The sequence below is a fragment of the Castanea sativa genome, chromosome 12, assembly GCF_040712315.1.
Source record: "Castanea sativa cultivar Marrone di Chiusa Pesio chromosome 12, ASM4071231v1".
NCBI classification, from domain to species: domain Eukaryota; kingdom Viridiplantae; phylum Streptophyta; class Magnoliopsida; order Fagales; family Fagaceae; genus Castanea; species Castanea sativa.
Genome location: NC_134024.1, coordinates 45,528,213 through 45,591,187, shown reverse-complemented (window position 1 = coordinate 45,591,187; position 62,975 = coordinate 45,528,213). Strand labels below are relative to the sequence as shown.

The 62,975-nt window shown below is 34.5% G+C and overlaps 2 protein-coding genes and 2 pseudogenes across 2 annotated transcripts; 2 read left to right on the top strand and 2 right to left on the bottom strand.

Moving 5' to 3' along the window:
- Positions 1–24,010: 24,010 nt before the first annotated feature.
- On the bottom strand, positions 24,011–24,745 carry LOC142620766 (receptor-like protein 34). The gene has a single exon (XM_075794078.1). It carries the CDS (start codon positions 24,743–24,745, stop codon positions 24,011–24,013), a length of 735 nt encoding a protein of 244 aa, XP_075650193.1.
- A 2,728-nt stretch (positions 24,746–27,473) lies between these two features.
- LOC142618622 (uncharacterized) lies at positions 27,474–37,659 on the bottom strand (annotated as a pseudogene).
- A 1,361-nt stretch (positions 37,660–39,020) lies between these two features.
- Positions 39,021–49,828, top strand: LOC142621152 (uncharacterized). Its single transcript, XM_075794460.1, has 6 exons — positions 39,021–39,279; positions 40,111–40,172; positions 40,271–40,420; positions 40,865–41,041; positions 47,403–47,615; positions 48,193–49,828. Exons 1-6 carry the CDS (start codon positions 39,270–39,272, stop codon positions 49,129–49,131), a joined length of 1,551 nt encoding a protein of 516 aa, XP_075650575.1. The 5' UTR covers positions 39,021–39,269; the 3' UTR covers positions 49,132–49,828.
- A 2,542-nt stretch (positions 49,829–52,370) lies between these two features.
- On the top strand, positions 52,371–55,343 carry LOC142620765 (receptor-like protein 7; annotated as a pseudogene).
- The last annotated feature ends 7,632 nt before the right edge of the window (positions 55,344–62,975 follow it).

Sequence of the window (62,975 nt, the reverse complement as noted above, 5' to 3'; positions counted from 1 at the left end):
TTGCTACACTTTATTCCATTTGGTCCATTTAGACTATTTCAATTCATTTTGATCTACTTCAGTCCATTTTTGTGCACTTGCATATAAGGAAAAGACATGTTTAGGTTGAGAGTACCTATTCTAAATCCAAATTTATTTTATATATATATATATATATATATATATATATATATATATATATATATATATATATATCTCAAACTCGTAATATCTAAAATCTTAAGCATAGCATTTATCGTTGCTACACTTTTATTGAGCCACATTAACATTGCATTTCAATCCACTTTGGTTCGGCTAAATTTGAGTGAAAGTCTTTCTAAACATTAAGGTTATGAATATACAAATCTAATATTTATGGGATTCAGATCCTCTAGAGTTCTTAGGGTACTCTACCAGTAGAGTTTATTAAATCCTAACCACTCTTTAATGATTTAATGGTTTAGATTCTGCCATGTCAGCATTTCATTAATAATATTCTTGAAATAATAAAATAATGTTGTAAACAAAACAATTAAGATGATTGTTAATGAAATGCTGATATGGTAAAATCTAGACCATTAAATCATTAAAGAATGGTTAGGATTTAATGAACTCTACTTGGTAGAGTACCCTAGGAACTCTAGAGGATCTGAATCCATATTTATGGTAGTTACTCATTTATTTTAATATCATTACTTTTAAATGAATTGCATGGGATTGATTATACATTCAAGCATAAAATAATAAAATAAATAAATAAACAAATATATATATATATATATATATATATATGTGTAACTGGACTGAATTGACCGTAGAGACCAAATTGGATCGAATAGACCTAACTGGACTGAATTTACCAAATCGGACCAAATAGATAGAAGTAGACTGAATGGACCGTATGGACCGGATTGGACTAAATAGGACTGAATTGACCAAAGTAGACCAAATGGACTGAATTGGACTAAATGGTAGGAATAGACCTAACTGGATCGAATTGGCCAAGTGGATCGTATGGACCCAATAGACCTAATTGGACCGAATTGGCCAAATTGGATCGAATAGACTTAGGTAGATCGAATGGACCTAAGTGGATTGTATGGACCAAATAGACCTAAGTGGGCTGTATGGACCGAATAGACCTAATTGGACATATTGGACAATATAGGCCTAGGTGGACCATGTGGACCAAATTGGACAGAATAGATCAAAGTGGACAGAATGGACCGAATTGACCAAAGTGGACCGAAAGGACCGAACTAGACCGAATAAAGCTAATTGGACCGAATTGGCCAAGTGGACCGTATGGACCAAATAGAATGGAATAGACCTAACTGAACTGAATCAGCCAAAGTGGACTAAATAGACCTAGGTGGACCGAATGGACGATATTGGACTGAATATACCTAAATAGATGGAATGGACCAAATTGGACCAAATAGACCTAAGTGGAGCGTATGGACCTAACTGGACTGAATTTGTCAAATTGGACCGAATAGACCTAGGTTGACCGTATGGACCAAATTGGACAGAATAGATCGAAGTGGATTGAATGGATCGAAAGGACTGAACAGGACCGAATTGACCAAAGTAGACAGAATGGACCAAACTGGATAGAATAGAGCGAATTGGACTGAATTGACCGAAATAGACGGAATGGACCTAATTCAATTGAAGTGGACTGAAGTAGACCGAATTGGACCAAAATTGACCAAAGTGGACTACAGTATACTGAATCGGACCGAATTGATGAAGTGGACTGAATGCTAATCTGTTATTAGCATAGCGAAGATTGTATTTTGATATAAATTCAAATTCTTCCAAAATAATCAAGTATTAACTCAAACAACAATCAAACCAAAACTATAAGAGGGAAAAATATGCTACTTGTAATGGGAAACTAAAAAATACAACACCAAAATGTATGAACCCAAAATAGAGTTTTAAAAATCACAATGATTCATCAATATAAAGAAGAGTTGTAAGAAAGAATATAAAAAAATGAAGAGAGAGAGAATGTGAGAGAACAATAAGAAATTTATAAAAAATAATATGAGAAGAAAAAAAGTAAAAATAAAAAATATTTTAATAAACACCAAATTATCCAAGTCATGTTATGTCATGTAATAAAATGACATTATATTCTTATATACTATCTTTATATATAATGCAATAGGATAATATCTATGAAATTAAATTGAAGAAAAAAGATAACTACTTAAAAACATAACTTAATCACATCAACCCAAAGTAGAGTTTCAAATAATACAAAAACTTGTCAACTTAAAGTAGAGATGTAAGAAAAATAATAATAAAATCCACCAAAATTTTTTTAAAGAATTTTGAGAGAGAGAAATAAGCTTATTTGTGTGGGAAAACTATGTATAGAATGAAATTGAGAATTGTAAATTTATAATAAGAGGGGCAATAAGAAAAGCCAAAAATAAAGGAAGATAAAGGGATTGAGGAAAAGTGATATTAAGATAGATAGTTGTAGGGAGATGAAAAGATAAAAGGGAGAGGAAAAGTTGGTGAAAGTATACCATTAAGTTGAGAAATTAATAAGAGAAAAAAAAAGAGTTAAAAAGAAGAAGAAGAGAGAGAACGTTGGAAATGGGTGAATGATGTGGCTATTGACGTGGCTCAACAGGAGCATAGTAACAATAAATGCTACATTTCAGCTTTTATATATATATATATATATATATATATATATATATATATAGATTACACAAAACCATTTTATCATTTATGAAAAAACCAAGCCTCCAAAAAAAAACGGTGTAGTAAGAGAAGTACCACACATCACATGGTTGTCAAAATTGCGATTTGGATCGTAGAATCGCACGATTTTATGATCTCACCTCACCAAAATGTTTAAAATCGCACTAGGATCGTAAAAATGGTAGGATCGTGTAGGATCGTATGTAGGATCGTGTAGGATCATATAGGATTGTAGAATCGTATGGGATCCTACCGATTCTACCGATCCTACCAAAACATTAGTTTTTGATTTTTTTTTTTTTAAGGGATAAATTTTTGGTTTTGATGAAGCTTTAAGAGTTTTTATTTTTCTATGTTGTGAAGGTATGGCTTTTTATTTTTATTTTTTTTATAAAATTATGTTAACCTAAGCAAATGTTTTCTAGTTTTTAGTTTACTTGTAATAAAAATGAAGGAATGCTTCATCATATTTAAATGAAAATTTTGTATTGGCTTTGCTACATTTTAAGCTATAATGTTGTTAAATTTGTTTGATCAATATACTAATTTGTGTTATAATATTACTAAAATGTTTTTCTTATATATAATTCTATTAGTATGCTTGTATTGGTATATTAATTGATTAATTTTTTTGAGCACTCTCTGTAATTGTTGCTAAGCAGTATAACTTGAATAGTTGAGTGTGAAGTTATATCTTGATCTCTTTTGCAACTCTAATATACAAATATATAATGTCTACATAGATGATAAAATGGTTGATAATGATTAGGACGGTGGTCATAAGAACCCTATAATGAGAATAATTAAATATTCACTTCACCTTGATATTAATCTTACTTTTGAATTTTATATTTTAGTTAGCTAGTTTCCATTTGATAACTTATTTTGGATTTTAAACTTGGAACTTGGAATTTAAAACTTGGAAAATATTTCCATATTGTTGATAAATATTTTGATATTTGGTTGCTAATTAAACATTTATTGAACTTTTTAGATACATTGGGTCAAAACGTAAATATATTTGTTTCATTAGTATAGACATAGCGATGTAAGACATGCAAATTATATCATATAATGCAAATCTTTGTTTTTTTATGGATAAATTCACAATTTAGGTGATTATTCAACATACAAAATCATTATTATATAATAGAAATATTTGCTTTTTATGGATAAATTCCCAATTTTCGTGATTATTCAACATACAAAGCCATTATTAATATGTTTTTTACTTTAAATATGAAAATATGTTAGATCTTACGATCTATGATCCAACCCTGTGGCCTACGATCCCACTTACTTCTCACGATCCTACGTAAGATTCCAATTTTGACAACCTGACATACTGCTTTAAATCTAGGTGGAAGAGATTGTTCTCCCTTTGGACCAGGTTGTGACTAAGGCAAAGAGATTCTTATCTTTGCACAGAAAAATCGAAAGGACTCCAGGGAAGAAATCTCGGCCTGCAAGAGTTAATAAGTGGAAGCCTCCGGATCATAATGGGTTCAAGACGAATTTTGATGAAGCCATGTTTCATGATTCGGCTAAAGCTAGTTTAGGTGTTGTGATAAGAAATCATGAAGGTGAAGTGATGGTTGCACTGTCCGAAATTTTGTGTGTATATATATATATATATATATATGTGTGTGTATATATATATTAAACAAGTTTATTTGTGATTATATATTATACAAGTTTATTTGTGATTATATTTACTTGTATTATTAATTAAATAATTTATGATGTCCCCAAGTTGGCTAGAAAATTGAACCGCTTTCTTTTTAGGTCTTATGTCCAGTCAAGTTTTTAATCCCAAGGTCTTGTTTTGAGTAAGAAAAAGGAAGATATATCTATACATTTAGTTGATAAAATTTTCATTGAATTTAATATTTTAGTAAATAGTAAGTTATGGTAAGAAAGTTTGAATGAGCTTCAAATGGCTAGTTGTTCCGGAAGGAATTTTAGTTTTAAATGGAGTTAATTAGTTTTAAACTGGTGGGGGCACATTGTAGAAATTTTAATGCATTCGTTGTTGGTCCTTTGCAAATGCACTCTGTGAGCACTGTACATCTTTCTTAGATGAGAACACGCAGACATAATGTCTCAACTTATAAGCAGAGTGAAACAATAAAAACAAGCGTGTTCCTATTGTACGATTATTTTGTATCTCAATTGAAATTCGTGAAATAAAATTAGAGTGGAATAGTGGATTAACTTTTTTTTTTTTTTTTATGGGGAATAGTGGATTAACTTATCCTTTGTCGTGCTTTGTTTAAATATATCATATATAGTTATTTAAACTTATTTACAACATTTCTTGGTTATATGCAGAGGTGTGCATCAGACCCACCAAACAGAATATAATTAGTTTCCGTATTTTGAAAATTGTAATATAAATGAAAGAATATTATATGAATTGTAATAAATTATTAATTTTAAATAATTGATGAAAACTCTATTTTTCACAAGGAAAAAAAAGTATAAACATAATACACTAACTCAGCCCGATTCATGTGAAATTAGGTTAAGTTAGTTTCTACACATGTAATGGGTTGGATTGTGCTTAGAATTTCTTAATCACATAAGGTTTGTTGGGTTGAAAAATATAACCCAATTCATGCACGCCCTTAGCAGCAATGCTACAATTTTCCTTTGTGTTTGAAAATAATCTATTAAGGCAAACATAGGCTTTAGCCTTCAAACATAGAAAGCACCCCCAATAATCCAAGACAAAAAGAAAAGGCCTAACGAACAGAACCATATTCCATTTTCTTAAGCATAAAACAAAAAATAAAATGGTCCTAATTTGTATTTGCCTTTGCATTTGGCTCTGTCTTCAAAATTAATATCTGAGCTCTTGCTCGTTCGCCAAATCCTTCCCGTTCTCGTAGTGCTCTACAAGACTCTTGCTTTTTCTCCGTTCAACTTGTAACTCCATCTTCCTCATTTTCGAGCTTTCATTTTTATGCTTTTCTAGGATCTTGGCTCGACCAAAAAATGGGCAAACTTGCCGAACATGTAAATTCTATGGACTCTGGACAGAACGGTTTAGTTTAGGACCTTTAGGTAGGTCTATCACATTGCGACAAATGTATATAGGTCTTAGATATGAAAGTTGGGATAGGGACATGTCACATATGGTCGTTAACTCGTTATCCCTCTGGTCATCTTAGTAGAGGGTGAGCTGAGAATTTTGGCCTATAAAATTCCTACATGGTGCATGAAGTCATTTCATGGTTGATTCCTTAAGATAAAATTTTTTCATGCTACTTTATTCATTCATTCTAATGCTAGCTGTTTTTTGGATTTCTGACGAAAGCCTTACGTTATCATGCGATGTGAAGAACATGCATGAACCTAATCGACATGACATGTAAATAGCATGCAACAAAAAAATCAAATTTCATTTTTGGTTTTCTCATTATTTTATGTGATGCAAAACAAAATCAATATGCTATAATTTTCATTAATATGAATGAATGACATAATTACATGTGATTATTTTCAAACAATATACTTCATTTGCATCTTACGCAAATTAATTTATTTATCTTTGAGGATTAATGACGTCATATCTTGAGATAATGTATTAGAAAAATAGAATCAAAGATTAAAAAAAAAAAAAATCCTACCCTACAACTACGACTACGTTTGATTCCACACAATCATTATTTTTAGGCGTCTGAGGCCAGGGGCAGAGCTACATGTTAGGGTGGAGGCCCAAATTTTTTGAAAATATCATTATAGTATATAAAAATATTTAATATTTTTATAATTATCACCCAAAAATGGCCCTCCTCCCTTCCAAATATTTGAGTTAGTTTAACAATGTTCTTAAAAAAATTGTCCAATTGGTCTAGTAGTTATAGAGAGTATTGTTTCTCAAATTCATTTTTTTATATCGTAAAATGTGCTCTTGTATCTCTTAAAGTTTTGGATCGTTCATGTTTTTGAAAACTTTATTAGTTCAATTTAAATTTTAATGATAGACAATTTGGTAACTTATATTGAAAATAAAATTTTCAAGGATTTCACTATAGAAGATAGTGAAATATGAATTTAATTCTATGAAACATTTAACTTTAATGATTTCACTATATTAACTTGAGTTTGTGTATATGTATGGAAGTTTTTATAAACTAATAAATTAGTAACACAAATCGGCTCCCCTAAACAAAAATTTCTGACTCCTCTCCTGTTTGGGTGACATAGGCTTTTGGTCCAACAAAACATATTTTTTGTTTGACAAAAAAATAAGGTAAGACAGAGCATAAAAATCCTCTCCCCGATTCTCAAAACAAAAAAAAAAAACAAAACAAAAAAATCCCCCCTCCTCGTGCATGCCACGACAACCCATCACCCCATCCTCGATGAGCGATTCATTGATCCACTCTACCCTTCTACGATGGTCCATCAACTTAAGCCATCCAACACTACCCAACAACACCTCTCTTTAACTCTACATCTTTCTTGGTCACCAATTTGGCCAATGCCTTCGCCGCCCCACATGATCCATGCGCGGCCATGCATTAATCTCTCTTTGTCTCTCTCGTCAACGCCTCCAATTTTTTTCCCCCACCTCAACCCATCTCTATTGTAGGGATTGGTTGATCCCTGTTATGCTCTCTCTCTTTCTCTCTCTCTCTCTCTGCCTTGAAATATTTTTGTTAATTTTGTGTGAATTTTATCATTAATCAATTTAATCTATGTTGAAAATTTTTGTGATATTCAGTTGCATGCTCTAATTGATACGTGGTTGCAATTACTGAACAATTGGCAAGGATTTTTGAAGAGAGGGTGATTATGTGGCAAAAAATTGTGATTTTCAATACAAGATAAACATCAAAAAATTCTTTCCAAAAAATTTTCAAGAACAACCTAACACTGGAAAATAAGTAATTCCCTTAAAAATATTTTCAACTGAAGAAAGTTCAATCAAGAAAATGTTTTACATCAAAACAAATGCAAACAACACATTCTAATGTGTTATTTATCTATGATTTAATTCACTATATATAATGCTTTCTATGACGAATAAACATATTAAAAAGCAAGACAAATACAGAATTCATATTTGCTAAAAAGATTTCTATTTTGGCCACAATCACAATTGCTTCCCTCACCTAACATTCCATGGCACAATGCTTTATGAAAATATTATCTTAGGAATAAATTTTGGTTATAAACTTTGTACGGGCATCAGGTTAGGGTCCAGCAATATCATATGGGAGCTGGGCTGAGACCGGTCCGTTAACCTCGGTTAGGCTGGGGACCAAATTGAAGGGTTTGAACTTACTTTACTTACCGGCCATTTGAGCATAGTTAGTGCCTTGGAGGAATCCTTAGAGGGGCCCACTTAACTAGGAATCTTGGGCAGTGTTGGGGACCATGTGAAAAAGAGATGAAACATCATCATTGGGACCCCACTAAAGATGCACTATAAAAGGGGAAGGAGGCTAGAAGAAAAGGGGTTGGCAAAAATTGGGAAAGAGAGATACACAAGAGAAGGGAGAAATACACAAAGGGGGACAGAGGGATTAAGTTGAGCATTACTCTTTCCCTTTCAGGAAACACTTAAACTAGGGAAAGAATTGTTTATAGGGCCTGAATATTTCATTTTGGGTTGTCTGATTAGTTCTTGAGGCCTCCCATTGTAGGAATTCCCCTACCCATTTGAACAAGTAAATTGGGAGCTTGACCCAACATAAGCGAGTATTTTTGGGTTTGGGCACTACAAACTTAGTTGTAGCCAATGGCTACAACTCTACCTAATAGCTTTTTATTAGATAAAAATTTGGACAAATTAGCCATTGGATTTTTTTTTTTCTTATATTCTTTATGTTTACAAAATTTCTAAAGATCAAAGATCAATAGATGTCAAATGTTTAAATTTCAAGTTATTATAGTCTAATTTCATGCATAAAAAATAAGTTTATATATCAAATAGTAAATAAAATCTGATGGACATGAAACTAAGAACATAAAAAATATGTAATCCAACAATAATATTTTTAAAATATATAGAAATTTTTTAGTGAGAGTTATAACAATTGACTGCAACCAAGTTTGTAATTAAATTTTGTCATTCTCTGACAAACTCAAAATTTAGCCATTGAACTTTGAAGTTACCCATATAACCCAGTCAATGCCTAAAGCGAAGGCCTAGTTTTTATTTAATTTCTTTTTTACTGAATAATTTCATTTTCACTTAGTCAAAAAACATTATAGAAAGTTATCTCACTTTTCATTTTCCTTGGTGGTTGGCATTGCCTCCAAAATTGCTAGAATATTAATTAAGCCATTAAATTCATTGATTTAATTACTTCGTCTTAGTCAATATTTCCACTAGCATGACCTTAATTTTATTCTCCATAACAAAAATTGTAGGCTATCAAAGCAAGAAAGCCATCTCTCTCTCTCTCTCTCAATAATAATTTAATATATTGATGTAGCAAATTCGATTTTTCTGAAGAGAACATGCAAAGTACGAATGAGCTGTAAAATTGAATCATTATCAAGGACTGATAGCCTCCTTCACAATGATTCAAAATTTGTTCTTGCTCTATATAAGTTAAGAAGTGCATTTAGGTATAGAGGAAGGGGTAAGCTTTAAAAATCTATCTTTGTTAGTCACTGTATGAATTATGATGGCTTAGAAGTGCTAGGTAGGGTCTAGTGGGCCTTCAATCTTCACATACCTTTTTCTATTCGTTACATCTAAATTGTAAGTTTTTACTTCTTACTTATTTTGACCCCATTTTTATTTCATCATTTGCTCATAGCTACTCCAATTTATTGTAACTACCCCTTTGGTTGCAACAAAAGTTGTCAAGTTCGTTCTCAAAACCAAGAATAGAGAATCAAACCTATATGTAAGATAGCACGTAGTATTCCATGTTGGATTTTTTGCTATTAAGTATAAAAGGTTCATTATAAATAAGCAAATGTGTACAAAAACAATACGCACAGTAAAGAAGCCCAAGTAGGCAAGGAGTTGCCATGCATTCTGTTTTTCTTGTTAGTTGTGTCATTCTTTTTTCTTTTTGATCTTTTAATTGCGCCTATTTATAAATAATAAAAAATCCATTTAAGAGAATTTATCGAAAAAATAATTATAAGAAGACATCTAATTTCACAACTTACTAACTTATGCGACTATTAGTAGTGGGCACTCTTACACTTTCTGCTCATTATTAATTTCATGAATCCACCACTTTTTATCGACCGCTTACAAACACACAAGTTAATAAATTATGAAATTGAGTGCATTCGTAGGTGGACTATTATAAAAATAGGTTTTAGGATTAGTTCTACCTAGTAACCTATCGAATAATGTCAAGGCCGTGGTTTTGTTCATATTTCATATACAGCCACCTAATTCACTAAAATTGGACCAAGTCTATTTGTTCTTACGCCATTCTATGAGAATCATATATTGTTAAAGATATATAGAAGGACCACGTCCTTTCGATTAAGTTTCTTAATCGAAAGAGGAAAAAAGAGATAATTAGAAAAATATCAGCTGCACAAGAAAATCAAGAGATGGTTAAATGAGAGCTTTGAGCTAATCAAATTATTTGGATTCTCGAATCAATACAAAATGCTTGGATTTGAATTCTTACATTGCAGGCATATAGATAGGCTTAAAATAAAAATCATCACCGTGCAACTGTCAAAAGCACAACTTACAAGAAAGAATTAATAATTACAAGTCACACATAAGAATGCATACTCCCTCTGTCCTACTTTGTGTGTCCTGTTAGAAAAGTTAAATTTTTTAAAGAAACATCATTTATTGTCTTGTTTACCTTTTAAAAATGTATAAGTTTTCAAAATTACTCTTAAATAAATTTATCATTAATTTATCAAAAATAGGGGTATAATAGTTTTCTTTTCAAATAGTTTGAAAATAAAACAGGGGTATAATAGAAACATTAATAAATTAATGACTTCTATTTTTAGAAACAGGACAATATTTTGGAACATCCTAAAATGAAATAGAGGACAAACAAAGTGGGACGAAGGGAGTAATAAAAACTAAACTTATCTATTTTGGAGGCATATCTCATACAGCATCTTTGTCCTAAATATGTCAATGGTAGAATGCAATATGATATATGAAAAACGATAAAGGTTTTAAGACAAATAGTCAATGCTTAATTGCTACAAGGTCAACTTTTTACCTTATTTATTGAATCAAGCTGAGTCTATTATCAATAATAAATGGCTGCTCCAAATAGTTAATCAATAATACTGGAAATTTCCTTAACAGCAAAAGGTTCATCTCAGCTCCTCTAGTTTTGTTTCTAAAGGACTCGGAGGAACTCACGTATCATGTTTACATAATTTCAAAATTCAATAAAATTTCTGAATTTGAATACTTGGTATTATAATTGATGATTACTAGATTTAAAATAACTAGGCTAGCCTATTAAATCTTTAGATAGCATTTCAAAGCACTAATTTCTTCGGAAGGATAATATACCATGTATGGTAAAGGACTTTTTCACACCTAACCAAAAGAAGGAAGAGTTTCTTTCACTCAAAACACGTTTTTTTTTCTAAAAAAAAAAGAAGTATTTTTTTGCAGATGCTCGACACCCCATCAACAACCATAATGACATCACCACCACCGCCTACACCATGAATCTGATGAAACTGCCACCACTATGAAAAAATTATGCTAGGAAGTAACCACATAAGCATCAACTACATCACCTCTACCATCACCGATCAATCATTGCAACCATTAACAACCAACACAACCATATATGTCATCAACAACAACCAAGACTTAGTCCCATATTTTTTGAGGTTGGCTATGAATCCTCAACAAAATTTATGTACCTCCCCTTCTGAAGATATCACAGGCATTTCCTTTAGAATGACTACTACCACTATTGCCTCCATTTGTGCAAACTATGCCTTTGCCACTCCACTGCTGCCACCACCATCACCGTCATCACCAAATTGACACATTCTATTATGGTTTTCATTTTTAACAAAAATCTTCACACTTTTCATTATTGCAAAAAGAGTTTTACCCAGCACACAAAAAGTTTTACTCATGCCTAGCTACAATTGATTCAGTGTTTCTCCTTTCCATTATATTGACATCTAATTGGCAAAATTGAGTTGATTTTATCACATATCATCAACTAGCTTAGCCACTTCCCACTAAGTATGGTGTGAAGGGTGAGGTCATGGGTTCAAGAGCATCGTAATTCACCAATATCTATGTACGAATGTGTGTGTCTAACCAATCAAAATAAAAAAATGTGTGCTAATATATAAAGACCTAGTGTCACTCTTTGCAGTGTTATAATACTCCATCAACAATGTTAGGATTACATTGCCTTGCTATACTCATGCTTGCAGAATATCAAGATGATTGGAGATTAGTTCATCTAATCATAAAATGTTAAATTTAAAGTATTTTTAACTTTAAAATAACAATAAGATAGTAAATAAAACCCAATAAACAGGAAATTTGGTGAGCTTATGAAGAACAAAAAAATACGGAATTCTTCAATCTAATAAAAATTTATGAAATGGTGTAACATTGCAAATAATTACCAAGTGTAACTTGATCCTAATCTTATACTAGTGAAAAGCCTAGATCTTCCATTCAACGCCTAGAGAGTAATCAGTACAAAATCTAAGCAACATAGCTAGTGAATTAGAAACTAGAACCAATCAAAACATAAGAAATCCTCAATTTTCATCTCTTCTCCCTTCCATTTTCCTAGCATACAAACAGTTCAGAAATAGAAGATTTATACACCATATACACATTGACATTGATTCTTACGCACTTCTTATTGTAAATCTTCTGTACACATTACTTATTTCACATTTTAAATGTTGACATCAATAAAAACTATGGAAATCATACTTATAATTATGGACATTTTGTGTACAATTCACATTTTAAAACACTCAATAACAGTAACAACAAGGTTGTCAAAATCGAGATCCTACGTAGGATCGTTGAAGGTAGGTAGGATCGTAAATCGTAGAATCAAATTAGATTGTAAGATCCTACATATTTTCAGATTTAAAGCAAAAAACACATTGATAATGACTTTGTATGTTGAATAATCACGTAAATTATAAATTCATCCTTAAAAAAAACTAAGATTTGCATCATATAATGTAATTGCATGTCATACATCACTAAGTCTATACCAATGAAACAAATATATTTAAGTTTTGACCCAATGTATCCAAAAAGTTCAATAAATGTTTAATTAGCAACCAAATACCAAAATATATATCAAAACATATAGAAAATATTTTCCAATTTCTAAGTTCCAAGTTTGATTCTCGACGTTGTGAATCCAAAGCATTTAATGTTGGATTCTCGAAAGTCGAACTCTGCAATTTTGGATCCTCAGACCCAGGATTCTCGCGAAAGTAGTTTTGGGAAGGTGAATGCTTTAATAGGGGCAAAGGTCTTATCAGATGGTACTGAAGGTAAAGGTGGGGTGAATTTGGACCTTTTTATCAAGTTGGTTCGTGGGCCTAATGGTAAGTAGGGGATCAGCTGGTCCAAAGTTTCTGAGGTGGACCTTGCATTGGGCCAAGCATTTAACACAAAGCCCTCTATTTATATTAAGCCCAATGCCCCTTCAGTTGGCCAAATTCCAAACCCAAAGCCCTTCCAAGCTTTTAACCCAAAGCCCATTCCAAACCCAAAGCCCATTCCAAACCCAAAGCCCTCTCAATCCTATAACCCAAAGCCCATCCCAAACCCAAACCCAAAGCCTTTCCAAGCCTATAACCCAAAGCCCATCCCAAACCCAAAGCCCACTCAAACAAACCAAAACAGAAACCTTTTTATATATGGAAGCCCAAACCCTCCTAGCCTTGTTTGACACAATTTTTGACCCATTAACACTCTTTGCACCCTTCGCAAGCCCCTCCCTCTCACCTAAGATCTTCGGCACCATCAGAAGTTGGTAGCGATGGGTTCGACGCTGAGCTAACGCTGTCCTATATGAAACCGAAGTGCACCGAGAAGCTTCTCTCTGAGATCGACAACTCCGATGCCTCTATGTCTGAGTCTAGGTCTTCCGATGCTTCGGCGGATGAGTCCTGGTGCTCTGAGAGTGAAGTGGCCTGGCAACGTGACATCCAACGACTCATCCATGAGCACACAGACAATGTTATCAGGAAATGAGGAAATTCTAAGCAGTGGGTTCTTGAATTACATGATGGGAAGAGGGTGGCAGTCCCGATTCAAATTTCTTTGCCACCAAAAGTTGTAGATGTTGAAATGGATGACTCGAATCAGTTGGCGATGGTACCGGGGGAGCCATCAGAATCTATGGAGATAAATTTAGAAATGGAAAAAGGGGTTGATGTTATTGTGGAGGATTGGGTGTCAGATATTTGTTTTGAGGATGCTTCTCAGTTTACTGATTTTTCGTCTCCTCTAAATGTCGAACCTCTGGCTTTCTCTTTGCCTATGGGCGACAAGGATTTTTCTGATGGGTTAGCATCTTTGGTTGTGGAGAGTTTCCTGGGAGAGGACAAGTACTCAGAATGGTTTTAGGAAAAATTTAGTGGCTTTGATGATTTTCTTGGGACATCTCTCAAACGTTTGGAAGAACCAGCAACCAAATTCCTGTTGGCTGTTGAAGCTGAGTTACAGCAGAGGAATGTTAAGGAAAAATTTGAAAAACCCGTGAAGAGCTCAGGGAGGAAAGGGATAATGGAATTGAGGGGTTTATTTAGCTTTGTCAATTATGGTTCAGCTTCTTCTAGGCGCATTGATAATGGTAAGGACAGGGCTCTTTTAATTTCCCAATGAATTTAAAGATTTTATCTTGGAATGGTAGAGGTCTGAATGACAAGGAAAAACGGCTCAAGGTTCGTAATTTGTTACGCTCTTGGAGGGTCGATATCGTTTGTTTGTAAGAGACAAAATTGGGATGGGTTACAAGAGGTCTTGTTAGAAGTATTTGGAGCTGTCCTTACATTGATTGGATATATTTGGCTTCTGCGGTGCTTCTGGTGGAATTCTGCTCTTGTGGGACAGAAGGGTGGTTGAAAAAATAGAGGAAGCAGTGGGGAATTTTTCGATTTCGTGTAGATTCAAAAACGTTAGTGACCAATTTGAGTGGGCCTTCACAGGTATCTATGGTCCAAATCTGAACAAGATGCATCAATTTATGTGGGAGGAATTGGCTGGCTTGAATAGTTGATGGAATTTACCTTGGTGTTTGGGAGGTGATTTTAATGTCATCCGCTTTCCTTCGGAGAGGTTAGGGGTGGGAAGATTTTCTCACTGCATGAATGATTTTTCAGATTTTATTTCTCATCATGGGCTTATGGATAACCCTTTGGAGGGAGGTCCTTTCACATGGTCTAACTATTCCTCAGCATCTAGAATAGATCGGTTTCTCTTCTCTCCGGCTTTGGCAGATTACTTCACTCACTTCTCCCAAAGCAGGCTGCCTAGAGTGTTATCCGATCACTTCCCAATTCTGTTGGAGAGTGGGAGTCATCGAAAATGGCGAATTCCTTTTCGTTTTAAGAATATGTGGTTGAAGGCGAAGGGGTTTCTAGATAAGGTGAAGTTTTGATGGGAGAATTACCATTTTCATAGGACTCCTAGTTTCATTCTAGCCAAGAAGTTGACTGCTCTAAAATCGGACCTAAAGAAGTGGAATGAAACAAATTTTGGCAATATCACAGTCAAGAAACAGAAATTATGGAGTAAGTTGAATGCTTTAGATGTAAAAGAGGACAATCAACCTCTATCAGAGGAGGAAAAGTTGGAAAAGCATCCCTTCGCGCCAATCTTGAGAAGGCTACCTTGTTAGAGGAGATTAGCTAGAGGCAAAAGTCCAAAGTGTTGTTCTTAAAGGAGGGTGACTCCAACACGAGGTTTTTTCGTAGGTTGGCTAATTCTAATAGAAGAAGTAATTTTATTGAAAACCTCATGATTGATGGGGCTTTGTCTTCCAACCAGGATAGGATCGCTGACCATATTGAACAATTCTATAAGAACCTATACTCTGAGCAGCAAGAGCAGCACCCTCTCCCGGATGTTTTGGATTTTCCAAGGATTTCTGGGGATAATGTGGATTGGTTAGAGAGACTTTTTGAGGACTCTGAGATTTTTGAAGTTATCAAGGAGTTTAATGGAGATAAATCTCTTGGGCCTGACGGTTTTTTTATGGCTTTTTTTCGAGCTTGCTGGGGGATTCTCAAATCAGACATTATGGCTGTGTTCCACCATTTCCATGATTCTGGTCAGTTTGAAAAAAGTTTGAATGCAACTTTCATTGCTCTCATTTCTAAAAAAGCTGTAGCAGTGGAAGTTAAGGACTTTCGGCCTATCAACCTTGGTAGGGGGGTTTATAAAACTCTTGCCAAAGTTTTGGCTATTCATCTTCACTTGGTTTTAGGAGAGATCATCTCTGCTCCTTAGAAAGCCTTTGTTCTAAATAGGTAGATTCTTGATTCCGTTCTTATTGCTAGTGAATGTCTTGATAGTAGATTGAAGTCTGGTCAATCGGGGTTGTTATGTAAATTGGACATTGAGAAAGCCTTTGATCATGTGAACTGGCATTTTCTTTCTTATTTGCTTGAGCGTTGTGGTTTTTCTGATAAGTGGAGACGATGGATTTCTTTTTGTGTTTCAATAGTTCGTTTCTCTATCCTTATTAATGGTACTCCCCATGGGTTTTTTGGAAGTTCAAGGGGGTTGCAGCAAGGTGATCCTTTGTCCCCTTTGTTATTTGTGTTGGTTATGGAAGCAGTTGGTAGAATGTTGGATAAGGCTGTCCATGAAGGTCGTTTATCAAGCTTTAGTGTAGGTGTTTCTGCTGGAAGACCCTTGATGGTTTCCCATCTCCTTTTCGCTGATGACACTCTAATTTTTTATGATGTTGATATTGATCATATGTTGATTTTTCGTATGGTGCTCATTTGGTTTGAGGCTGTGTTAGGTCTGAAGGTAAATTTGGGTAAGTCTGAGCTGGTGGTTGTGGGGACAGTTCATGACATGGATCTTTTGGTGGCTGTCTTAGGCTGCAAGCAAAGGTCCCTCCCAATGAAATACTTGGGTCTTCCTTTGGGGGCAAAATTTAAGGACAAGTCAATATGGAATCCTATTCTTGAGAGGATGGAAAGAAAATTAGCAGGTTGGAAAAAATTATATTTATCCAAGGGAGGTAGAGTCACTTTAATTAAAAGCTCTCTCTCTAATCTTCCTACTTATTTTCTTTCCTTATTCCCTATTCCTGCTTTTGTGGCCAATCGTATTGCTAGACTTCAGCGGGACTTTCTGTGGGGTGGTCTAGGAGACGAGCCCAAGTTTCACCTGGTTGATTGGTCTACGGTGTGTACTCCGCTTTCTTCAGGTGGGTTGGGGATTAGAAACTTGAGATCTTTCAATGCAGCTTTATTAGGGAAGTGGTTATGGAGATTTGGGCAAGAAAGGGACGCCCTTTGGCGACAAGTGATAGAGGCGAAGTATGGTTGTGATTAGGGTGGTTGGTGTTCTAGCTCTTGCTCTAGTCCATATGGTGTCAGTTTGTGGAAAAATATTAGACGGGGGTGGCACTCTTTATCTCGTTTTATTATGTTTGAAATTGGAGATGGATTAAAAGTGCAATTTTGGCTTGATCGTTGGTGTGGAACTTCTTCTCTCGCAGACCGCTATCCTGAATTATATAGGATTTGCCGTAGCAAAGAGGCAAGTGTGGCGGATCTAATGAGGCACACCAATGGAATCCTCCATTGGGAGTTACAATTTTGTAAGGAGGTGCATAATCGTGAATTGGAAGCTGTCAGGAGCTTAATCGATACCATTTATAGCACTCCTGTAAAGGGGACTGGGGAGGATAAGAGTTGTTGGCTGCCTTGTAAAAGTAAGGGGTTCACAGTTAGTGCATACTACCATCTCCTAGTTGGCCATAGTGAGTAGTTTTTCCCTTGGAAAAGAATTTAGAAGTAGAAGATTCCCTCTAGAGTGACTCTCCTTGTATGGACCGCAACTTTGGGGAAATGTCTGACAATTGACAACTTAAGGAAAAGAATGGTTTGCATTTTGAATTGGTGTTCTATGTGCAAGTGCAATAGTGAAAGTGTTGACCATATTTTCCTCCATTGCCCGGTTACTTTGGAGTTGTGGGATATGGTTTTCAGTTTATTTGGAGTTTGTTGGGTTATGCCTAGGTCTGTTGTTGGGCTTTTGGTTTGCTGGTAAGGTCGTTTTGGTCGCCATCGTAATGGAGATATTTGGAAGTCCGTTCCTCATTGTTTGATGTGGTGTATTTGGAAGGAGAGAAATAGTAGATGTTTTGAAGACAATGAGAGTTCCATGCCTGATCTCAAGCTTCTATTTTTCCGAACATTACTTGAATGGTTCTCTGTGTGGAGAAATCAACCTTTTTCTTCTACTTTTGGATTTACTTGACTTTTGTAATGTTCGTTTTTGATTTGTTCCCTCCTGTATACTTCCTGTGTACTTGGGTGTAATGTCCCTCTCTTTTTATTATCAATGAATCTTTATTACTTATCAAAAAAAAAACAAAGTTAGCAATAGAACCCCCAACTGGTCTTCTTGTGACATCAAGGTAACTTAATAGCTGGCTTCTTGCCCTTTGTGCTTGAGCATTACATATGTGATCTCCTTATGCCTGTATCACTTTGCCATGAAATACCAGGTTATTTTCTGCATTGGCATGCGTTATCAGTTGTCTTCACATGAAGCAAGATATCCTCTTGTTCATTGAGGTAGTGCACCAGCCAGGTTTTTGCATCAAACTTTATAATTAGATCATGCTTTTAGTTAAAAGTGAAGCAATTTTATATACTGTTACTAGAGTGAAACCCATGATCTCTAATAATTCATTGAAGTTACATATGAACAGTGGCTAAAGTAAGCATGTACCATTCTCTTTTATTTATTTTTTCCCTTAAGTTGAACCATATGTTGAGGGTGTATGCTTTTAAAGTCTTACTCCTGCTTTTAATTTTCCCTCTCTCAATTTTCTTTCTCTTTTTTGGGAAGGGGGGTCTGTATAGAAAACATGTTTGCATAAAAGAAAGTGGAGTGGACATTTGGAGTAATCTTCCTTGAAAGTTTCTTTTGAACATTTCCAATGGAGTTGGTGATCAGGATCTTGAAGTTTCCTTCTTTTGTTTCATATTTTCACACACACATTCTATTTCTTGAAAACTGCAATCCTGTTTGACTAGCATATGATCTTTTCATGTATTTGCAGATAATATCTTGTCCACTGCTCCAATGGGTGTCACATATAGAGATATGGGATGAAAGTACCATATATCAACTTCAACTCTTGTGGACTGAAATCCTTAATTATTTGCAAAGTAGTCAGCCTCCTATAATCTTTGATTCTGTACTCCTCAAATTGCAGGCACCCCTTCTTGGAAAAACTCTTGAACACACAAATCCATCCATTTCAGAGCCTACCATCACCTTCTGGAATGCCACTTATGGTGAGCAAATCAAGTTGGATTACCCTCAAAGCTTGCTTCATGTCTTAGACAAGCTCTCGAGAAATGGAAAAATAAACCTCCGCAAGAAGCTTACCATATCTTGAAAAATGTCGCTCTAGACTAGTAGGAGTCAACACTGCTTTACAAAGATACAGGGTGACTGCAACCCATAACATGAGCTCCAAAAGAGTAGAGTTTGTGGAGGATACAGTGAATCAACTTCAGCACAAGGAGAAGCTGTCTCCAAGTTTAAAAAGAAAAAGTTTGGAACTAACTGAGCATCAAAAGGAAGTAAGACGAGCACAGCAAGGAAGGGAGAGGGATTGTAGTGGACATGGCCCGGGGATCCGGACTTACACTAGTGTTGATTTTTCACAGGGGAATGAGGATTCACAAGAAAGCCAGGAAATCCGGGATCCAGAATCCATTATGGAGATGTTAAAAAGAGCTACTTAATTGTTTTTATCTGCGTACCTTGCTTTGAAACATGGAATTCTGGTTGGGCACCCAACTTAACCAGGCATGCTAGATGGTCCTGGTCACCCAGTTATTTCTTTGGTCTTGTATGTCACCTATTTTATCAGCCTTGTTATTTTGATGATTTTGTGAGTTGTATCAATTAGTTTAGAAGTCCCCAAATGGATGTATTGTATATAATATTTATATTGATCTTCTGTACAGAATGTACAACGGTATTTCATTAGCATTGTGCCATTGTATAGCGTGTATGCTATTTTGAATTATAGAGACTTTTATTCCTAGCTTTGAAACTTACTGTTGTTTTAAAGGAGCAAAGCAATACCAAGCGTTCAAGCTCCCACAAGAGAAGAAAAGAAAAACGTTTAAGTTGCTAGAAATCTATTTGGTTCCCAGAGCTTGCTATTGCAGAACAATCAATTGATACAGAATGAAGTAATTGGTCACTGTGGTTTCTTCTTCTTTTCTCACAATATTTTGCTCTTCACAATCCCCGCATTGCGGCAACACCTTTTTTCTGTTCTTCACTTCACAACATGAATCAAAGCCTCACAATTTTTCCTTGATTTGTGTGCTTTACAAAAGCTTTGTAGAGAAAACTCAAACCTTGTTGTTTCTCTTCTTGGGGTATCTCTTAAGCAAAAATCTCATTTTTCTCTTTTGGTTTCATGCTCAATTCTATTATTTTTCTCATCTTTCATAGGGAAGGACCATTGGGCCAAAACCATCAAATTCTTTTTAACACCGTCTATTTATAAGATTTCAAATCAAATTCCTTGATACACAAGGAATGCATTACTTCTTTGATAAAGAATAGACTTTCCTTAAATTTCAAGGAATAATATTTCCTTCCATACCAAGGAAATTCAAGAAAACAACCAAATTTAATTTTTTCCTTCTTCAATAAGAAAATCTAATTAGCTTTCCAAGTCACAATAGGAATTTGAGACAATTTCTCAACAGAGTAGTGTTCCTCCTTAAAAGGAGGCATTACTTATGTCTTGTTTTTAGGGACAACAACATGGCTAACTAATCACCCTAAAAACTGCTTCCTTAAGGGGAAGACCCCAATTTGAACTTGATCAAATCAAGGGTTGCAGCAGCTTTGCATTAATGATAATTGGCCCTTGTTTTTATGGAGGTAAATATGACATTGGCTGAAACTTTGTGTGTTTGGGAATAGATTATAAGCTAGTTTTTTTATTATTTTATTTTATTTATATTTTATATATAACTTTTTAAAACCTCATTTTTTTTCTTAATTATTTTTTTCGTTTTTTCAAAATACAAATATATTTTAGCACACTTCTAACAAAAAAATTTCCATAAAAAAGCTCTATACCCAAATGCAGACAAATCTTTAACACAATAGATGCATTATTGCTTTAATGAATTCTTTTACTTACATATGGCATCAAACTATAGACCCAATGGTCTTGCAAGTGCTCCAAGCTTATTTGTCAAATTTTGGGTGGGCCCAAATTGACACGAAACAGCCATTTTGCCCTTCAACCCATTGCTCTTCTATTCCCCTTATCTGGCTGTTTCTCTACTTAGTGATGTAATGAAATTCTTGTACTTAGGTTTGTCTGAGATCCGCTTATTTTGCTAAAATTAAAATTTTTTGGCTGAAAGTACTGTAAATAAAGGTAAAAGTTAGCTGAAATAGTACAGTGAGACTTATGAATAGTACCAAAAAGTGCAGTAAAACCTATATATAGTACCAAAAATAAGTTAAATAGTAAAAGAAGTTGGCAAAAATAATTTTTGCCAAACATTCACTTGAGCTTATTTTAGTTATTTGTTACAGCTGCGGGCTTTCATAGGCTGTTGCTAATTTATGGGCTTCAATTGGTTGATTCCATGGAATGGCTTTAGAACTTTGTCGCCCATATGGATGGGCTTTGAAGTTGATGTCAAGGGGCTTGTTATGGACCCATCTTGAATTAATTTTGGATGGCTATTTTAAGTGTGTGGGCTGTACTTGCGGCCTGTGGGCTTGGATGGCTCATGAGTTAATAATAATGGGCTTTAGGCTGATTGTATGGGTTTCATCTTCTCACAGATTCAAAATTCATAAGTTTCCTCCTTGAAAATTTGGTTTTAGAGTCTAGACTACCCATCTCAATTAATTAGAATTTATATGTTACAAAATATTATTTCATGTCACCATCTAAGGAATAATGCAATTTCAATGCTCAATTACCTTTAACAATATAGAAATAAGTTTAATTAGAAAACAACGATTATCTCTAAAAAAAATTTTGACGTTTTCTGTAGACCCACTTATTTGTTGGAATTTTTTTACAAGAATTTGATCTAGATTCAATTTAAGATAGAGAAGATTAAATAACTTTATTTTCTAGTTACAATTATAGTATAAGTTGGGAAAAGTGAGTTATGCTAGGATAGTGTATTTGAGGATCCCAAATCCAAATTCATTTTGTTGGAACAGTATGATTTATGGATACTTCAAATTGTATTGGGTGGGAATGGGTTTTGAAATGTTCAACTAGATGCCTGAACGTGACTCTATGTCTTGGAACACAATGTTATTGATCTTCTTTCAACGTGACTTTTGGGTTCAGAGCCTTAGTACTTTTGTTGAGATGTGGAGTCAAGGTCTTAGACTAAATTCCATGACCTATGCCATTAAACACAGTATAGTTTTGTATGTATATGATGTTGAATATATGGGGGTATTAATTTGCATGAACGGATTGTTCAAATGGAACTACTCTTGATGTTCTAGTTGGTAGTAGTCTTGTTGATAGCTTCACAGAACACAATACAGTTTCGTAAACTTATTTAGTCAGTGGACTTGCATATTTTGAGTTCGAGGAAGAAGCTTTGGAACGGTTTAATCAAATGACCATTGTCTTGGATGAGATTTCTCTTGCAACAATTCTTTAGCGTTAGTTCAGGTGAGAAGTATGCTTCAATTGGGGAACAACTACATGGATGTACAATCAAGACTGTAATGGGTTCCTCTGTTGCTATAAGAAATTAGTCGCTAACATGCACTATGCAGAGGAAAGTCTTAAAGTATATATATATATATATATATATATATATATAATCTCTATTGTACCAAAATGAAAATAGTATAATATTTCTCAAAAATTCAAAAGGTAAGTTTGTGAAAATATTCATTTTTTAATAAAAATTACTAAGGGCAAATTACAATTTACCTACATGTGGTTTGGTTGAAATTTAAGTTGCCTATCTGTAATTTGAATTTTGACATTGTACCCACCTGAGGTTAGCTCACTTAGATTTCTGTAACCCACCTCTGTTAAAAACTAGATTAGATATGTAATTTTGCTCCACCTTTATATCTCTTTCTTTCAAAACATAAAAATACATAAAAATACAAGATTGGATAAGGTAAAAATAAACAATCCAACAAAACACTTACATCATGGGATTTCAAACCACAGGTAAACAACTTAAATTTCGGTCAAACCTCATGTAGGTAAAGTTGTAATTTGCCCAATTATTTATAACAATTTGTATATCATTAAAAAGTATATAGAATTTGGAAATTATTCTCTAAGTTTTAAACAAACTTTCTCAAACCCAATTTTTTCCTCCCTACAATACAAAACATAAAAAAAAAAAAAAAAAAAATGTATCCTCAAAATTAATAAAACTCAACAAAATTACAATTCAAAAAAAAAAAAAAAATCAAACTCACATTAAAATTAAACTCCAACTCTTGAATATGTAAAATATGTGATGTGATGAAGCTAAATATCCAATGCATAACCAAATTCAAGATTTTTAACAAGGCTTTGAAGTCATGCAATAGAAAGAGGTTGTTGATCTCAAGTAAAAGTGTTGGTTGTAGCCAAGGCATCCCCCTCCCCCCTCAAAGCAAAATTTCTGGTTCCGCTACTGACAGAGTCAATACCTTAATTTTATTAACATGGCACACAATTCACCCAATTTACTTAGATTGGAATTAATAGGCCTAGTTCGTCATCAACATGCCTAAAACCGCTATACACGAAACTTATATATATTTAAAGATTTACAAAGACTGTATATTTTTCCTGAAGTTTTTAAATTTAAAATACGTTATGCAACACCATTTTATCATTTATGACAATACCAAGATCACCAAAAGGAAAAGGTGCAGTAAGAAAAGCACCACAAAAATGTATTACGTTGAGTAGACAATAAATGCGGCTTCTCACAAAGAAAAAAAAAACGACAATAAACGTTATCTAGTATGATAAATTATCAAATACCCCTCCCAAACTCTTGAAATAAAATGGAAACACTAGTAATGGAAGCACAATATTAATGGGTTTATTTATAGGGGAAAATTCTTACTCAACTAAATTTATTTTTGACGTCTCCTCCACTTCACCCTTCCTGTTGTATGGCCACTTGCAAAAGACTTTATAAACCAACCGCTCTTCCTTGTGATTTTAATTTCTTCAACAAAAACTCCAACTATAAATCCAAATCCATATCCCATCGCAACTACCTTCCAACCAAACTTAAATGGAAAATTTGAGCCTTGGTTTGCTTCAAAATTTGAAGGTGGAGTTGGTGGGTCCTTTGAATTGGCACATCTTTTGGAAAATGGACCTCCACACAATTCTACATTTCCATAGAATGAATTGTTTTGAAATGTGAGAAATTGTTTCCCTTGTGGTATAGGTCCTGTAAGATTATTATGAGACACATTCAAAAAAGCAAGGAATGTGAGCTCCACTAGTTGTGGAGGAATCTCTCCAACTAGCATATTTTGAGAAAAATCCAATGATTCTAGATTTGTTAAGGTTGCTAAAGACGATGAGATAAAACCAGTAAGAACATTATTGGAAAGGTTAAGAATGTGAAGCGCTTTTAGATTCCCCAAAATTTTTAGAATTTCTCCTTCAAAATTGTTGCTTGATAGATCAATGGCCACAAAGAAATTTTGGATTCCCGAATATTCTGTCTTTATACCTTTGTTTGTCAATGTCATTGAGTAGACATACGACTTCAATACCCAGCCATTACTTGGATGTTTTTGCATCTGATCATTTGCTTGCATATACGTTAAGTGACTTGCATCAAAGCTTTGCATGGCTTTCCAAATTTAGGAGTACTCAAATGGCAACTTACCACTAATATTATTGTTCAAGGCATCAATTACTTGTAGTTTTGGGAATCTTGGAATTGTTTCAGGTATTCCAATAAATTCCATTTGACTGCAATATGAGAACCCTTAGCTCTGGAAGAATGCCCAACCAAGAGGGGAAAATATCAATTATATGATTGTTTCCAATATCAAGAACTTCTAGCATTGTACAATTAGCCAACGACCTTGGTAAAGGCCCCTCAAAATGATTTCGACTCAATGTGATCATCCCCAATTTGTATCCTTCCATGAATATTTGAGGAATGCTGCCATGAAAAAAGTTGTATTGGAGATTAAGAATGGAAAGGTTTCTCAAGTCTCCTAAACAATGGGGAAGGAAGCCACTCAAGTTGTTGTATGAAACATCAAGAGTAGTACGAGAACTTAGTTCACAAATCATTTGAGAGATGTCTCCAGTAAGCATGTTGTTAGAGACATAATAGGAAACAATGGATGGAGGTGGAATTGGAAGTGCCCCTTGAAGCTTGTTGTTTAGAAGGTACAAAATTTGTAGACTACGCCAAGGGAAAGCATTTGGGGTTGATCAAAACCTGTGAGTGAGTTTCCAGACATGCTTAAAATCAAGAGAGTGTCTGTACTCAAGTTAGAGATCCATTTTGGTATTTGGCCATGAATGTTGTTTTGAAAAAGATCCAAAATTTCCAACTGATCTTGGTTTTGAAGGAACTCTGGGAAGTCACTTAAGTTACAAGAACCCAGTTCTAATACCTTAAATTTTTGGAAGGTAGAATTGGTACTAGGATCAATAACCAACGAAAGGTTGTTATAAGATAAATCGAGGTTGGAGAGGTTATTGAGCTTTCGAAACAAGTCAAATTCTATTGTGCCACTCAAGTTATTTGAATACAAATCTAAAATTTGAAGATTCAAAAGGCTGGAAATAGATGTTGGAATTGGACCAGACAATTTATTGTATGGAAGCCATAGAGTATTTAGTTGGGTGAGGTTTGCTAGCCACGATGGGATAGGACCGGTTAATTCATTCCTATCAAGTACTAATGTTGTATGCTTAGTCAGGTTTTCAATAGAAGAAAATGGGATATCACCATATAAACTAGTATTTGCTAGACGTAAAATGGTGAGTTTGGTTTGCTTACCAACCCAAGAGAGAGTCCCATGGCTGAAAATGTTTTTTTGAAAGATCTAGATATGTGAACTTCGTCAGGTTAGCAAATGACGATGGTATTGGACCAGAGAAATTGCAACTTTCAACATCCAAGTAATATAAGGATTTGAGTTTACCAATTGAATTAGGTAGCTTGCCAGAGAAACTTGTGCCCGCAAGTCTCAAATCTTCAAGGGGGCTACTTCTATTAAATTCTGGTACACGACCAGTGAGTTTTGGATTGAAGCGCACGCTGAAAGACTTGAGATTTGGTAGTTGAAAAATTCCTTTGGTAAACTCACCATGCAAACAACAATCTCTAGGAGACAGAAAAATGGCAAAGGAGCCGCGTGATAGTCGAAGGGAAAATGAGCTTATCACCTAAATGACATTAAAAATTGATTACTAAGTGAACGTTTGGATAGAGCTGAAAAGCTCTTTTCAACTGCGTCCCACGTTTTCCAGTGGATCTCATGCACTGTTCACAGGACCCGCAAGTATTCTTTTCACCAAAAAAAATTTCAAAACTAGGTCCCACGACACTATTTACACATTTAAAAATTATTTTGCTACAGTGTTTTCAGTTTTCAGCTTTCAGCAATAAGCGGTATCCAAACATATCCTAAGTGTATGTTTGGATAGAGCTGAAATGATTTTGTAAGCTGCGTCTAGCGTTTTTGTGTGGGTTTTGTGCACTGTTGATGGGACCCGCAAGTACGGATTTTAGCAAAATCAACTTTAAAACTGGGTCCCACGGCACTATTCATACATTTAAAAATTATTTTGTTACAGTGTTTTCAGTTTTCAATTTTCAGTAATAAGTGGTATCCAAAAAAAAATAGTTCTCAATTTGGAAGGAGGATGCATATTTAGTTTGGTTATAGATTAAAATTAGTTCTCAATGATGGGGAAGCAAATACCTTTCATCTGCCACCATGTCAGCCATTTTGGGAATGTTTGGTTATAGATTAAAATTAGTTCTCAATGATGGGGAAGCAAATACCTTTCATCTGCCACCATGTCAGCCATTTTGGGAATGTGAGTGTGAAGTTGGAAGTGGTAAAAACACAAAAAAAATCAATCCATAATACTGCCAATTGCAAGAAATATGAGGATAACTTAGAGCCAGCAATCGGCAGCAGAGCAGAGCAAATGAACATACATCAAACATATACCGTGTATATCCTTCATCAGTTGTCTCTGTCTTCCTATTCTTCTAACCTGTGTTAAAACTTAAATGCTGCGCATTCTAGTTTTTGAAAGCGTTTTCATGGACAAATTATTGATTAAACCGTTTACAAGAGTTGATACCAAAACAGACGAAATCTAAGTATTTCATCACTCATGAAATCTGAATATATAATTCTAGTGCCAATCAACTTCTCATTTATGCAAGGACTTAAGCAAATATTAACCATGACATATTGCATCTTCATTTGGATAAAGCAAAAAAGTCTTTTATGTATTTAACTTCCAGTTAACACATACACAAAAATTCACAAGCGCTTTTTATCATTGTTATTGTTTTTTTTTTTGAGAAGAACGATGATAGAATTTAAATATATTGAATACCATTCAAGAGATTATTTCATCTTGTGATAGAGCTAGAGGTTACAACTATGGTTTGTGCAAGAAGGGTACCTAGCATTGCAGAATAATAATGGATACAATAATGAATAAATTCAATTGGGTTAAAACAGGAAATCACAATAGGAAAGCATAAGTAACAAACAGCCAAATTAAATTTCACAAAAGAACTAAAAAAATATAGATACTGAGAACAAGAATGAAGTAAATATTATTGAAACCAAGAACCAAAAGCAATAAAAAGTACAAAAAAACATGCAGCAAGAAGCTGCAGACACAACAAAGAGACTTTAGCAGACAGAAACTTATATCACAAGCCTTGTCTTCACATACAGCAGGAGGAGCATGATTCTAAGCTTCAGCAGTAGCCTCATATATCTATTAAAAGCTCTCTCCAACCTTTAAGGCTTTCCACTGAGCAAGATTTTCTATAGGCTTCAACAATGGATTAATATTAGAGTTTCTATTTCGAACATAATTAATCTCTTGGGCCGCAGAAATTCTTCTCCCAAAATATTTGGGTGACCTCCTTGGTGAGTTTGGCCTCCATAGTGGTGTGATTTTAGCTTTAACAGCTCTCCACTGAGAAAGATCTGTCACTGGATTCAACAATGGATTAACAAAAGCACCCCCAGAAATCTTTCTCCTTCTTGATTCCTCCAAAATTCTATCATCTTCATAAACATCATTCACCACCAGTCCCTCATGGTGGTCATCGTCAAAATCACTCTCCTCAAAAGAAGAAGACATTTTTAGGATTGACTTTGCTATATTTTGCTCGTCGTCTTCAACTTCATCATCCCTTGAAACATATTCAAAGGTTTCGACAATGGGGTTAAAAGATACTTTCTTTTTGCCCCCAAAACACTGAAAACCCATATTGAACAACCTCCAGAGACGAGATAGAGAGAGAAGGTTTGTTGTTGGAGAAGAGAGGAAAGCAATTCTTCAAAAATTGTAACGGCTAGTTGGGGTTGGGTTGCGTAGGGTGCAAGTGTTTCTCTGAGTCTGAGTGTGAAGGATTTATAGAGAATTCAAAAAACCCAAACCCTAAAACAAGTCTCCATCATTCTAAGAACAAATAACTCTCTTCTCTGTGAGTTTCAGAGATTAAAGAAAAAGACAACAAAAAAATTAGAACAAAAAAACAGAGATTAGAGGAAGAGAGAGTGTGGAAAATAGTTCAAGAAATTGTAAGTATTTTTTTTCTGAGTCTGAGTGAACAAAACAGAGCAGAGAGATTTAATTGTTGTAATCCTGATCTCAGTCCTGAGGGGGTATAATTATGGCCTGACGTGGCAGTAAAGAAGAAATTGAAATAGTAACGGCTAGTTGGGATTGGGGTTGCGTCGTCCTCTGAGTCGGTGATAACAAAACAGAGAGTGAGAGTCTCTCCGTCTCCGTGTGCGAGTCGGAGAGTGATGTAGTAAATTTATATATATATCCCACTTTGGCAACAAAAACCTAAACGCAAAAATAGTCTCTCCAAGATTCCTCTCTCCCTGTTTCAGCAAAGATTTCAGTAGTTATGGCTATGGCAAAATAAGCCTAAACCCATTTGCTTACTCAAACTCACCCACTCTAATTGAACTCAAATCAATTATTTGGGTTAAATAGATTTCAACTCAATTAGACCGGTGATTATTGGGTTTTAACTAAAAATCCATGTAAGCCCGTTTAAAAACAAAACCCAGCCCTCGGACGTTTCACTAGGGTTTTCAAATTTTCTTTCATTTCCTCGGCCCCCAATCATGTTTTAATCGGAAACCCAGCAGCTTCAAAAGCTTCGGAGATTCCTGGAAATCCCTTGTCATTTCTCTTAGATCTTCGTCTCTTCAGAAAGCCCACCTGGTAATTTTCAAATTTCAGTCTTTTTTTTCTCTCTTTCTATTCACCACTTTGCACTATTTGGTCTCTGAGAAAGTGAGAGAAAAGAAAGGAAAAATGAAAATTTGAAACTTTTATCATAAAATGGAAGGTGACTTTTTTTTTTTTTTCCTGGGTAAGTTTCTATCTTCCTTACGTTTACACAGCAACCAAATGGAGCATTGAATAGAAACGATAGAGGATTTTTTCCGCCCAAGTTTCTGAAAACTTTGGTTCATACATATGCGATTTTTACATGAAAGTTTGAGCTTTTCTGTAATTTGTGATCAGTGGCAAATGTATTGGTATTGAACCATAAACTGAAAGTTGTGTCTTTGACTGTGAACCTGTGAGAGTGTGAGTCTGTATCCAGTCATAAAGTAAGAATGTCATATTGTCGTGTTTGGAATTTGAATAGTTTGCAAGCATTGAATCCTGGTATATTTGTGATATTTCATGTGAACTTTTTATTACTGTAATAGTGTAATCCCATATTGTCATAGTTTTCAAATTCACAGTTATACCCATAATATCCAATTATTTGAGTGGTCAAGTTTTGGAATGGATGAGAATTTCTAATTGGTAATGGATGAGAATTTACTTGTATATTGTGTTTAAATAGATGTCTGGGGTTGGTTTTTAAGTTTTTGAGTTTTGACCCTCTTTTGTGCTTATTCATGCTTATGTGCTTGAATTTGTTTCTTAAAGCTTGTGTGAAAGTTGGAATTTATGTATTAAGGGGGTTCTGTTAGAAGAGGAAAGTTTGTGTATTTAGCTGGTGTGGATATACCTCAGACTGACTAGGTTAGACTTTTTTGGTTTTCACTTCCACACAAATTTCTCCGAGTTTGGCTGATGTTGGGATTGGCAATATTTTAGTGTTATATTGGTCACTACCCCTTCCAACATTCAAATAACATATTCTAGTATTTAATGAGTTTATTAAAATCACTATTTTGTTGATATCAATGTAAAGGAGAAAAAGTATGTTTCATGTACTCCTAGTATGTTATGCTGATTGTATCTTGCAATATACTCTGTTTTTACTTGGGCAATTCCCCCCCCCGGTAGTTTAATTTAAACAAATGGTGGTTGTTTGAGTGCTTTTCAGCAGACCATGTGTTTAAATAGATGTGCCTTAGTATATCTAAATTTGAGCTGCAGAATAACTTTATGTGAATAATGCATCAAAACATGTAGAATTTTTTATACTTTATTGCGTGATTGTCTATCTTTGCAGAGATGATGCGGCAGGCAGGTGTGGGAGGGAAAACATCATCACCAAAGGATCGAGATTTAAATCGGCAGAGAGAGCGGACAAGATTTGCATCTCCAAGCAAATAAGTTTTTCAGAGATTTCTTGTTGGCCCTTAAGAGTTGAGTTTTCCCATTAGGAGTTCAACACTACAGCTGCAGTTTTGGCGAGTGGTAAAATAATACTTGGCCTGGCCAGTTTGCAAGCTCTGTGTGAATACAACAATGATGCATCTTGCTCCCAATTTCCATTGTTCACATTTTATGAATGCATCCTTGTATGATTTGAGGCCTAGTAGTGCATGTAAGTTGTGCTATATAAGCATTGTTTAGGGTGATCTCTGGAGATCATTTTCCCTCTGTATTTTTGGGTGCTTCTTGTGGGGATGAGGGAAATGGATACATTTTCTTGAAGTTCGTTTCAAATGCATAGAAATTGTACTGATGTAATATAATAGACATAATAGCCTATGAAAAAAATTTCATGACACTTTCTTTTGTAATACATGTGGACACACAAGTTTATTATTTGGACAACAGAATGGTTTTTACAACTTAAAATCTTTATGACGGTTTAACCAATTAGTAGGAAAAAATAACTACTTTTTAAAGACTATTTTTTATTTTTTAGTATACATTGGAAAGTTTGATGTTTTTCAAGCCTATGATTCACATGGCTTAAAAGCTGATTTGTCAATGTCAAATTATGGATCACCGGATTTAAAATTAAATGTTGTATGTGATTCTAGTCCCTCAATGCAGGTACATTGAAAACATTTATATTTATATTAGCACATGACATATCCAGAACATATATTAGTACTATTTAAATGTTCAAGTTCATGTACACCTTCTCAAAAAAAAAAAAAAAGTACATGGACACCTTACTTCGATAAAGGTGAAAATAATTAAGAACAAGGATTATCCACTTCTCTAAAGATTTGGGTTTAATCAATTGCTAATTTTGAGTCAAAAAACATTTAAACTTGAACTGAAATGAAAAACTATTAAGTATATTTTGGTAGGAACCGGGTTTTCCTTAAATTTTTGGAGTCGGCTATTGATCCTCAACAAATTAGTTAAGGCCAGCCACCTGTATTCTTTTATGTCATTTTATTCAATCCAAAGTCATAATCTCTGTTACTTCCTTAATTGACATTTTTTTTTACTACTTATGCTAATGTTATTTTTGGTCTTGCTCTACTTTTTTTCCGTTTCCTCAACTTGAATAAACTCACTCTTTCTCACTTATACAATAATCACTCTCCTCTGAACTTGAATAAACCATCTCAAGCAGCTCTAACTCATCTAGTTCAAACCATACTAGTAAAAAGAATGTGAAAATGCATTTTTGGTTCCTACATTTTTTGAAGCGCCTATGTTAGACCCTGAAAATAAAAAATCATTATCATTTTAGTTTTTACCGTCATCTCAGTAATGGGAAAATCCTACATGGCAGAAGGAGTGCACTGTTGATACACTAAATGCTTATGTGGCTATTAAAATAGTATTACTAAAATATAGTCGGCATTTTAGGAACCACACCTCATGAAGCGGATACTAGTTCAAAACTCCCCTTGGAATAAAAAAAAAAAAACCCTCATAACCACACAACCACTCAATACTTCAAAAGGATGGGTTGAAAGCAACCAATCAAAAACTTCTTTATAACAAAAGAACCTTACATTTCCTACCACTATTTGAAAGCTTACCAAGAGAATTGAGATGAAAGAAAGATCCAAAGTCACCAAATCAACCTTTTGGGGGAGTTCAGAAAGGTATCTTAGATTTGTCCTTTCTATCACACAAACACGTTCATCTCGACGAATTTTTTCAGCCACCTCAAGAAGTCAGCAGTGATTACCGATAGAACCATTAATGATCAACAGTTCTTATAAAAAAGTGGACATGGGAGGATCATCATATTAATAATTTTTGGGTAAATGTCGAAAAATTGTATCTGCACTAATAAAAAAAATCTAGCATAAAAATGAAAATAAAACAGAAGCTGCTCTAACAACATATTAAGTTAAGTTCTATTCACTTATTAAAAAATGTATCAGTTCTATTCAATTTCTACAATAAGCAATTAAATTTTTATTTATTTTTTATTTAAGACCAGAGGTTATATAAATTTTCCTTTATAGGATGTGATTGCTGATAGAAAACTAAAATGCTAATTTAGTCATCTTATGTGAAAATCAAACATTTTAGTGCCAAAAACAAATTCAACCCTTTGGTCCCTCTAACAAACTTTGACTGGGCAAGTGTTTCTCAACAAACCATTTCTAGAATAATGAAATGACAAAATACTTTTAGTGTTACATTCTAAGACCCAAAAAGCCCTGAAAGTCAAGCTCTAAGGCTAATGATAAAATATCAACTTTTGGTATCTAAGTCTCAAGATCCACAAGGAGCCTCAAAATCAAGCTCTAGGGATAATTCATGTACAAAGGCTATGATGATTTTTTTCCTAACGTAAGTAAAAGAATCTTTATTAAAAAGAGAAGATAGTTTCAATATACATGAAGTGTATCAAAATATTGCAAAAGAATTACAACCTGAAATTCAAAAGGTCTAAAACCGATGAGGGAGCTATACCGCATATAATAGTAATTCAGTCATACACAGATCCCAAAAAGGCTAATTAATAACGTGCTGAGGACATTCAACACCTTCAAAAATCCTCCTAATTTTAAGTTGATTTTGGCAAGATAAGGATGTTCCTTCTTTACAATTTTTTTTTAGTTAACTGACTATTTAAACTACTTACCAAGCTTCACAAAATTAGTATGCAAATATATATAATAATAATCTAAAAGTGGAAGTAACTCATGGGCATCTCAATTTTGGAAATTAAATGCTGCATTTTAATTACTGATATTTTGAATTATAATAAACTAACTTACGAAAATCATCAATCAAAGAGTGCTAATTAAAAAGGCCTAAAATATCACAGCAAGAAAGATTCAGCATCATAATAAGCATAGAATTGCCATCAATATTTCCTATCACATCTTCAATTAGAGACAAAAATTATGGAGTAATGCTACAAGCACAAACTATTTTACAATATTTTTACAAAATGTTGATATGGCTAATCTGTTATTGGTTTTCATCTAAGCTACCATTAATATCATTTTTTTATTTACCAATAATCACTCATCACATCAGCAGTTTGTAAAAAAAATTGTAAAATAGTTTGTATCTCTAGCATTATTCACATTTTTTTTTTCTTTTATGTTACCATCCAAATCTAAAAAGGAATGGGACTTCAAGTCCAGATGCTGTCTAGCACAAATTCACTAAGCAAAAAGAAAGAATTAGAACTTCACATTACCTGCCCATAGCCTACATCAATCCCATAAACAAATGATGCTCCATATTGAAGCAAGCAGTCAGTAAATCCTCCAGTGGATAACCCTGAATCAAGAGCTACTTTACCAGCAACATTGACACCTAGCTGTTCAATGGCAGCTTCCAGCTTATATCCTGCTCTATATCCAAAAAAAAAAAGAGAGCTTAAATTAATATATATTCTCACCAAATCTACCAGTAATATAATTTTTTTTGTATTAAGCATGCATGATGCATTGGTTTACGAGAGTAATCACCTACATACATATTTTGGAATTTCAGCCATTATTTGCACAACAGCCTTCTCAGAAACAGGTGTTCCAGCTTTGTTCACCACCTTTCCATCAACAGACACTTTTCCTACACCAGAAACATGTTAGAGAGAGGAAGGATATTTGATGTTGGGGGGGGGGTAGTCTACAGTTTACAATGCAATCCATAATCAAAATTTTCAGCCAAGATAATAGCATGTTCTTAGAAATTTGCAAGATAGATACCCACAAACACAATAAAACTAGTATAGGGTCCAAGCAATACTGAATTATGTGGGAAATGCACATTGGTTTAAAAGTTATAACTACAACCAGTTTTATTTTGGAAATATATGGGGAAAAACTTGATTTCAATTTTTCTCTTGATTACATAACCATTTGATATTGGTAAGGCCATATTAAATCTAAAACTAAGGGTGTTAAGGAAACACCATATGAATTTATCTCTACTTGTTATTACATTAGGTGGCAAGAGGATGTATGGGTGGACACGAATGGGGGAGAACTGGTCTTAGTTTCAGATGATGATCCAAACACTGAAACAAACTGGACAATTTATTTGATGCGGTTGTCAAGCCAACAGGCATTATTGACAGTTGAAGACAGTTCACAAGATTACTAGCAGGCCTAATGGCCTGCATGGCCTTGTTTTTATTTGAAGATAAACATGCATAGTTACAGTTAGTTAGCGAGCAACTTGTTAGGGTATTGCTTTAACCAATTTCCCACCATAACATTTGCTATTTGTTTTTGCCACCACTAAGGTTCATAAACAAGCAATTGCCTAAATCCAAATGTCACAGATATTGACATACATTATTAAAAAAACCCACAAAATATCCATAAACCTACATGTAATCGTATTCATTCACTAAAGTGCATCACAATATGTTATAATATTAAAAAATGTCACTTACCTTGTAGGATCCATGATTGAATAAAGGTTCGGCTGTATTGCTGAAATCTTTCAAGACATATTTCATCCAGCCTCCTTTTCCTGAAAATGCCAATAGCAGAATGAAATATGATATATGAAAAATAATAAAATGATTTCAAGATTAATAGTCAATATTTATTTGCAACAAGGTCATTTTTTTTATCTTCTTCTCTGAATCAGTGTTGAGACTATTATCAGTCATAAATGGCTACTCCAAATATTTAATCAATAATACTGGAATTTTTCTTAACAGCAAAAGGCTCATCTTAGCAGCTCTAATTTTGTTTCTAAAAGACTTGGATGAACTTGCTTATCATGTTTACATAATTTAAAAAATTCAATAAAGTTTTTGGGTTTGCTTAATTGCTAATGTAATTTGTGATTATTAGGTTTCATGTTAACTAAGCCAGCCTTTTAAATCTTTAGATAGCATTTCAAAGCATAAATTTCTTTGAAAGGATATTATAGCATGGATAGTAAAGGACTTTCTCACAACCGGAAGGGGGAAAAGCTTCTTTTACTCAAAACAAGTATTTTTTGCTGATGACATCACCACCACCTACTCCATGAATCTGATGAGACTGCCACTACTATGAAAAATTATGCTAGGAAGTGACCATATAAGCATCAACTACATCACCTCCACCATCATCGGTCATTGCAACCATTAACAACCAACACCACCATATATGTCATCAACAAAACAACCAAGCCTTAGGCCCATATTTTTTGAGGTTGACTATGGACCCTCAACAAACTTTATGTACCTCTCGTTCTGAAAATATCACAAGCATTTCCTCTAGGACAACTAATACCACCACTGCCTCCATTTGTGCAAAATATGCCTTTACCTAGTGTGCACAAAACTGAAAACTCCCACTTTGGGCTACCACTAAGCCTACAACTGTTTTAGTATTTCTCCATTCCACTCTATTGACATCTAATTGGAAAAACTGAGGCGATTTTATCACATATCATCAGCTAGCTTAACCACTACCCACAAAGTATGGTGAGGAGGGTGAGGTCATAGGTTCAAGAGCATCGTAATTCACCAATATATAAGTATGTATGTGTGTGTCTAACCAATCAAAATTAAAAATGTATATGTGCTTATATATATAGACCTAGGGTAACTCTTTGCAATGTTAGGATTACCACTCCATCAACAATGTTAGGATTACATTACCTTGTTATACTCATGCTTGCAGAATATCAAGATGATTGGAGATTAATTACCATCTCATCATAAAAATGTTAAATTTCAAGTATTTTTTACTTTAAAATAACGATTAGATAGTAAATAAAATCCAATTAACAGGAAATTCGGTGTGCATATTAAGAACAAAGAAAATATGTGATTAACAGTGGAATTCTTCAATCTAATAAAAATTTATGAAATGGTGTAACATTGCAAATATTTACCAAGTCTAACTTGATCCTAATCTTATACTTGAGAAAAGTCTAGAACTTCCATTCAATGCCCAGAGAGTAATTAATACAAAATCTAAGCAACATAGTGAATTAGAAGCTAGAACCAATCAAGATTAGGCTTTTTTCTTAGTCCAATCAAAACATAAGAAATCCTCAATTTCATCTCTTCTCCCTTCCATTTTCCTAGCATACAAACAGTGCAGAAGTAGTAGATTCATACACCATATACTAATCGGCATTGATTCTTACACACTTCTTATTGTAAATCGTCTGTACGCATCACCTGTTTCACATTTTAAAATACTGAATAACAGTAACAAGTTAACAAACTGCTGTTGGGGATAGAAAAGCTTACTTCTTTGGTGGTTGAAGCTTTCCTGAACTTGCAACAGCATAGCTTCTAAAGGGACTGTGAATTTAGGCTTTAACCCATCTGACTAAAATCATTTTCAAAAAGAAAAAAGCAATAAGTAGACCAAAAATCCACATAAAACGAAATGGGTTTGTTAAAATTATTAAGATTCAATCAACAACGAACTAAACAAGAACATAGAGAGAGAGAGAGAGAGAGTAAAGAGGGTACCAGAAAGCTTTGGAGATTTGGAAAGAGAAAGAAAAGACAAGCTTGGAGTGGTATGAAGCTTTCCTGAACTTGCAACAGCATAGCTTCTAAAGGGACTGTGAATTTGGGCTTGACCCATCTCACTAAAATCATTTTCAAAAAGAAAAAAGCAATAATTAGACCACAAATCCACATCAAACGAAATGGGTTTGTTAAAATTATTAAGATTCAATCAACAACGAATTCAACAATAACTGAGAGAGAGAGAGAGAGAGAGAGAGTGGAGAGTGTACCAGAAATCTTTGGAGATTTGGAAAGAGAAAGAAAAGACAAGCTTGGAGTGGTATGAAGCAAGCGTGAGATACTGGCAATGGGAAGCTTTAATAGCTGCGGTGCCATTTTTGGCCGAATTTTCTTTCCTTTCCCTCTCCGTTTTCACGGGAAAGCAGGGCAGAGCAGAGAACGGTCCGAAATTCTTATGAAGCGATAAAAGAGGCCTTGCATATAGCCCATTTACATTCTTTTCAAAGGCCTTAAGCCTAATGTTAATACTAATTATCTATTCATCTGGGCTTAAGGTGATAGCTAAATTAAGATCTAACATTTTTTTTAAATGAAACTATAATATAGCATAACATTTTTTAAATTACATATATAATACAAAAAATAATTAGTTAAGCTGTTAATTTATAATAATAGTTTTTTATTTTTTTTTTAAAGTTATTTTTGTTAGTTAACCAATAGAAAAATGGGTTAAATTGTTAGTTTATATAAAATATAACTAATCTTGCATAGGAACATGGATATCTGTCTTTTTTTTTTTTTAATGGAATCTACATTCCCACAAGAAGGGTATTGAGTGGGAATTCAGATACTGTTGTTATCTAATTTTCTTGTATAATTTGCAATTAAACGTGGTAATTTTTTAACATTCCTAAGAACCCTAAATTATTACCATATATCGAATGCCACCTATGTGTTTGAGAGATTATGAGTTCTACACAGAGAAAATCAACCATCTATAACATATGTCTAATGAAGAGATTTTTTTTTTCATTTCTTTGATAAAAAGTTACGTTTTATCTATTTATAAGTAAAGATATATTCTTATTGGTAAATTTTAGGGGCCTTTTTACATTTTGGTGGTCTTAAGTGATTGCTTAACTTGCTTATAGCAAGAGCCAAACATGGGAATAGCCATTTTAAATCTTGCCTATTCAAGAGTTTAGTGTTGCAATTTGTTTCTTGAAGGAAGGAGTTCCACGCCCTTAACTATCATGACAAATATGATGTAGTGTGTAGTCTAAGTACACTAATTTTTTATTAACAAAAAGTAATGAAATTTAGTAATTTTATTGTTGGTTACTCTATCAAGTGAGTAGTAAATTTTCCTTTCTAGACTTCAGGTCTCTGTGATATTTGACTGCTTTTAGTTCAGACTTAGAATAGTTTTGATTTCTTAGTTTTGTTTATTACAGAAACAGACACCAATGAACTACACAAAAATCTAAGCCAAAGTATTTTTTTTTTCTTTTCTAAGTTATAAATTTTTAATATGTTATAACCGTAAAAGATCTAAAGTTTTTTGTTTGCTTCAAGAGTTAACTGCATAGATTGAAACTCTTTTTATTTTTATTTTTTTTGTTTTATTGTCCAATTAGGATCATTAATTTTTATGTGATAGGCTACAGTTGTTGACCTTGGGATATTTTTATGTCCTATCAACCAGTGGAGCCAAAAGCCCAAAACCGAGCCCAAGGTCATTCAATTGTAGCTCAAACTCAATACCGGAATTTGGCGCGAAAATTAGAAACGCATCCCAATTCATTATCCCCCAAATTAGGGTTTAATCCGGAGCCACTGCTTCTTCGTCTCCCGCTCTTCCTCAACAATGTCCAATTCCTCCGATCAGCTCGAGGAAATCAAAACCCTAATTTCCTCTGGCTCAAAGTGCCCCGCTTACTCAACCCTCTTACACTTCCAAGAACAGTCCAGTGGCGACCCTACTTCAATTCAAACCCTAGCTGAAATTTCTCAGACTCTTCTATCTTTAATCGTTGCCGATATCTCAGACGACGATGAAGACATGTAAGTTTCAAATCAAAATGATATGTTTGGATGCTGGGAAAAGTGTAGGAAAAGAAAAGGAAATGAAATTTGGAATATAATTAATTAATTATGAACTGAAATAGATGATTTTTTTTATAAAAAAAATTAGATTTTTTTTTTTTTTGGTTTCCTCTTTCCATCTAAGTAGCTTTCAAATGGAGGGTGATTGAATATATGTATAAATATTGGTTTTGAATTGATGACAGTGCTGTACTGGCTTTGAAGTGTTTGGGTTTCATGATTTATCATCCGTCCCTTGTTGCCGGGTATGTTGTGCTAGTGGTACTCCATTGTTTAGTATAACATTTTAGTAATGGGGTGTTGGTAAATTATTGCCTCCCAAAATTTAGATATTAAAAAATGTATATTGCAAATTACACCCCTAATTTTTGGGGATGTTTTGGATTTTACACCTTAAAATTTCAGAATTTGAATTTTACCTCTTGAAGTTTGAAGGTATTTGAATTTCACACATTGTGTTAGAATTTGGATATTACCTGGGTGTTTGGATTTTACTTTCTAAAGTTTCAGAATTTGGGGTCCAAACACCCTCAAACTTTAGGGGGGTAAAATCTAAATTCTGAAACTCTAGGGTATAATCCAAAAACCTCCAAACTTCAGTGTTAAAATCCAAATTCTTAAACTTTAGGATGTAAAATCCAAACACTTTTAAACTTTAAGGGTGTAATTTGCAATTTACCCTATCAAAACAGTGGCTTAAACCACGGTCCTAGTTGACCGGTATTGCTTAGTTGTCTTTTAATTGGAAATAATTACTTAATCAGCATTTTCTCTATGTTGGTTTTGTAGTGGATGATGCTAATTTGGTTATAGAGTCTTTAGTTAGGCTCATTATGACAACAAAAATGAAGGTAAATGTCACATTGTCAAATAATGATACTTTTCAAGGGTTGCTGTGCTCTTTTTATTTATTTATTTGTTGATTGACTTGTTTGCCTCTTAATTGCAGTCAGTTTGTAACTTAGGAGTGTGGTGCATGTCTATCCAACAGTTTAATGCACCATTTCTAGATTCCCACTACAACTCTCTGTTGCAGGCGGTTGTTCATGCACTTGACAACCCAATTGGTTCTTTATCAACAACTTTTGAGGCTATTCAGGTATAAGTAATTCTTCCAAGCTTTCTATTTTATGCTCCTCAACCACTTCTAGTGATACTTCTTAAGTGGAAGTCTATGCATATAAACTGACTAAGTCAGTCACTAATAGATTTCAATATCGTTTTTTTCTGTTAGTGTTTAATGTGCATAACTTGTCCTGGAGAAAGACACAGAGAGAATTGGCAGTGAAGTGGTTTTATTTGCTTAATTGTGGAATTTTTTTTTTCAAACTTGGATGAAACATTATGTTACACAAGCAAATTGTGTCAAACTTTTGTCCTAAACTAATGATTCCAGTGTTAAATTTTACATTGCTGCGTAATCAAGTTGGTTATTTATATTTTATATATCACTGCTGAACTTAGCATCTTATGTTAAACAAGAATCAATAAATGAGTATGGTCAACTTGTCTCTCCTGCTAACTCTTCTTGCTATTATAATAGGCCTTGATAAAGTTAGCATCTAATTTAAGCGAGAGAATGAGAGACTCATCACATTTATGGGCTCCTCCAATATATAGAAGACTTCTCAGCTTTGACAAGAAGGAGAGGGATATGTCAGAAAGGTGTCTATCGAAGATTAAGCCTATAATATTACCTCCTCCACTAGTTCTCTCCAAGGTACAAATGTGCTTATGTTCTTTATATTTTTCAAGTGCATCTATCATGGTGCATTCATAGTTGAGATATACATTTTAAACATGGAAAGCTTAAACATGCTTTTTTTTTTTGATAAGTAAGATAGATATATAAAAATATATACGAGAGGCTCCTCTATGCATGAAGAACATAGAGCAAACCTAGAAAAAACAAGAGGAAGAAAACAAAAAAACTACAAAAGAGAAAGGGAGCTAATAAAAGAAGGGAGAGAGTCACTAGTCGTGAGTCCCCAAGCCTTAGACCAATCAAAAAGAGTCCCACTAAAAGAAGCAAGCAACTGATCACCGGTGCTATCCAAATCCTCAAAAGTTCGCCGATTCCGCTCCTTCCAAACACACCATAGGATGTCCAATGGAACTAAATTCCAAATCTGAGAAGAGTGCTTCTCCAACCAATTCCACCAGCCAAAAAGCAAATCTGGGATCGATCTAGGTATAATCCAAGACAAGCCAAAAGTTCTCAAGACAAAGCTCCATAACCGATAAGCCATCTCACAATGAAAAAGTAAGTGGTCTACCGTCTCTTCACATTGGCGGCACATAATGCACCAATCCACAAAATCCAATCTCCTCAATCTCAAGTTATCACCCGTTAGGATCTTATTCCAAGCTGCACACCAAACAAAGAAAGAAACTTGCCTAGGGGCCTTTACTCTCCATATAACTTTCCAAGGAAAGACAATTGAAGGACAAACTCTTAATTTATTATAGAACGACCGGATGTCAAATTCCCCACTAGGCTTTAACTTCCACCTCATCTGGTCTCCAACATCCCTTGGAGGAGTATTAGCTCCCAGTAAACGAAGGAAATGTAGCCCTTCATCCATCTCTCAATCCTCAAATTCTCTAATAAAACGAACATCCCAAATTCTTCTCTCCTCCGCCCCCTGCCTAGACAAAGAAGCTTCAACAGAAATCTCCTTATCAATGGCAATACCATACAACCTTGGGAAGGCCAATTGAAAGGGTTGATCCCCATACCACCCATCTTGCCAAAACCTCACTCTATTCCCCAAGCCAACAACAAACTGACAATTTTTGCTGAAATCCTCCCCTCCCATCCCATGCGAATACCTCTCCACAAACCACACCCATGAACTCCCCTACCCAGCTTTGAGGTCCAACCCCCCCAATCTTCCCCAAATTTTGAAGCTACCACCCTCCTCCATAACCGATCCTCCTCCTTTCCAAACCGCTACACCATTTTCCCAGTAAGGCCTTATTGAAAGTAGTAAGTTTCCTTATCCCCAAACCGCCATTGGCTATAGGCGCACAAACTTTATCCCAACCTACCAGATGAGACTTGTTAACACCCCAAAGAAAGTCCTTTTGCAACTTTTCAATTTTATTGGCCACATGAGCAGGAATGGTGAATAACGATAGAAAATAAATAGGAAAACTAGATAGCGTACTCTTGAGTAACATCAATCGACCCCCCTTAGACAAGTACAAGGTCTTCCACTCGGCTAGTTTTCGCTCAAATTTTTCCAAAATTGGATTCCAAATAGAAGGGGAATAATGTGAAGCCCCCAGCGGCATGCCAAGATAAGACATAGGCAAAGATCCAACTCTGCAGTCCAAAATATCAACCAGGATATGCACATCAACAACCTCCCCTATTGGAACCATTTCACTTTTATGCACATTTACCTTCAAACCTGTTACCGCCTGAAAACAAAGTAACAACAATCGAATATGTAGAATTTGCTCCACATCTGCATCACAAAATAGGATAGTATCGTCTGCAAACAAAAAATGTGAAACACATTCCCCACCACCCCTCCTACCCTCAACTTTAAAACCACGGATCAAACCAGCTCCCTCCACTCTTCTCACCATCTTACTAAACACCTCCATCATGATCAAAAACAACATAGGAGATAGCGGATCTCCTTGTCTTAAACCCCTTGAGCTACCAAAGAAATCAGCTAGAGACCCATTAATCAAAACAGAGAACTAAACTGTGGATATACAAGTACGGATCCACTTACACCACTTCGCCCCAAAGCCCATTCTGTTCAACAAATACAGCAAAGCCTCCCAATTCACATGATCGTAGGCTTTCTCAATATCAAGTTTACAAATGACTCCCTACTCTTCCCTCGACTATCCACACACTCATTTGCAATAAGAATCGAGTCAAAGATTTGTCTCCCACCTACAAAGCCATTCTGAGTCTCAGAGATCAACTGATCTAAAACCACTCGTAACCGATTTGCCAAAACTTTAGCCAAAATTTTATACACACTCCCCACCAAGCTAATAGGGCGGAAATCTCTAATATTAGAGGCGTCATTCTTTTTAGGAATTAAAGCAAGGAAGGTAGCATTAAGGGATTTTTCAAATTTACAAACTTGAAAAAACTCTTCAAAGACCGCAAGGACGTCTTTCTCCACTATTCTCCAACAATGATGATAGAACGCCATAGTAAACCCATCCGGACCTGGAGCTTTATCCCCTTCCATATCTCTAACGACTTGAAGAATCTCCTCCCTCTCAAACTTCCTTTCAAGTCAAACCCTCTCCATATCCCTAATACAATCAAAATCCAAACCCTCCACAAAAGGCCTCCACCCCTCAGTCTCCTTGTACAAATTTTTATAAAATTGTACTATTTGATTGTTTACCTCGGATTCCTCTTCAAAAACCACCCCATCCACCTCCAAGGTCCTCAGATAATTAGACCTTCTATGGGAGTTAGCCATTTTGTGAAAAAACTTGGTGTTATTATCCCCTTCCTTGATACATAACATCCTAGATTTTTGTCTCCAAGAAATTTCTTCCAAGGAAAGAAGATGCTCCACCTGGAACCTCAAATCCGCCCTATGACATTTCTCCCCATCAGTGAGACCAAAATCCCCTTCCTTAGCATCTAAGGTTTTCAGCTCCTCTAGTAATTGCTTCTTTTGCCGCTCTACATTACCAAACTCTCGGCGATTCCAATGCACAATGTCCTCTTTCAGAGCCTTTAACTTTTTTGCAAGCATGAAACTAGGTGTACCTACAAAGGAATGCCGAGTCCACCAGGATTGAACTCTATCCACAAATCCCTCCGTCTTCAACCACATATTTTCAAATCTGATTGGACTTTTCTCCCTTGCCATTCCCCCTGCCTCCAAGAGAATTGGGCAATGATCTGAGATAGGACGGGGTAAGATCCTTTGAATAACATCAGAGAAGTGGTCCTCCCAATCTGGGGTGACCAAAGCTCTATCAAGCCTAGACATCGTTGGTTGATCAGAGCCACTTGACCATGTATAGCTACCTCCTTCCAAAGGCAAATCAACCAAATTAAGCTTCTCAACAAATTCAGAGAATTTTTCCATAGCCAAGGTCAAATGAGTCTCACCCCTGTGCTCACTAGGAAAGCGAATAATATTAAAGTCTCCCAAGCAGCACCACGGTAAACTCCAATACTGCTGAATACCCACCAACTCATCCCACATGTGACTCCTCTCATTATTCTCATTTGGGCCATAAACACCAAAGCATGCCCATATAAAATCATCCCCCACCCCTTTCCACATAACCGAAACAGAAAAAGTACCAACCATAACCTCTATCTTATCCAAGACCCTTTTATCCCACATAAGCAAAATACCTTCTGCAGTCCGATCGGCCTCCAAAACAGCCCAGTCCACATAAGGACAGCTTCACAAACTACAAACCAGCTGTCTATTCATACTGGCAATTTTCGTCTCTTGAAGACAAACACCATCACACTTCCACTCCCGCAGCAAATTCTTTACCACAAGGCGTTTCCGAGGATCATTTAAACCTTTAACATTCCACGAAATCATCTTTATCTTCATAAACACTGAATTATCCCCAACTTCTAACACCAGCACAAGACCACCCTCTATCTTCTGTCATAATTCACCGAGGATATCAAGTTTTGTAGCTCTCTATGTCCCTTTTTTTTTTACTTAGCCCCCTTTTTGCTACCTGGTACTTTCCTGTGTAACACATTGGCTGCCTCCATCACTGACTCAAGACTCTGTAAGAGAGCAATACACAACTTCTCGTGCCGAGACATTGACAGCCCAACCAATTTACTGAAACTAGGAATTCTGTGTTTCACCCACCTAGAAATATCTGCCTTCGACTCAATACACAAAACCTCATTGACCTCCTCCAACTCTACCAAATTTGTCATCGCACTTGGAACAAAGGTTTGCAGAGGAAAGCCAACTGACAAATCTGTTTCACCAACACCCACTGAGAAATCAGCTACTTCCTCCACCAGATGAGCTCCCTAGGAAGGCTAAAGAGTTCCTTACTAAAGGAAGAATTAACCTCCTGACCCAAAGCCCCAAAACCCAGAGCTCTAGCTTGCACCAACTCCAAAAAGAGATCGGGAAGAGGAGGTCGAACCAACTGCAGCACTAAATCAATCGTCACTGTCCTCTTACCTTCAGAAAACAACCCACCCAACATCGAAATGGAGCCGAGAATGTTGTTCCGGTCAGAGCAAAGCCTGAAAACCATCACCGGAGGGGACTCGGTACACCCCGCCACTCCTACCGGTGACGGGCAACGCCGATGAGGCGAACCCACCAGAACCCCGGTGCGACGCATCACCTGTAACGGCAAAGCAGGGCTCGTCGGAGGCACCGGAGACACCGAAAGGCACGAGCCACCCTTATCGGCCTGAACCTGTACCTTCGGTGACCACACAAGACCTCCGGCCACCTGCGACGGCATCACAAAGCTCGTCGGACTCGCCCATGGACACTCCCCAGTCTTCTCGCGATTATCGGCTGAGAGTAAGGGCTCAACACACTTAACGGAACATTCCCCAGGCTCAAAGGTTATTGGGCTTGTGACCTGTGGGCCTAAACCAGACTCACTAATATGATATAGCTAGCTAAATCTGTTTCCACCATCTTTTTTTCCACTAAATTATTGTTAAAAGGTTTGAGAATTTAGATGGATTTAATGTGTTTGCATGTGAAGTATTTTTAATAAAACATCTTACTAGCTGAAGCTAACATTGCAGAATCTGAAAAATCATTACTAATTTTTGCCCATTTTATATCTTATTGGTGCTTGTCAGAATCTGAGGTGTAACTTTTTGTTTAAGGAAAATTTGTGAGCCTAAACAGCTAGCAGTTTCTTTACTGTGACTGAATCTGGTTTCAAAAGTGAAACATCACGGGAAATTTCCTTTTGTAATACAAACTAGAGTGGTGGCTACATTTACAACGTAAAATATATGATTTTGATGTTTTAAGAGATGAAGTAGAAATTTTTTATTTTGGTGGGTGAAGCCAAAGTAAAATTCAAATTACATCCTTAAAAATAGTTCAAACCAATAGAGAGAGGTTGTGTCACAGACTGTTTGGATCTATTGATTTATTTGACTGTTATCTAAATCAGCTTCAATAGTTACTATGAATAAATATTTATCATAAAATTCCCAATTGTGTGTCCAGAAGCTAAAAGTCAAGACCATTCAACTCTACCAGTGGTTCATTCAATATCCCTGTAGCTACCATTTCTACCATTTCTTCTTTACCATGACTATGTATCTGGTTTCAAAAGTGAACCATCACAGGAAATCTCCTTTTCAAATACAAACTGTAGTGGTAACTACATTTACAATGTAGGATATATGATTTTGACATTTTGAGAGATTGAAATAGCACTCTTTTCTTTTCCCTTTGTGTGCGTGTGGAGGGTGAAGACAAAATTTTGTAAAGGTTTTGGCCAAACAAAATTCCATTAATTGTCAAAATAAATCTTAAACTAATATTTAAACTTACCCAAAAAAAAAAAAAAACCCTTCAAACCATCAATAAGAGGTCGGGTCACAGTCATTTAAATCCAGCTTCCATAATTCATATGAATAAGTGTTTTTCATAAAATTCACAATGGGTGTCTAGAAGCTCAAAATCAAGACCAGTCAACTGTACTGGTGGTTCATTCCATATCCCTGCATCATGGAGTAGAAAATTTTTCAATTTGAAATTCCAAAACTTCTTGACTTCTATCATGAATGAGTGCCTCGTTAGATTTGTAAAGTATTATAGGTAGTTAACCTTGACAGTTTTATATTGCAATTTAGTCAATGATAAAGACTAGGACACAAAAGTTTCAAATACCAATGATCCTCTCTCTCTCTCTCTCTCATGTGCATTACTATGTGCCTATCTCACATTATCAGGCCTGAATGTCTAAGGTAGAACCATGAGAAAGGTTCCTTCTGTCTAACTTTGATTCTGGTCTCAAGGTTAAGGTTCACCTAAAATCATTCCAATATTGTATCTATCTTGTTGTGTATTCTAAGATCCCTAAATGTACTTTATTCTATCTTTAAACAGGTTCTTGTCAAAGATATGAAGCAAATTTTGCTCACTAAGATGAAGGAGCTGCTAAACCAAGGTATGAAGGTCCAAGCCATTCATGCATGGGGATGGTTTATTCACTTACTAGGATCTTATGCTATGAAGAACAGGCAGTTAACAAATGAAATGCTGAAAATTCCTGAAAATACATTTTCAGATCTCAACCCACAAGTTCAGATTGCTTCACAGGTATTTTTAATACAGTTGGAATTTTTGGAAACCTGGTCACTATCACCAATCACTGATAATATTATCCAAGAAAATAATTCTTTATTTGTTGAATTTATTACTGATAAAATAGCACCTCAAAAATAGAAGGTGCTTTCATCCATTTCCTTAGCTCAATGATAGCATAGAAGTGTCATCTTTTGAAGGATACAAATTTATTATGGGGCATAAAGAATTTGCGGTAATCCAAATCAAGAGACTAAATGGTCCTTGCTTAAGTCTGAGTCAGAAAAGGGTGTCTAGTTATCAACTTTTTGAGTTGTTGTGGTCCTTGCATTTAAGCTCATAGGACTGGGTTTACCCAAGTTTTTATGGCAATCAATGCAAATAGAAAAAGCTAAATCACTGCCTAGTTACCTGTTCAATTTATCTCCTATGGTAATTTCTGCATTTAAATAGACCAGTACTCCATTACAACACTTAGAATTTCATTCTTCCATCAATTATGGTAACCTTTTGGATTAAAATATTTCATAAGTCCTATGTTATAACGCTTTAAATGTCATTCTTTTGTATGATTTTTAACCATAATTTGCAGTTTGCTTGGGAAGGTCTTATTGATGCTCTAATTCATCCTCCAATAGTAGCTTGGGAGACAAATGCATCCAAGGAGGAGAAGGGTGTACAACATTTGCAAAAATCTAGAGAGACCAGTGATAAAATCCAAGCAAATGGGTTTTTAAACAGCATAAGGCTTGTAATGACTCCTCTGACAGGAATCATATCAAGTAAATGTGATATATCCGTCCACTCATCATGCTTGAACACATGGTGTTATTTGCTGCATAAACTTGATACTTCTGTCAATAATCAATCAGTGATAAAGCTAGTGTTGGAGCCTATCTGTGAAGCAATTTTTTGCATTGGTCCTGAAAGTATAAGTGTGAGCCCATTGAATCTGTGCCTAGATCTGCTTGATGATTTTATTTTAGCAAAATGTAAAGATGTGGAACATGTCACAAGTAACTCTGCAAGCCATCATTTATCAGCTACCAAATTCTTATGGAAGCAATACTCTGTTAAATGGTTGCCATGGGATATTTGTCAGTTGGACTTCCATTTAAACATAATTTTTATTCTCATCAGTCGAGCATCAATAGCAACTGTCAACCATGAATACAAAAGTTTCGCATGTGATGCTGCTTTAAGGTTATTTTTATCTGTTCTGAAAGGAGTTCGATTGGAGTTGGAAAAGCCATCAACCAATTATAATGATATTATGTTGTGTTTGGGCACAGTATTAAGGTTCATAAAGAAGATATGTGAAGATGTAAGTTCAGAAGGCAGTGACAGTAGTGATTTGCATCCTACTTGTCTCCTGTTTATAGACGCTGTCACTAAGGAGTTACAACCTGCTACATTGGAATCCCCTCTGTACAAGGTTTCATTGGACCTCAAGTACATTGACAAGCTTCAATCAGTCAATAACATTAATGACATGCAAAATTTATGGATATCTGCTCTATCATTCACATGAATATGGTTTCACCATTGGTTTATTTACTTGTAGCCTACCTCTGTGTGGTCTTTCAGTCAACTATGAAGACATCCAAAACAGAGTTAATTTTACAGGGAATCCACAAGTATTTCAAATTTTTATTCTCTTCATATGATCCCCTGGAAACTCTCCTTGCTATGATCAGTTTACTGTATAATTATGTCGGTCCCTACTGCTTAAATATATGGATAGCAATAGCCAAAGGATTGACAGACTGCATAGATGATGTCAAGGAACTTTCATTATTGAGAATGGAGTCCAACAGCACTGGTTTTCTTGGCATATGCTCTCTCTTATTGTATCCATTTTCAGTATGCTCTTGCCCCCAGGAAAATTCAGCTTCACTGGTTAGTGGATTCTCACAAAAGCCTCATGTTTCAGGAAGCTTGACTTTGAACATGTTTTTGAAGTGTGGAAGACACTTTATAGTTCTCTTAAAACTTCACAGAATGTGTACTGTTCTGCTACAAACAGTTTCCTTGAGGATTTGTATTCAATGTTAAATGGGTGCCTTGACGGACATGCCAGAATGCTTGATGGTGCCAATGATCTTGATTTAAGTTATAAGGATCTGGATCTGGATCTCCTTTCTTTATATGGCAATGTAGTAATATGTTTCTTGGAAGAGAACTATACTTCAGAAGTAGGTTCAGACAAAAGTAGACACAAACATATTGGTGACTGTAAAATATCCAGTAACATGATTGTTAGCTTGAGATTTGCTTCCAGGTAGACATGTTTTCTAACATGTCTAATGAGTGTATAAAAATCCCTATATGATAATAAGACTATTTACAATCATTTTATGATTTTACAAGAAAATGTTGCAAGGCTGCCACTGTGACAGATTTTGTGTTTATGCATGATCAATTATGTATTAAATTATATACAGTGAATTAGGATGCTAAGAGTAGTTCTTATGAATTCTAAGACACTTATGGTTGTTATGGAAGTGGTCTCACAACATTTGGATCAATATAAAAATAATGATTTAATTTCTAAGTTGCATGAAATTCTGTCAGGACAAATTTGAGTATGTTGTTTTGTATGATTTTTAGTAAATTATAGTTTTATGATTTGTCTCTGAAAATAATATGGAATTTACTAGACATCCAGAGGAGTGACTCTGTAAAATTTCATGAAGATTGGATGTGTTTAGAGAGCCCATTTGTATTTACAAATGAGGCATATGCTACTGAAATGAGCAGTAAACAGTAAATGATAACTCTGACTTTGAGAATTTAATTCTAAAGTTAGGGTGAATGTTTTGAGCTATAATTTATTATGCTTATCTTTTGTTATGTCTGGATTATAGATAAATTTTGTATAACTTGGTTTAAGGTTTAGTACTCAAAGGAGGGGTTCTAAACCATTCTACTGCTTTTTCATGTTGTTGTCTTGTTCAACGTGTTGTATGTTGCCATGCGAATGTATATGGTTACATGACCATGCATTAAAGATTTTATGTTTATGCATGCATTATTGCCCTGATCTCAAGCACATCTTGAAATGAAGTTGGCTTCTCTGGAGATATGATATAAATATGAGAATGATGGCTTTTTTTTTAGTTTGGTACACCATTTGTTGATGTGTGCATAATATGTTTGTGGGAACCTCGTTGAGGTGGGATTAGGATTTCCTTAGTTCTAAGATATAGGTTTTGAGATGAATGTGTAAGTTTATGATAATGAATAATTGATAGTAATAAGTTTTGATATTTGGTTTAGGTGTTACCAGTACCCAAGTCTAAGCTCCTTCAACTTTAGGCTCTCGGTTCCTCTGCTTTCAGGTAAGGAATAAGTTATATGAGTATTTGGTAAGTCATGAGGTTATTTTAAAGTGTATTATGCATTAAAAGGTTTTTGATTAGAGGTATGACATATAATCCTGTTTCAGACAAAGATATGTTCGTGAGCTTTCGAAACCTTATGTATATGATTTTAGTATATTGATGCTATTACTAATTCCACGAACATATATTTAAAGAAAAGAATGAAAATGCTATTATTATGCAATGTTATGCAAACTATGAATTTTAGTATGATATATAAGTAAGAAATGTTTTTGGGTAATGTCCTCTGGTAGTTTGAACTCAATTAAAGTATGTATTGAGGATGGCGGTTCGTCCACGCTCAATTAAAGTATGTATTGAGGATGACGGTGCGTCCGCGCTCATAAGTACGGACTTATCAGATATGAACTAACCAATATGTTACGAACAACTATATTATTTTATTGACCATGAGAGAATGATTTTTGTTTAAATGCATTATGAAAAGTTAAAAGCTCTCATGAAAAGAAGAAGTTTCTGATGAAAAGAAAAGCTGTTCTTTAGAGATAAAAGTTTTTGAAATTCTGTTGTACTTTAAAGATAAAGAATTTGATGAAAATGTTTTAGTGTTCTATAAAGTTTCTGATAAAAGTATAAGTTCATGTTAAAAAGTTATCAGATATCTGTTTTTTATGAAACGTTAAGTTTTATGACTATGAAAGTTAAAATATTTTACGAGAAGAAGATTATAAAGAAAAGTTTTTTTATTCATCAAGATGTTTCTAGTTAAGATAAAGTTACCAATTATCCGATTTAAGTTAAAATGATTATTTTGTAATGAAAAAAAAATATATATATATATATGTGTGTGTGTGTGTGAGAGAGAGAGAGAGAGAGATTTTAAATAATCAATATTATATTTGGTGACTTTGTAAGAAATGAAAAAAATTCTATCCGAAAGGTTTTGGTAATATTATTCTGATAAGAAAAGGGAGAATAATTATTTTCCTACGAAGAGCGTATAAGTTATCATTATGAATAGTACAAAATACTATGCATGAAAAGATGGTCTCCAATCTGAATATTTATAAAATGAAATGATTTGATTTACATTTATTCTTATTAAATTCTTATGTATCTTACCCTTACTGAGCTGTGTAGCTCACCCCTTCCACTATTTCAGTCAACAGGTTTTAGTTTGGAGCAAAGGGAGCCTTAGTCGAGTTTTGGAAAGAGCTGGTTTTAGTTTTAAAAGTATAGATCCCAAATTAGCAATTTGATGTATTTTGATATTTTTGAAATTCCGGAGGTATTTTGGTAATTTTAAGATTTCAGGAGTATTTTGGTTATTTTTAGGTTTCATGCGGTATTTTGGTTATTTTTTAAGTTTTGTGGGTATTTTGGTCATTTCTAGAAATTTAAGGCAAACCTCCAATAGAGTAATTGGATAAGAAATGAATGGAGTGTTAGGTGACATATAGATAGGTTTAGAAAATCTCTATTCTCTTTTCTATTTATTTGCTAGTCATGCATTACGGCAAAACAAACTCCAATAGAATATTATGGGTTTATCACTTTCTTTCGTGATGTTCATGCAGTTTCTCTTTCTATTATCTCTATTTTCTCTTGTTTCTACTGCCTCTTTTCCTTCGGTGCAGCCACTATGTCATGAAGAAGTGAGCTTTGCCTTGTTGCAATTCAAAGAAAGCCTTATCATCAATCAATCCACTTCCGCTTATTCAAAGATTTCGTCGTGGATGGCACAAAGTAGTGATTGCTGCACATGGGATGGTATTCAATGTGATGAAAACATGGGTCATGTGATCAGCCTTGACCTCAGTAACAGTTCTCTTTATGGTTCTATCAACTCCAGTAGCAGCCTCTTCCGGCTTTTTCACCTTCAAAAGCTTAATCTCTCCATCAACAACTTCAATCACTCTGAAATCCCCGTTGGAGTAAGGTGGCTTTCAAAGCTTACTCACCTTGACCTCTCTTATTCTGGATTTTCAGGTAAGATCCCATCAGAAATTTTACAACTCTCTAAGTTGGTTTCCCTAAACCTCGCTCTGAATCCATTGAAGCTCCACAAGCCTGGTCTCAGAAGTATAGCTTAGAAGTTAACAAACTTGGAAGAACTAATTCTCAATGAGGTGGACATATTGTCCACTGTACCCAGTATGTTGGCAAAGTTATCTTCTTTAACAACTATTTCTCTTAGAGATTGTGGTTTGCATGGTGAATATCCAACTGGAATTTTTCAGCTACTAATCTCAAGTCTCTCAGTGTGCACTTCAATCCAAAACTCACTGGTCGTGTACCAGATTATAATAGAAGTAGCCCCCTTGAATATTTAAGACTTGCGGTCGCAAGTTTCTCTGGCAAGCTACCTGATTCAATTGGTAACCTCAAATCCTTATATTACTTGGATGTTGTAAGTTGCAATTTCTCTGGTCCAATACCATCGTCATTTGCTAACCTGACAAAGCTCACATATCTAGATCTTTCACAAAACAATTTCAACTGTGGGACTCTCTTGGGTTGGTAAGCAAACCAAACTCACCATGTTACTTCAAGCAAATATTAATTTATATGGTGATATCCCATTTTCAATTGGAAACCTGACTAAACTTACATCAGTATCACTTGGTCGGAATGAATTAACTGGTCCTATCCCATCATAGCTAGCAAACCTCACCCAACTAAATAGTCTATGACTTCCATACAATAAATTATGTGGTCCAATTCCAACATCTATTTCCAACCTTTTGAATATTCAAATTTTAGTATTGTATTTAAATAACTTGAGCGGCACAATAGAATTTGACTTGTTTCAAAAGCTCAATAACCTCTACCACCTCAATTTATCTTTTAACAATCTTTCATTAATTATTGATCCTAGTACCAATTCTACCTTTCAAAAATTTAGGGTATTAGGACTAAGTTCTTGTAACTTAAGTGACTTCCCAGAGTTCCTTCGAAACCAAGATCAGTTGGAAGTTTTGGAACTTTCTCAAAACAACATTCATGGCCAAATACCAAAATGGATCTCTAACTTGAATACAAACACTCTCTTGACTTTAAGCATGTCAGGAAACTCACTCACAGGTTTTGATCAAACCCCAAATGCTTTCCCTTGGCGCAGTCTACAAATTTTGGACTTTTCAAACAACAAGCTTCAAGGGGCACTTCCAATTCCACCTCCATCCATCATTTCTTATTCTATCTCTAACAACATGCTTACTGGAGACATCTCTCAAATGATTTGTGAAATTAGTTCTTTTTCTTATCTTGATGTTTCATACAACAACTTGAGTGGCTTCCTTCCCCATTGTTTAGGAGACTTGAGAAACCTTAACGTTCTTAATCTCCGATACAACAACTTTCATGGCAGCATTCCTCAAATATTCATGGAAGGATACAATTGGGGATGATCACATTGAGTCGAAATCATTTTGAGGGGCCTTTACCAAGGTCGTTGGCTAATTGTACAACATTGGAAGTTCTTGATATTGGAAACAATCATATAATTGATATTTTCCCCTCTTGGTTGGGCATTCTTCCAGAGCTAAGGGTTCTCATTTTGCAATCAAATGGAATCCGTGGTTTTATTGGAATACCTGAAGCAATTCCAAGATTCCCAAAACTACAAGTAATTGATGCCTTGAACAATAATATTAGTGGAAAGTTGCCATTTGAATATTTCCAAATTTGGAAAGCCATGCAAAGCTTTGATGCAAGTCACTTAACATATATGCAAGCAAATGGTCATCAAAAGTATCCAAGCAATGGTTGGTTAATGACGTCAGATGCCTACTCAATGACGTTGACAAACAAAGGCATAAAGATAGAATATTTGAAAATCCAAAATTTCTTTGTGGCCATTGATCTATCAAACAACAAGTTTGAAGGAGAAATTCCAAAAATTTTGGGGAATCTAAAAGCGCTTCACATGCTTAACCTTTCCAACAATATTCTTATTGGTTTTATCCCGTCGTCTTTGGCAACCTTAACAAACCTGGAATCATTGGATCTTTCTCAAAATATGCTAGTTGGAGAGATTCCTCCACAACTAGTGGAGCTCATCTTCCTTGCTTTCTTGAATGTGTCTCATAATAATCTTATAGGACCCATACCACAAGGGAAACAATTTCTCACATTTCAAAATAGTTCATTTGATGGAAATGTAGAATTGTGTGGTAGCCCATTGTCCAAAAGATGTGCCAATTTGAAGGACTCACCACCTCCACCTTCAATATTTGTAGAAAATCAAGATGCGGTGTCTCTATTTGAGTTTGATTGGAAAGTAGTTGTGATGGGGTACGGATGTGGATTTATATTTGGAGTTTTTGGTGGGAAAATAATTACCAAGAAGAAAAATGATTGGTTTATGAAGACTTTTGCAATTGGCCACCCACCATGAAGAAGGGTGAATTAGAGGGGACATTGAAAGGCAATATATATGTTTCCATAGTAAATAATTAAATCCATGCATATGTTGTCACTATTTCTATATTTTCCTTTGCTTTTGTTTAAGGGTTTGGGAGGGGTTGTTAATAATATTATTGTATTTGATGGACTTGTTTGCCTACACCAAATCAATGTAATATTTGCTTTTCATTTTTCTTCTTCCACCCTTTTCTTTGGGAGATTTTGGTTTTGCCATGGAATAATGTGATTTAGACATGTAGTGTATGATAGCGTATTATGTCATTTTTAGGCTAAAATGTAAAACTCGCATTCTATGTTTTATCAAAATTTTTGTTTTATGTTGTGATTAATTTTCAAATTTTTCAAAATTTTCTTCAAAATTTTTTAATTAAAAAAATTCAATTGATGATTGAAAAATATTTTTCAATTTTTCTTTTCAAATTGTTTTTTAAAAAAAGTTGACAAAAATGCCTTAATTAAATAAATCTGAAACTTAGAGAACTAAATGAATGAAAACAAAATTAAAAGATCAAAATGAATTCTAAAGAAACTTAAAAGGTGTGTTTTGCATTTTAATGTTATTTTTAAGTAAGCATTCAAGAGACAGTTTGGAAATGTGATTTTGGTCGGTTACTTTTTGTTGATGAGCTTTGTATTTATTAAGTCTTATTATGTGTCTCTGGTAATTATTAATATCTGTCTGGGTGCAAGTTGTAGTAATTATAGGGGTGATAATGATTTTAGTCTATATATATGGTAAAGATGTGGAAATTCAAATCAAGCTTCTTCTTCTTTTTCTTTTTTTCTTTTTTTCTTTCTTATTGATGTGGGAATCTAAATCCTTTGGCTGATCAGAGCTACCAATTTAATTATCTAATTATTTTGTTGTACCTCTAAATTTTATAATTCTATCTTCCTTTCTTTTTCACCCACATCAAAATAGTGTTGCTTAATTTATTTTATGTTGAAAAACTTTTTTTGTTGTTAAGAATCTTATTTTTTGAGATATTTACAATATGCTGCTAACCTTGCAGTTTGAACCATTTTCCTTCTAGACCCTCAAACACTTTGTGTATAGGGTAAACCTATAAACCTAAAAGGTAATTTGAAATCGTCATTCGTATTTTGGTGATGTTACTGTTGTTCTTGTCACAATAATTGATTCATGCACTTAACTTTATCCTTTATGAATCTATAAAGAGAAATTTACACAGCTTTTATTTAAGAAAGCCACAAAGTAATAGTGGAAACCTTTGGAATATGCTAAAAGGAATTAGGTCTTATTGCAAAATTGTTTGTTGATCTTATAGAAATTTATGATAATTAATGGGTAAATTTATCCAGAAGCATAAAGCATGAGTGACGTGCTTTAAAACATGACTCGCCCTTTTTTAAAAAAAAATAAATAAATTTCTTTGACACTTCACCCTTTTACACACACTTCCAACTCTCATGGCCAGCTATTCCCACACCCAATTTTTGTATCCTACACTTTTTCTCTTCCTCTCTCTCTTTTTCAAGAACAAAACACGCAACCCTTAGATTTCAAGAGGCAAGACAGAAAATCTAAATATTTACATGGTTGCTTTTTGTTTCAGCTTATTGTTTTGAGTATGAATGAGGTATTTTGAGATTTTAGGCTAAGGAAGTTCTGGAAATTTTTATTGTCTTGATTGTATTCCATGTTGATTGAGTACAAAAGCATGTTGATGTTGAAGGATTAATATGTTTTGATAATGTTCTGTTTCTAAAATTGTTTGGTAGTATCTTATAATAGAAATGGGGAAATGAATTCTTTAGTATTACTCTATTATATGTCTAGTTTGTTTATATTAAATTTCATATTGAAATAAGAAAAATTATTGAATATTTCAAGAGTACTATAAATGCGTATTCCCCTCTCTCACATGAATTGTGGATCCCACTATAAATTTAATTAGTGGGACCCACAACTATGTGAGAGAGGAGAGTACACATTTATGATCCTACGGGAGTACCGATAATTACCCTTGAAATAATACCATTAACATGTCTTGTTGATTTTACAAAGAATAATGTTGTGGTGCCTATAGATAGTTTGCTGTTGCTATGGGTCAATCCATAATATGGTGTACTCTCACATTTTTGCACCCTTTTTTTAGGTGGGTGTCAATGGTATGAGTCAATTAATTAATATGGTAAATTACATATTTGATTTTTAACCTATGTCAATTTGATCTCTAGCCTTTCAAATGTGTCAATTTAGTCCCTAACATTTTAATATTGTGTCAAAATAATCTTTGCAGTTAGGTGATGAATAAAAAATACTAACACGACTAATGCAAAAATAAAATATTAATTTTATGCCACGTGAATTGACACATGAAATAAATTATAAACTAAAGTGACAAGTTAGCTATTTTAAAACCTATTGCCGCGTCAAATTTTGGGTGTGGGAATTGCATAATAATTTGTTGAATTCTTTGAGTGTTGGTAATGGCTGGTGGGTCATTGAGCCTAGGGTTTTTGAGAAACGAGGACATATTGAGGAAGATGTGGTCAAGTCAAGGTGGTATAGCTTTGCCGATGTTGTGTAGAAAACAATAAGAGGGTTGTGGTAGTGAATGGGTGGTGGGTATGCCACTTGGTGAATCACAGTCCAGTGTAGCCTCTGTTACGGTTTCAAAAGAAGGAGGTAATAGTGATAGTGGCAGGGACAGACCCACAGGGGGGCCAAGGGGGCTTGGGCCCCCCCTGGCCCAAAGAAAAAAAGGAAAAAAAAATATTTAGGCCCCCTAGCCCAAAGAAAAAAAAAGAATTTTTTTAATGATTATATATATATATATTTTCTATAGTTGTGCCTCGCTCTTCCAAAAACTTAGACTCGTTCTCTTTTAATTAGCCTAGCCCAACTAGCAACTACCCAACTAAAAAAATTAACAAAAACAAAATTTTAAAATAAAAAATCTCAGTCAGCCTAGTATTAGAGTACTAGCATTAGGTGTTCTAAATGGTAAATATTTATTATTTATAACACCAAATACCAAAACATTACTATACGAAACATTTCAAATACTATATTAAAGTAGCAAAAGTAAGTTTTAGTTTGTGAAATTTTTTTTTTTTTGCAACAATTGATACTCTTAAGAAACAATATTATTTTGTATTTTTTTTTTTGGGTAAATGATTGCATCTTAATGTATTAAGAAACAATAATTTTGTGTGTTGATCTTGGTTGATAGTAGTTTGTTAGTACTATATGGATACCTATTTGGATTTTTTTTCTTCTTATACTTTGGCCTCCTTAGCTTGAAATCTTAGGTCCGTCCCTAGATAGTGTTAATGTTGGAGGAAAGGATATTAGGATTTTGGAAAGAGAGTTTGAAATAAAAGCTGATATTGATGGGAATGGTGATGGGGGATGTGCTTGGTGGAAGCGTAAATGGGAGATTTCACAGTGGTGGAGGAGGTGGAGATGGTGGTGATGACAATGGGGATGATAAAGAAGAAGATGAGTTTGGGCCAATTTTGAAGTTTGAAGAGGTGATGAAGGAGACACAAGATAGTACAATTTTTTTTTCCTCTCTGCTTATGTTTTTGGAATTATCACATTTTGGTTGATGGCGTAATGTGATTATTTACATGCTTTGGATTTAGGTATATGGAGTGATGATTGATGATTCCTTTGTGAGGTGCTATGTGGGTGATGAATTGATGATTCCTTGAGGTGCTTGATTTGGGAGTTCATAAAGGAATGGAATGGAATGATCATAAGGGAATGGAAAGAAATGAAATGGATTGGAATGTATTTAAGCAAGAGAACAGAATGGAAAAGAATAGAATGGAAAAGAATAGAATGAAATGAAATTAAGTAACCTTGATAAGATGAATGGAATGTAAGTAATCTTGTTTGGGAGTAACATAGAGGAAATGGAATGGAATAATTTTATGACAATATTACTATTAGACCCCCTTTTAAAATAAATGGTTAAATATATAGGGGTATTTTGGGAGTTTTAGTAAAAAATTTATTAAATCTAATTTTATTTCCTCACATTCCTCCCGATTTCGAGGGGAATGAAAATTTGAGGTTTTAAGGAAATATAGAGGAATAAGTGTTCCCTTCTACCTATTCCATTCCCTCCCATTTAAACTCTCAAACAAGGGAATTGACTTTTCATTCCCTCCATTAAAACTCCCAAACAAGGGAATGAAATAATATTCTAAAATTATTTTTTTCATTAATTTTCATTCCATTCTATTCACTCGTCCCAAACTAGGGCTTAGGGTTTTTGTTTTGGAGATGCAGATTGGGAAATTTTGTTCCTTTTTTTAATTATAATTTATGTTTAAGTTTTTACTTCTAAAATATCAAAATGAAATAAAACCTAAATTGTAATAGCTGATGTGTCACTTTAGTTTTTTAATTTAGGCCATATGGCAGTCCACATGGCAATTTATATGGCATAAAAATAATAAATATTTTTTTCTTTAGCCACGTCATCATTTTTCATCTATCACTTAATGACAATGGCTATTTTGACACAATACCAAAAGGTTAAGGACCAAATTAAAGCATTTAAAAGATTATGGACCAAATTGACACATTTAAAATATCAAGGACCAAATTGACACATAAAGTCCGTTTGGATAGAACTGATTGCTGAAAACTGAAAACTGAAAACACTGTAGCAAAATAATTTTTTAATGTATAAAAAAACACTGTTCACTCTTTTTTTTTACTGTTTATATGCCTTGGTGCACTGTTCATGTCCCATGAACAGTGCACCAAGCGCTGGTCTTTAAAAAAAAAAAAAAAAAAAAACGCAAACGCAACGGGCAAAACGGGGATCCAAACGGGCAAATAGTGTAAAGGTTTGAGACCAAATATGTGACTTACCCTAATTAATATTATGTTAGTTAGTTAGTATTATTGAACAATCATGTCTTTTAGATAAGGCATATATATTCATGAAAGGATATGTCTATTACCAAGAGGCATGAGAGAGTTAATAAATAGATGGACTCTCATTTCTTTCCGTATATAATTTTCTCATTACATATAAATTATAACATTGGTAATTAATCACCCCATAAAATGAGTGCCATCTACATTTGGGACCAATAGTGATATAGTGGCAGAAAGAGAACAAAATGGGTTGGGACAAAGCAAAGAAGACAACTGTGCAAAGATAATCACCCCAAGCGCATAATGATGTCTTTTCAAATGGAATCAGTGATATCACGTTTCAAAACAACCTCATTTTGCATCCAGGAGCAAGCCACAAGGTGTCGCCATGTTGTTTTGTCATATTCATAAATGGCTGTACACTCTCATTAATTTGTTAAATTAGCTTATTTTATAAATTATTAGAATAATTTAATTTAAATAAAAACCTATAACCAATATTTTAAGAAATAGAAATTTTTACTCAAAATTAATGTTATTTTAATTATCTACAATAACTTTGTATTTTAATATACATTGTCTTTATGTCAAGTGGCTCAATTTATGCATCTCTCATGATAGTTAATTTAAAAATTTTAAGTGACACCACTGCAGATTCTTGGCATGATGACTCCACATGTATGAAATTCTTGTAGAAGGGAAGGCGGGGGAGGGGGGGGGGGCGCAAGGATCAAGGTTCAAGTCTCTAAGATGGAGGCTTCACACACATATACACTTAAATTATTTTTTAGAATGACATATACACATAGATTAGTTTTTAGAATGACATATATACTTAGATTAGCTTAGAGTAGAATTTATATATAAAATAAGTTTTGAGTGACTCACTAATTATTATGATAATCTCAATAACATTAGTAAAAATTAAAATTGATTTTATGTGAAATTTTGAATTAATCCGTGTATTGCATAGGAAAACTAAGAAAATCACTCACTATTTTGTTATTATTACTCATTGTGAAACTTTACTATTTTGGTAATTTTTTTGGTTTCGGGGGTATTTCGGTCATTTTCTTTGGTTTAGAGAGTATTTTGGTTATTTTTTAGTTTTGGGGGGCTATTTTGGTTATTTTTTAGGTTTTGGGGATATTTTGGACATTTTAGAGATTTTGGGGGTTATTTTGCTAATTTTAGAGATTTTGGAGGTATTTGGTCATTTTAGTGGTTTTTTTAGCATATTTGGTGATTTTAGAGATATCGGGGGTATTGTGGTCATTTATGAGGTTTTATGGGTATTTTTCTATTTTTAGAGATTTTGGGGATATTTTGGTCATTTTAGTGGTTTTTGAGCATATTTGGTAATTTTAGAGATATCAGGGGTATTTTGGTAATTTTAGAAGTTTCATGGGTAATTTTGGATGTCCAAGGGTATATTGGTAATTTTGGAAGTGTAGGGGTATTTGGGTCATTTTAGGTATTTAAAGGTATTTTGGTAATTTTGGAGGTCAAGGGGGTATTCAAGTAATTTTTGAGGTATTTGGGTCATATTGGGTTAAATGAGTGAGTTACTAATTAAATGGGTTGAGTTGGTTGTGGGTACTTAGGATTTTCACCTCTCGGGCCAAGGGCTTTTTGTCTTGTAACCTTGTTCGGCTTGACACCTTGTATCCCACGTCGAAGAGAACTTCCCCCACTTTCTGCCTTATAAGCGTGAGCTGAAGGAAGTAGTGTACCATCAGTTATTAATAAATGATTGATAGTAAAAAGTGGGAAAAGTGTTGTGCTCGAAGTGATTGAGGGTCGTTTGGTATGGTAGTTTAAACAACGTTTTTCAGTATTTAAACAATACTTTTTAGTATTTAAACAATATTATATATATATATATTTTTTACACACTTTTTTATTAACACATATTTAAAAAAAAAATATAAATAACATTACCTAACATCCCTGCAACTAAAATGGTAAACTGTGCCAGACTCATTCATTTATGTGTCTTATGACAACATGAAAAGAAAGGTTGTGACATTTCTCTAGCTCCAACAAATAATGCCTCAACTGCTCAAATTTATTTCCACATATAAATGTCCCTGCGGCAGCTAGCATGGTAGACTGTGTCAGATTCATTCATTTATGAGTCTTATGACAACATGAAAAGAAAGGTTGTGACATTTCTCCAACTCCAACATATAATGCCTCAACTGCTCAAATTTATTTCCACATATAAATGTCCCTGCGGCAGATAACATGGTAGACTGTGTCAGACTCATTCATTTATGAGTCTTATGACAACATGAAAAGAAAGGTTGTGACATTTATAGATATCTTTAATTCTCCAACTCCAACATTTAATGCCTCAACTGCTCACATTTATTCCCACAGATAAAAAATGTTTGGGTTTTGAGAATACAGGGTGTTGGCATTTCTCACCAAAATGTATTTCAATTTTCATTAATACAGCAGGTATTATAGGTTAAATTCAAAAATAAAAAAGGCATTATATATTTTAAAGAGTAAGATCATAGACTAAAATTAGAAAATTTTGTGTATATATATATATATTAAAAAAGTTTATTTGTAATTATATTTACTTGTATTATTAATTAAATAATTTATGATATCACTAATTCTTCCACCAAATGAACCCCAAGTTGGCTAGAAAATTGAAAACCACTTTCTTCTTAGGTCTTATGTCCAGTCAAGTGTTTAAACCCAAGGTCTTGTTTTGAGTAAGAA

Excerpts from the sequence above, each read along its gene's own strand:
- LOC142621152 (XM_075794460.1), top strand. Across the intron at positions 41,042-47,402 it reads CTCCACTAGTTCTCTCCAAG|GTTCTTGTCAAAGATATGAA; the intron begins GTACAAATGTGC and ends ATCTTTAAACAG. Across the intron at positions 47,616-48,192 it reads AAGTTCAGATTGCTTCACAG|TTTGCTTGGGAAGGTCTTAT; the intron begins GTATTTTTAATA and ends CATAATTTGCAG.
- LOC142620766 (XM_075794078.1), bottom strand. The coding sequence starts at position 24,745 with ATGCAAAGCTTTGATGCAAGTCACTTAACGTATATGCAAGCAAATGAT.